Source organism: Hypanus sabinus, chromosome 8 (genome assembly GCF_030144855.1).
Source record: "Hypanus sabinus isolate sHypSab1 chromosome 8, sHypSab1.hap1, whole genome shotgun sequence".
In the NCBI taxonomy this organism is placed as follows: Eukaryota; Metazoa; Chordata; class Chondrichthyes; order Myliobatiformes; family Dasyatidae; genus Hypanus; species Hypanus sabinus.
Genome location: NC_082713.1, coordinates 1,568,510 through 1,640,598, shown reverse-complemented (window position 1 = coordinate 1,640,598; position 72,089 = coordinate 1,568,510). Strand labels below are relative to the sequence as shown.

Here is a 72,089-nt window from a genome sequence, read left to right as displayed (position 1 = left end):
GTAAGTCCTGATGGCAGCAGTGAGAAAAGAGCATGGCCTTGGTGGTGAGGATCTTTGACGGGTTCTGCTTTTCTACAGCAATGTTTCAGGTAGATGTGTTGGGCCAAATAACTAACTTTTGCTGGATTTTCTGTTCAAAGGTATTAGTGTTTCCACACCAGGCAGCAATGCAGCCAGTCAATACACTTTCCACTACAAATCTATAGAAGTCTGCCAACGTTTTTGGTGTCATGCCGAATCTCTGCAAACTCCTGAAGTAGAGGCGCTGTCCTGCTTTCTTTGCAATTACGTTTATATGATGGGTCCAGGGCAGGTCCTCTGAGATAGTGACACCCAGGAATTTAAAGTTACTGACCCTTTCCATCTCTGATCCTTCGATAAAGACTGGCTCATGGACGTCTGGCTTGCCTCTCCTGAAGTGGGAGAAGAGGATTGTGGTAGTGATAGGGGATTCCATAGTTAGTGGAGTGGTCACAAGAATCTGTGGATGCGATAGAGACATCTAGATGGTATGTTGCCTTCCAGGTGCCAGGGTCAGGGGCATCTTGGAGCGGGTTCACAGCACTCTAAGCTGGGGGGAAGGGGAGAGGGAGAGCCGTTAGAAGTCTTGGTGTATATTGGCACCAATAACATAGGTCAGAAAAATGAGGAGATCCTGAAGAGCAAGTTTCGGGAGCTTGGTTGGAAGCTGAAAAGCAGGCCCTGCAGGCTAGTAATCTCTGGATTGCTGCTTGTGGCATGTGCCAGTGAGTGTAAGAATAGGGTTACTTGACAGATGAATGCCTTGCTGAAAAACTGGTGCAAGGAGCAGGGGTTCAGATTTCTGGATCATTGGGATCTCTTCTGGGGAGGTATGAACTATAGAAAAGTATGGATTATACCTGAACCCAAGTGGTCCGGTATCCTTGCAGGCAGGTTTACTGGAGCTGTTGGGGAGGGTTTAAACTAATTTGGCAGAGGAATTAGAAATGGACTGATAGGGCTGTTGGTTTACAAGCATAGGTAGTGTGTAGCGGGACTGTCAGGAAGGACAGGCAGATGACAGGTCAAAAGAGCAATCAGTGGGGCGAGTTCCAGTGTAAGAGAGGGGACAAAATTGAAAGGGTGACGGAGACTGACGGTGTTATATTTGAATGCACACAGTACACAGAATAAGATAGACAATCCTATAGCACAGTTAGAGATTAGCAGGCATGATGTTGTAAGCATCACTGAGTCATGGCTGAAAGGCGAATAAAGTCGGGAGTTTAACAAATAAGGATTCACACTGTATCAAAAGGATAGACAAGTAGGCACAGGGCGTGAGGTGGCTCTGTTGGTAAAAAGTAAAATCAAATCCTTAAAGAGGTGACATAGAATTGGAAGATGTAGAATCTTTGCTGGTAGAGTTTAAAAACTGCAAGGGTAAAAAGAGCCAGTTGCAAGTTATATACACGCCAGGACATAGAAACATAGAAAATAGGTGCAGGAGTAGGCCATTTGGCCCTTTGAGCCTGCATGCCATTCAGTATGATCATGGCTGATCATCCAACTCAGAACCCTGTACCTGCTTTCTCTCCATACCCCCTGATCCCTTTAGCCACAAAGGCCATATCTAACTTCCTCTTAAATATAGCCAATGAACCGGCCTCAACTATTTCCTGTGGCAGAGAATTCCACAGATTCACCACTCTCTGTGTGAAGAAGATTTTCCTCATCTCGGTCCTAAAAGGCTTCCCCTTTATCCTTAAACTGTGACCCCTCGTTCTGGACTTCCCCAACATCGGAAACAATCTTCCTGCATCTAGCCTGTCCAATCCCTTTAGAATTTTATACATTTCAATAAGATCCCCCCTCAATCTTCTAAATTCCAATGAGTATAAGCCTAGTCAATCCAGTCTTTCTTCATATGAAAGTCCTGCCATCCCAGGAATCAATCTGGTGAACCTTCTCGGTACTCTCTCTATGGCAAGAATGTCTTTCCTCAGATTAGGGGACCAAAACAGCACATGATACTCTAGGTGCAGTCTCACCAAGGCCTTGTACAATTGCAGTAGAACCTCCCTGCTCCTGTACTCAAATCCTTTTGCTATGAATGCCAACATACCGTTTGCCTTTTTCACCGCCTGCTGTACCTGCATGCCCACCTTCAATGACTAGTGGACAATGACACCCAGGTCTCGTTGCACCTCCCCTTTTCCTAATTGGCCACCGTTCAGATAATAATGTTTTCCTGTTCTTGCAACCAAAGTGGATAACCTCACATTTATCCACATTAAATTGCATCTGCCATGAATTTGCCCACTCACCTAACCTATTCAAGTCACCCTGCATCCTCTTAGCATCCTCCTCACAGCTAACACTGTCGCCCAGCTTCGTGTCATCTGCAAACTTGGAGATGCTGCATTCAATTCCGTCATCTAAATCATTAATATATATTGTAAACAACTAGTGTCCCAGCACTGAGCCTTGCGGTATCCCACTAGTCACTGCCTGCCATTCTGAAAAGGTCCCATTTACTCCCACTCTTTGCTTCCTGTCTGCCAACCAATTCTCTATCCACATCAATACCTTACCCCCAATACTGTGTGCTTTAAGTTTGCACTCTAATCTCCTGTGTGGGATCTTGTCAAAAGCCTTTTGAAAATCTAAATATACCACATCCACTGGCTCTCCCCTATCCACTCTACTAGTTACATCTTCAAAAAATTCTATAAGATTCGTCAGACATGATTTTCCTTTCACAAATCCATGCTGACTTTGTCTGATGATTTCACCTCTTTCCAAATGTGCTGTTATCGCATCTTTGATAATCGACTCTAGCATTTTCTGCACCACCGATGTCAGACTAACCAGTCTTTAATTCCCCGGTTTCCCTCTCCCTCCTTTTTTAAAAAGTGGGGTTACATTAGCCACCCTCCAATCCTCAGGAACTAATCCAGAATCTAAGGAGTTTTGAAAAATTATCACTAATGCATCCACTATTTCTTGGGCTACTTCCTTAAGCACTCTGGGATGCAGACCATCTGGCCCTAGGGATTTATCTGCCTTTAATCCCTTCAATTTACCTAACACCACTTCCCTACTAACATGTATTTCTCTCAGTTCCTCCATCTCACTAGACCCTCGGTCCCTTACTATTTCCGGAAGATTATTTATGTCCTCCTTAGTGAAGACAGAACCAAAGTAGTTATTCAATTGGTCTGCCATGTCTTTGTTCCCTATGATCAATTGACCTGTTTCTGACTGTAAAGGACCTACATTTGTCTTGACCAATCTTTTTCTTTTCACGTATCTATAAAAGCTTTTACAGTCAGTTTTTATGTTCCCTGCCAGCTTTCTCTCATAATCTTTTTTCCCTTTCCTAATTACAATGGGCTACAAATTACAATGGGTGATAGAAAATTCATGTCAAAAGGGCAATGTTACGATAGTCATGGAGGATTTCAATATGTAGGTAGATTGGAAAGATCAGGTTGATGCTGGATCCCGAGAGAGAGGATTTGTAGAATAATTACGAGATGGCTTTTTAGAGCAGCTCATGGTTGAGCCCACTGGGGATCAGCTGTTCTGGATTGAATGCTGTGTAATGAACCAAATTTGATGAGGGAGCTTAAGATAAAGAAAGAAAGAGGAGAAAGTGGATATTGGACTGCTAGAAAATAATGCCAGAGAGAGTAATGTGAGTCAACAAAAAGGCAAACTGAATAAGTGCTTTGCATCAGTCTTCATGGTGAAAAACACTAGCAGTATGATGGAAGTTCCAGGTGTCAGGGGTCATGAAGTGTGTGAAGTTACCATTACTTGGGAGAAGGTTCTTGAAAAACTGAAAGGTCTGAAGGTAGATAAATGACCTGAAGCAGATGATGTACACCACAGAGTTCTAAAAGAGATTGTGGAGGCATTGGTAATGACTTTTCAAGAATCACTAGATTCCAGAATGGTTCTAGGAGACTGGAAAATTGCAAATGTCACTCCAGTATTCAAGGCAAATGTCACTCCACTATTCAAGGCAAATGTCACTCTACTATTCAAGTAGGGAGAGAGGCAGAAGAAAGGAAATTACAGTTAGTCTGACCTCAGTGGTTGGGAAGATGTTGGAGACAATTATAAGACCATTAGGTCATAAGATATTGGAGTAGAATTGGGCCATTTGGGATTACTAAGGATGAGGTCTCAGGGTACTTGGAGGCACATGATAAAATAGGCCATAGGTAGCATGGTTTCCTCTAGGGAAATTCTGTTGGAGTTCTTTGAAGAAATTACAAGCAGGATAGACAGTGGAGAATTGGTTGATGTTGTATACTTGGATTTTCAGAGGCCTTTGACAAGGTGCCACACATGAGGCTACTTAACAAGCTAGGGGTCCATGGTAAAACAAGAGAGATTCTAGCATAGATAAAGCAGTGGCTGTTTGGCAGGAGGCAAAGAATGTGAGTAAAGGGAGCCTTGCTGATAGGTTGCTGGAGACCAGTTGTTTTCCACAGGGGTCTGTGAAGGACTATTTATTTTTACTTTATAGGCTATTGGTTCGGATGATCGAATTGATAGCGTTGTGGCAAAGTATGCAGATGATAAGAAGGTTGGTGGAGGAGCAGGCAGTTTTGGCTACAGAAGGACAGACAGATTAGGAGAATGAGCAAGGAAGTGGTAGATGGAATACAGTGTCGGGAAGTGTATGGTCATGCACTTTGGTAGAAGAAATGAAAAGGTTGACTGTTCTCTAAATGGAGAGAAAATACTAAAAACTGAGGTGCAAAAGGACTTTGGAGTCCTTTTGTGGGATTCCATAAAGGTTACTTTGAAGGTTGAATCTGTTGCGAGGAAGGCAAATGCAATGTTAGCATTCATTTCAAGAGAATTAGAATATAAAAGCAAGCATGTAATGTTGAGACTTTATAAAGCACTAGTGGGGCCTAATGGTGTATTGTGAGCAGCTTTGGGCACCTTGTCTTAGGAAGGATGTGCTGAAATGGTAGGGGTTTTAAAGGAACTCACGAAAATTATTCCAGCGTTGAATGGCTTGTCATATGAAGAGCGTCTGATAGCTCTGGGCCTGTATTCACTAGAATTCAGAAAATAAGGGGTGACATCACAAACCTATTGAATGGTGAAAGGCATGGATAGAGTGGATGTGGAGAGGATGTTTCCTATGGTGGGAGAGTCTAAGACCAGAGGACAGAGCTTCAGAACAGAGGGGCATCCTTTTAGAATGGAGATGAAGAGGAATTTCTTTAGCTGGAGGGCGGTGAATCAATGGAATTGTTTGCCATAGTCAGCTGTGCAGGTAAAGTCATTGGGTAAATTTAAGGCAGAGGTTGAAGATTCTTGATTGGTCAGGGCATGAATGGATATAGGGAGAAGGCAGGAGATTGGAGCTGAGAGGACAATTGGATCAGCCATGATGAAATGGTAGAGCAGTCGATAGGCTAAATAAAAACATAGAAACATAGAAAACCTACAGCACAAAACAGGCCCTTTGGCCCACAATGCTGTGCCAAAGATGTACTTACTTTTGAAATTACCTAAGGTTACCCATAGCCCTCTACTTGCCTAAACTCCATATACCTGTCCAGGAGTCTCTTAGAAGACTCTATTGTATTCGCCTCCACTACTGTTACTGGCAGCCCATACCATGCACTCACCACTCACTGCGTAAAAAACTTACCCCTGACATCTCCTCTGTACCTACTTCAAAGCACCTTAAAAATGTGCCCTCTCGTGTTAGCCATTTCAGCCCGGGGGAAAGCCTCTGACTATCCACACAATCAATGCCTCTCATCATCTTATACACCTCTATCAGGTCACTTCTCATCCTCCGTCGCTCCAAGGAGAAAAGGCCGAGTTCACTCAACCTATTCTCATAAGGCATGCTCCCCAATCCAGGCAACATTCTAGTAAATCTCCTCTGCACCCTTTCTATGGTTTCCACATCCTTCCTGTAGTGAGGCGACCAGAACTGAGCACAGTACTCCAAGTGGTCTAATTCTGCTTCTATATCTTATGGATTAGGAGGTAAGGAGGATTTTTTTTTAGCCAGAGAGTAGAGAATCTGTGGAACCCTTAAGAGGCAGTGATCATAATGTGATAGAATTCACTCTGCAATTTGAGAGGGAGAAGCTAAAGTGAAATAAGTCAGTATTACAGTGGAGTAAAGGCAATTATAGAGGAATGAGGAATGAGCTGGCCAAAGTTGATTGGAAGGGAACACTAGCAGGGATGGCGGCAACTCAGAAGATGTAGGATAGATATATCCCAACGAATAAGTAGTATTCTAAAAGCAGGGTGATGCATCTGCAGTAGGTCTGACAAGAAGTCAAAGCCAACATAAAAAACCATAGGGAGAGCATATAATAGTATAAATATTAATTGAAAGTTAGTAGATTGGGGAACTTTTAAACACCAACAGAAGACAACTAAACAAGACTTAAGGAGGGAAAGATGAAATATAAAGGTAAGCTAGCCTATAATATTAAGAAAGATACCAAACATTTTTTAGACCAATGAAGAGTAAAGGAGAGGCAGGAGTAGATATTGAACCATTAGAAAATGACACTGCAGAGGTAGTAATGGGAGACAAAAAAATGGCAGGTGAACTGAATAAGTTTGGTGATTCAGTCTTCACTATGGAAGACACTATCAGTATGCTAGAAGTTCAAGAGTGTCAGGGGGCAGTTGCTATTTCTAGGAAATGGCGCTTGTGTTGCCACTGGGGACAGTCTGGAGGAGGTTCACAAGGATGATTTTAGGAATAAAAGGGTTAACAAATGAGGAGCATTTGGTAGCTTTGGGCCTGTACTCACTAGAATTTAGAAGAATGTGTGAGGATTTCATTGAAACCTACTGAATGGTGAAAGGACTAGATAGGGTGGATGTGGAGAGAATGTTTCTATGGCAGCAATATCCAAAACTAGAGGGTACAGCCTCAAAATTGACGTAAGGAGGTTTTTTTAAACCGGCGAGCAGTGAATCTCTGGAATGTTCTGCCACAGACTATGGAGGTGGAAAGGTATATTTAAGGCTGAAGTTGATAGTTTCCTGATTGGTCAGGGCATCAAAGGACATAGCAAGAAGGCAGGTATATGGGGTCGAGTGGGATCTGGGATCAGCCATGGCAAAGCTGACTCGATGGGCTGAATGGCCTAATTCTACCCCTATGTTTCATTGTCTTATGGGAAACTGAAAGGTCTGAAGGTAGATAAGTCACCTGGACCAAATGGACTCCAAGGTTCTGAAAGAGGCGGCTGAAGAGATTGTGGAGGCATCAGTAATGATCTTTCACTAATCACTGGATTCTAGGAAAGATCGCAATTGTCACTTCATTTCTCAAGTTTGGAGAGAGACAGAAGGAAGGAAATTATAGGCCAGCTAGCCTGATGTCAGCAGCTTGGAAGATGTTGGAGTTGATTGTTAAGGATGTGGTTTTGGGTACTTGGAAGCACATGATAAAATAGCCCATAGTCAGCATGGTTTTCTGGGGAAAATCTTGCCTGACAAATCTGCTGGAATTCTTTGAGGAAAATAACAGGCAGGATGGACAAAGCAGAATCAATGAATGCTGTGTACTTGGATTTTCAAGAAGGTCTTTTGCAAGGTGCTGCACATGAGGCTGCTTAACAAGATAAAAGCCTGTCATTTTACAGGAAAGATATTAGCATGGATAGGGATTGGCTGATTGGCAGGAGGTAAAGAGTGGAAATAAAGGGAGCCTTTCTGGTTGGTCGCCGGTGACTAGTGATGCTCCACAGGGGCCTGTGTTGGGACTGATTCTTTTTATGTTGTATGGTAACAATTGTTTGACAGAATTGATGGCTTTGTAGCTAAGTTTATGGACAATACAAAGGTAGGTGGAGGGACAGGTAGTTTTGAGGAAGTGGAGAAGCTGCAGGAGGACTTAGACAGATTAGGAGAATGGGCAAAGAAGTGGTAGATGGAATACAGTGTCAGGAAGTGTATGGTCACACACTTTGGCAGAAGAAATGAAAAGGTTGACTATTTTCTAAATGGAGTGGAAAACTGAGGTGCAAAGAGACTTGGGAGTCTTTGTGCAGGATTCCCAAAAGGTTAAATTGCAGGTTGTGTTGGTGGTGAGAAAGCAAATACAATGTTAGTATTCATTTCAAGACGACTAAAATATAAAAGCAAGGATGTAATGCTGAGAATTTATAAAGCACTGACGAAGCCTCACTTGGAGTATTGTGAGCAGTTTTGGGCTCCTTATTTAAGAGAGGAGGTGCTAACATTGGAGAGGGTTCAGACATAGATGACGCTGAGCCTGTACTTGCTGGAATTCAGAAGAATGCTCAATACAAGAGGACATGACTTTAAAGTAAGGGGAGGGAAGTTCAAGGGGGATATTAGAGGAAGGTTTTTCACTCAGAGAGTGGTTGGTGCGTGGAATGCACTGCCTGAGTCAGTGGTGGAGGCAGATACACTAGTGAAATTTAAGAGACTACTAGACAGGTAAATGGAGGAATTTAAGGTGGGGGGATATATGGGAGGCAGTGTTTAAGGGTCAGCACAACATTGTGGGCCGAAGGGCCTGTACTGTGCTGTACTATTCTATGTCCTATTAACCTACCAACCTGTATGACATAATTTACAATGACCAATTAACCTACCAACCGGTACGACAAAATTTACAATGACCAATTAACCTACCAACCGGTATGTCTTTGGACTGCTGGAGGAAACTGGAGCTCCCAGAGGACCAGAGGAAACCCACAGGGAGGGAATTGCTACTACGTAACAGGACAGGTGACTATGGGAAATAGGATAGGCAGCCAGTACAGGATACCCCTGTTGGCATTCCCCTCAGTAACAGACATATCGTTTTGGATACTGTTGGAGGGGATGTCCTAGTAGAGGAAAGCCACAGTGGCCAGGTCTCTGGCACTGAGTGTGGCTTTGTGATGCAAAAAAAGGAAGAAGAGGCAAGCTGGAGGGATAGGGGTTAGGAGAACTGACAGGAGGTTCTGAGGACAAAAACAAGATTCCCGGATAGTATTTTGCTTCCTCGGGTGCCAGAGTCAGCAACATCTCAGATTCGGAGGTTCGACGTATTCGGTATCCTCTTCAATCAGGTCGCTTTCAGTGTGTGCTGCGTCTGCGAGGCTGAGTCGGGTGGCACCGTGGAAGTCCATAGCGGGGGTATTCCCTTCTGCCGCTGGCATGAGATGACAAGTCTATCGGGACCCTGAGGACTTGTGGAAACTGTGTGGTGATTTCTTTCGAACTTATTGTCTTTTAACATCTTTTTTACCATGCCCATGGTCAGTTTTTTAATCAAATTATGGTATTGTTTGCACTGTTGTAACTATGTGGTTTTGTGCAGGTCTTGTAGCTTTAGTTTTTGATCTTGTTTTGTCTGGTGGATTCGGAGCTCCTTTCCGGGGAACGCACTAAGATGGTAGCGCGATATTAATATGCAGCAGCCTCTCCGGACTCTGGATTGGGGATTACCAAATGTTATGTGGATTTTCTGGTGTAGTCTATTTTGTCATGTGCTTTGTTGATATCATTCTGGAGGAACGCTGTCTCATTTTTTAACTGCATTGCATTTGTGGTTTTTAAATGACAATAAACTGAATCTGAATTAAGTCTTAAGAGGGAGAGTGAGCAGCCAGAGGGCCACAGCAGTGTCAATGCGATAGGCAGGAAGGGTAATGAGTTCCTGCAAAATGAGCTCATGGAGTTTAGTACTATATTAAAGGATAGGACCTTCACAGCTGTAATCTTGGGATGAGGAGGTTCTTGGTATCCCTGTGCCAGTCACTTACAGCACTCCAGGAAAGCTCTCAACCACATCTCTTCCATTTCATGCATGTCTGTTCTTCCCAACCTCCCGCCACCGTACCAGGGATAGGGTTCCTCTTGTCCTCACCTACCACCCTACCAGCCTCCATGTCCAATACATAATTCTCCAAAACTTCTAAAACTTCTGCCACCTCCAATGGGATCCCACCAAGCATTTCTTTTCATCCCGACCCACCCCCCCCCCCACTTTCCGCAGGGATCGCTCCCTACACAACTCCCTTGTCCATTTGTCTTTCTCCACTGATCTCCCTCCTGGCACTTACCATTGCAAACAGAACAAATTTTCTACGTCTGTGCTACACCTCCTCCCTCACTACATTCAAGACCCCAAGCAGTCCTTCCAGATGAAGCAACACGTCACCTGACAGTCTGTTGGTGTCATATACTGTGTTTGGTGCTCCTGGTGAGGCCTCCTGTATATCAGTGAGACCCAACATGGATTGGGAGACTGCTTCAACAAGTATCTATGCTCCACCTGCCAGAACAAGCAGGACCTCCCAGTGGCCACCAACTTCCCATTTCCATTCTGAGATGTCCATCCATGGCCTCCTCTACTGTCGTAATGAAGCCACACTTAGGTTGGAGGAACAACACCTTATATTCCGTTTGGGTAGCCTCCAAACTGATGGCATGAACATCAATTTCTCAAACTTCCAGTAAAGCCTCCCCAACCCCAACCCCCCCCTTCATGATATCCCATCCCCTTTTTCCTCTCTCATGTTATCTCCTTGCCTGCCCATTGCCTCCCTCTGGTTCTCCTCCCCCCACCTTTTTCCTTTCTTCCATGGCTTTCTGACTCTTTCACTAATCAATTTCCTAGCTCTTTGCTTCATCCCTCCCCCTCAAAATTTCACCTATCACCTGGCATTTCTCTTTCCCCTCCCCCACCTTTCAAATCTACTCCTCAGCCTTTTTTCTTCAGTCCTACTGACCCAAATGTTGACTGTACTTTTTTCTATAGATGCTGCCTGGCCTGCTGAGTCCCTCCAGCATTTTGTGTGTGTTATTGAGTGCAGGAGTTGGGATGTTAAGTTGAAGTTGTATATGACATGGCCAAATTTGAAGTACTGTGTGCATTTTTGTTCACCTACAAGAAAAATATCAATAAACTTGAAAGGAGTGCAGAGAAAGTTTAGGTGGATGCTTCTGGGACCACAGTTATAAGAAAACATTGAATAGAAACAGTGATGAAACAGCACACCTGGAGGCCTTCCCTTACACTGCAGGGTATTACAACCAGGCCAGCTCGAAGAACTCTCTGAAAAACCACCACCAAAATATCACCTCTGGAATCCAAGGAGCAAAAACACTGTTATACCACCATCAAGAATGCTTACATCATCATCCCAAGCCCACACTTTGGACAGGCCAATCACCTGGCTGTACTTCTAATCCCAGTGTATAGGCGGGGGCTAAAGACTGCAGCAAAGAAGATATGAACCAGGAGAGGTGGAGGACTGCTTTGAGTCAGTGGACTGGACAATATTCAGGGATTCATTTCTGAATCTGAACAAATACGCCACACTTGTCACTTACTCCATCAAGACCTGTTTGGATGAACTTGTGCCTTGGAGAGCATTTTGAATATACCCAAACTGGGTGAACACAAGGTCTGAGGGTGAGAGTTGCAGTATTCAAGACTGTTGATCTAAAACTATACAAGAAGTCCAGATACAATTTGCAGAAGGCTACTTTAAGGGCAAAAAAAAAATTCCAATTGAGGCTAGTGACAAAATCAGATGTACATCAGCTCTGGCAGGGTTTGTAGGCCATTACTTCCAACTAAGGGAAGCTTAACATCATGAATGGCAGTGATGCTTCACTCTCAGATGAGCTCAAAATCTTTTATACACACTTTGAAAAGGAGAATAAAACTACACCTGTGAAAATCCCTGCAGCATTTGGTGACCCTATGATCTCTGTCTTAGAGTTTGCCCTCCAGTACATCTTCCAAGAGGTGAATCCTCACAAGGCGACAAGCCCTGATGACGTACTTGGCTGGGCTCTGAAAACCTGTGCCACCCAACCAGCAGGTGTGTTCAACGACAGCTTCAATCTCTCACTGCTGCAGTCAGTGGTTCTTACTTGCTTCAAGAGGGTGACAATCAAACCAGTGCTCGAGAAGAGAAGGGTAAACTGCCTCAATGATTATTACCCAGTTACGCTCACATCTCCTGAGATGAAGTGCTTTGAGAAGTTAGTCATAGAGAAGCACAGCACAGCACAACACATATACAGGATCTTTGGCCCTTCTAGTCCATGCTAAAAGCATTAAAAATGCCTACTCCCAACAACTTGTACAGGGACTATAGCCCTCCTTATCCCCACTATCCATGTACCTATCCAAACTTACCTTCAACATTGAAATCGAGGGGGGGGCGTCACGTGATGACGTAGGGTCGAGATGTTGGGATTCCAGCTCCCTTGCAAAAAGTAATGAAATAGGGTTTAAATGAAGAAGAGTTAACAAATATTTATTAGAAACTATTTATAAGCAACTCAGGATTATTTTTGGATATGGCTCCTAAACCGAAACAGAAGAAAGCTACTACTTTGAAGACTGCGCAAGTCGGCGGGGAAAAAGGCCTAGCCGTCTTGGCGAAGCCTCGGACTCAAGTTGGATCTTCTCCTGACAAAGTGCATGGCACTTTTGATGTTGCGGGAAAAGAAGTTGCAGCAATGTCGGTGGTCTCTAAGAGGAAACGGCAAGAACAACGCATGCGCAAAAGTATGCATGAACAGATGTTAACAAAATTACAAGCTTCAACTACGGTTGGAAGTGAAATTGAAAGTGAGTCGGAAGTTGAAACAGACTCTTTGGGAAATCCAGAAGAAAAAGAAGAAGAAAGGAAGGAAGAGATTAAAGGAGACATAAAAGATATCCTGATATTTATAATGAATTAATTAAAAGTTATAAGAACAGATATGGCAAATGAATTTAAAGCTATAAGAACAGATATAAGAAGCATACAGAATACACTTGATAACGTGGTGGAAGAACAAAAGAAGATGGATGATAAAGTTAAAGAGATGGAAGTAAAAATGGAAGAAAACACTGAAAGAATAGATAAGATAGAAGACAATAATCTTCCTGGACAACAGAAAGAAAACGGATGATGGAAAAAATGGATGCACTTGAGAACTCTAGTAGACAAAATAATATTAAAATTGTTTGTCTTATGGAAGGTACAGAGGGAGAAAATCCAATAAAATTCTTTCAAGAATGGATTCCGAAAATTTTGGAACTGAAAGAAGGAAGTCAAGTAATTGAAATTGAAAGAGCACACAGAGCTTTAAGACCACGACCTCAACAAGATCAAAATCCGAGATCAATTTTGATAAAATGTTTAAGGTACCAAGATAAAGAAATGATCTTGAAGGCAGCTACTCAAGGTGCTAAAAAGAGAAATGGGCCATTGATAGAAGGGAAAAGAGTTTTTTTTTATCTAGACATAAGCTATGATTTGTTGAAGAGGCGGAAGAAATTTAATCCAGTGAAAAAATCTTTATGGGAAAAGGGCTATAAATTTTTATTGAGCTACCCAGCAAAATTGATCATTTTCCTGGATAATGGAGAAAGAGGAATCTTCGTTGACTACCGGAAAGTGGAGGAATTTGTACAAGAATTATCTGATGTCCATGAAGAAGACTAAAGAATTATTGAAATGAAATGGACTAATGATGAAGACTGAAACAAGGTTGGACCTGATGGACATTTATAAGAAAAAAAAACGGTCGAGGAGTATTAATTAAGAGTAGAGACATTAATTTTTTTTTCTTTTCCTTATTAATATATTTTTCTTTTTTTTTGCGGGGGAGCTGGGGGAGCTCCTGATCGATAGCTGCAAGTTTCACGTGTACAATCATGGCGATTGCCATGACCTGTAAAATGGGGGGGGGTATTGTTGTGTTCTTTTTATTTGCAACATTAGTGGGGGGGTATTTTGTTTTTTTTCTTATATATTAGTTATCTTTTTTCTATTTTTCTTCTTCTTTGCCTGGATGATTGGGGAGAGACTCATAGCAACATGGAGAATTTAAAGAATTCCCAAGGTACTATGAATGATTAATTTACTTAATTTTTTAAGTTTTAATGTTAATGGAATTAATAGACCTGTGAAAAGAAAAAGAGTTTTAACATACATTAAGAAAATGAAAGGAGATATAGCTTTTTTTTTACAAGAAACACGTTTAACAGAAACAGAACATAAGAAATTAAAGAGAGATTGGGTTGGAAATGTCATTGCAGCTTCATTTAATTCAAAATTGAGAGGAGTTGCAATTCTGGTTAATAAATCTTTACCAATTAAAATACAAAATGTAATAATTGATTCTGGGGGGTGATATGTGATTATACATTGTCAATTTTTTTCAGTATTATGGACTTTTATGAACATTTATGCACCAAATGAAAATGATGCAAAATTTATACAAGAAGTTTTTTTGAACTTGGCTGATGCACATGTTAAAATATTAATAGGTGGAGATATTAATTTTTGTTTAGATCCAGTTCTGGATAGATCAACTAAAGGTGCTATAAAATCAGAAGTAACAAAACTAACTTTATCATTAATGAAAGATTTAATTCTGATTGATATATGGAGAAAAATTAATCCAAGAGAAAGAGATTACTCATTTTATTCAAACAAACATAAAACTTACTCAAGGTTTGATTTTTTTTATTATCAAAAATATTCAAGATAGAGTGAAAAGTGTGGAATATAAAGCAAGAATATTGTCAGATCATTCCCCCTTGATAATGACAATGATAATGATGGATAAGGAGGAATCGATTTATAGATGGAGATTTAATTCAACTCTATTAAAACGTCAAGATTTTTGTGATTTTATGAAAAAACAAATTCAATTTCTTTTGGATACAAATCTACATTCAGTTGAGGATAAAATTGTATTATGGGAAGCGATGAAAGCATATTTAACGGGTCAGATGATAAGTTATACATCTAAAATTAAAAAGGAATATGCAGCAGAAATAGATCAATTGGAAAAAGATATCATAAAGTTAGAAAAAGAATCTCAAAGATATATGACAGAAGAAAAACGAAGACAACTTGTTAATAAAAAGCTACAATATAATACACTCCAGACATATCGTACAGAAAAAGTAATTATGAGAACTAAACAGAAATATTATGAATTAGGTGAAAGATCGCATAAAATTCTTGCTTGGCAGTTGAAAACAGAACAGGTTTCTAAAACAATAAATGCAATTAGAACAAGTGTAAATAAGGTTACTTATAAGCCTTTAGATTTCAAAAATTCAAAAATTTTCAAAACTTTCAAAAATTTTTATACTGAACTATATCAATCAGAATCACAAAATAAGACTGCTGAGATAGATAAATTTTTATCACAAATAACCCTTCCAAAATTAAATTTGGAAGAACAGAAAGGATTAGATATGCCCTTTACATTAAAAGAGGTTGAAGAAGCTTTAGGATCACTTCAGAGTAATAAATCCCCAGGAGAAGATGGTTTTCCTCCTGAGTTTTATAAAAAAATTAAAGATTTATTAATTCCTCCTTTTATGGAATTAATATACCAAGTGGAAAGAATGCATAAACTTCCACAATCTTTTTTAACAGCAATCATAACTGTATTGCCAAAAAAAGATAGAGGCCCTTTAAAACCAACATCATACAGGCCTATTTCTTTGTTGAATACAGATTATAAAATACTAACAAAAATTTTATCTAATAGAATATCTAAATATATACCAAAATTAATACATATAGATCAAACAGGTTTTATTAAAAATAGACAATCAATGGATAATATAACCCAGTTACTTAGTATAATTCATTTGGCACAAAAAAGAGAGGAAGTGAGTGTGGCAGTTGCTTTAGATACAGAAAAAGCATTTGATAGATTGGAATGGGATTTTTTATTTAAGGTATTTGAAAAATATTAGTTAGGAAAATCTTTTATACAATGGATTAAAACTTTAAATACTAATCCTCAAGCTAAAGTAGTTACAAATGGTCAGATTTCAACACCATTTTGCTTTACGAGGTCAACTAGACAAGGCTGCCCATTATCACCTGCTTTATTTGTATTGGCAATAGAAACATTAGCTGAATTAATTAGAACAGATTCAGACATTGGGGGCTTTAGAGTTAATCAAGAAGAATATAAGATTAATTTATTTGCTGATGATGTTTTGATTTATTTAACAAACCCATTGCAAACTTTGCAAAGATTATCTTTTAGATTAGAAGAATATGGGAAAGTATCAGGGTATAAAGTAAATAGGGATAAAAGTGAAATTTTACCCCTTACCAAAGGAAATTACAATCAATGTCGATTAGCGACTCAATTTAGATGGTTAATAAATGGGATAAAATATTTAGGTATTAGAGTTGATAATGATGTAAAAAATTTATATGAACAAAATTATTTGCCATTATTAAAAAAAATAAGAGGATCTTGATAAATGGATGATGTTACCAATAACATTAATAGGTAGAGTTAACACTGTAAAAATGAATACATTTCCTAGATTGCAACATTTATTTCAAAATTTACCAATACAATTACCTCAGAAGTTTTTTCAAGATCTGAATAAATATGTAAGGAAATTTCTTTGGAAAGTTAAGATGTCAAGAATATCATTGGAAAAGAAAGAAAGAAAGCAAAAAAAAGAAAGAAAGAAAGAATGCCTGGATATCAGAAGATCCCCACATGCTCCATGGAGTTCGTAATAACTTTAGTATATAAGGGGAGGGGGGTAGGGTATATATGTATATTTTTTAAATTTTTTTTCTCATATATTTTCTTTTATTTCTGTAATTATTTGAAAACTCAAAAAAAGTTTAATAAAAAATATCATTGGAAAAATTGACATGTAAATTTGATCTAGGAGGGTTACAACTTCCAAATTTTAAGAATTATTATAAAGCAAATCAACTTAGATTTATTGCATCTTTTTTTGATGAAGAAAAACCGGCATGGATTAAAATAGAATTGGATAAGATAGGAGAAAACATACCAGAAGATTTTATATATAAATGGGAATCCAAATGGATACAGGAAAAAAAAAAGAATCTCCTATATTAAGACACTTGATTGATTTATGGAATAAGGTAAATATAGATGATGAGATAAAGAAATCTTTATTAGCAAAAAGAACTTTAATTCAAAATAGGCTTATTCCTTTTACAATGGACAATAAACTTTTACATAATTGGTTCCAAAAGGGGATTAAATATATAGGTGATTGTTTCAAAGGAGGTATATTGATGTCATTTGATCAATTAAAAAATAAATATAAAATATCAAATAACACTTTTTTCTGTTATTTTCAATTAAGAGCCTATTTATGTGAAAAGCTGGGACAAAGAATGTTGATGCCAAAACCTAGTGAAATAGAAATATTGATTCAGAAAGGAAGAATTAAAAAATTTACATCTTGTATGTATAATTTGATTCAAAAGCAAATAATTAAATTAGGAATTCATAAATCAAGACAAAAATGGGAATCTGATTTGAATGTTAAAATTGATGGGAAAAACTGGTCAAGATTATGTTTTGATAGTATGAGAAATACAATAAATGTTCGACTTAGATTAATACAATATAATTTTTTACATCAACTATATATAACACCACAGAAAATAAATAGATTAAATTCAAATATGTCTGACCAATGTTTTCGATGTAATCAAGAAATTGGTACCTTTTTACATTCTACTTGGTCTTGTTTTAAAATTCAACCATTTTGGATAAATTTAAGACTTTTATTGGAACAAATTACTGGAGTACAACTCCCACATAGTCCACTATTATTTTTATTAGAAGACATTGAAGGGACAATACCGAAATTTAAATTGAACAAATATCAGAAAAAATTTATAAAAATTGCATTGGCAGTAGCCAAAAAAGTTACTGCAGTTAGTTGGAAATCTGATTTATATTTAACTATGGATCGTTGGAATAATGAAATACATAGTTGTATTCCACTTGAAAATATTATGTATAATTTAAGAAATGAATATGATATATTTTTGAAAATTTGGCTCCCATACTTACAAAAGATAGGATTAAATACATGGGTCCTTTGAAGATAAAATTATAGTAATCGGGGAAAGTAAAAAATAAATATCAAAATTATTTTGAACTCCATGGAGCATGTGGGGATCCTCCAATATCCAGGCAATCTTTCTCTTCTTTCTTTTTTTTTCTTTAGATAAGGGTTAAGGGGGGGAGGGTTAAGGGGAGGGGAGAGGGTTAATATTATCTTTCTTACTATTTTACTATTACATTTATTCTTTGTACTTTCTAAAATTTAATAAATAAATTTAAAAAAACATTGAAATAGAGCTTGCATGTGCTGGCAGCTTGTTCCACACTTTCTTGACCCTCTGAGTGAAGAAGGTTCCCCTCACGTTTTCATCTTTCACCATTAAGCCATGACCTCTGGTTGTAGTCCCATAGGAAACCTAATTGGAAATTTCAAGCCTGCTTGCATTTACCTTGTCTGCAGAACCATAGAACATTACAGCACAGAAACAGGCCTTTTGGCCTTTCTTGGCAGTGCCGAACCATTTTTCTGCCTAGTCCTACTGACCTGCAGCTGGGCCATATCCCTCCAAACCCCTCTCATCCATATTCCTGTCCAAGTTTTTCTTAAATGTCAAAAGTGAGCCCGCATTCACCACTTCATCCAGCAGCTCATTCCACACTCCCACCACACTCTGCATGAAGAAGCCCTCCCTAATGCTCCCTTTAAACTTTTCCCCCTTCACCCTTAACCTTTGTCTTTTTTCTCCCCTAGCCTTAGTGCAAAAAGCCTGCTTACATTCACTCTATCTATACCCATCATAATTTTATGCACCTCTATCAAATCACCCCTCATTCTCCTATGCTCCAGGGAATAAAGTCCGAACCTGTTCAACCTTTCTCTGTAACTCAGTTTCTCAAGTCCCGGTAACATCCTTGTAAAGACGTACAAACAAGCTGGATGAACTCAGCAGGTCAGGCAGCATCCGTTGAAAGGAGCAGTCAACGTTTCGGGTCGAGACCCTTTGTCAGTTGACTGCTCCTTTCAATGGATGCTGCCCGACCTGCTGAGTTCATCCAGCTTGTTTATACGTCTTGATTTGACCACAGCATCCGCACTGTACTTTGTGTTAACGTCCTTGTAAACCTTCTCTGCACTTTTTCAACCTTATTAATATCCTTCCAGTAATTAGGTGACCAAAACTGCACACAATACTCCAGATTTGGTCTCACCAATGTCTTATACAACCTCAGCATTACATTTCAACTCTTATACTCAATACTTTGATTTATAAAGGCCAATGTACCAAAAGCTCTCTTTACGACCCTATCCACCTGTGATGCCACTTTTAGGGAATTGTATATCTGTACTCCCAGATCCTTCTGTTGCTGTTTGTGGATTTCAGTTCGGCGTTTAACACCATCGTCCCTCATACCCTCTGCTCCAAATTGTCTCACCTCACTGTGCCACTTGACCTCTGCGATTGGATTTACAGCTTCCTGACCAACAGAAGTCAGCAGGTAAGGATGGGACAGGTCACCTCGGATACTCGAATCACCAACATTGGCGCCCCCCAGGGGTGTGTCCTCTCTCCACTGCTGTTCTCCCTCTACACCAATGACTGCACCTCCTCCAACCCCTATGTGAAGCTTTTGAAGTTTGCAGACGACACCACCGTCATCGGACTCATCCAGAACAGTGATGAGTCTGCATATCCACAGCAGGTGGACCAACTGGCGCTCTGGTGCAGTCGGAACAATCTAGAGCTGAACATGCTCAAGACAAAGGAGATGATAGTGGATTTCAGGAGACACCCCCCCCGTTATGTCCCCCCTCACAGTCCTCAGCAGTCCTGTGTCCACTGTGGAGAACTTCAGGTTCCTGGGAACCACCATCTCTCAGGATCTGAAGTGGGAGCAGAACATCAGCTCCATCCTGAAGAAGGCCCAGCAGCGGATGTACTTCCTGCGGCTCTTGAGGAAATATGGTCTGCCTCAGGAATTGCTGCTGCAGTTCTACACTGCAGTCATTGAGTCTGTCCTGTGCACCTCCATCACTGTGTGGTTTGGAGCCGCCACCAAGCAGGATAGAACCAGACTACAGCGCACAGTGAGGACTGCCGAGCGCATCATTGGAGCCTCCCTGCCCTCTATTGTGGACCTGTACTCTTCCAGGTTGAAGAAGAGGGCGGGGAACATGATAAAGGACTCCTCCCATCCTGCGCATGGACTGTTTGAACTGCTTCCGTCTGGTAGGCGCTTCAGATCCCTCCAGACTAAGACTAATAGGCACTGGAGAAGTTTTTTCCCTACTGCGGTCACTTTGCTGAACAGTTAACTGCCGGTTAACTGTCGGCTAACTATTACTTGGATTGCACTACTTGTATGTATAATCTATATTTTCATTTATATTTATAGTTATTATTGTTATGAGCAGAGAGACAACATCTGCCGGAAGTAAATTCCTTGTATGTGCACAGGTACTTGGCGATTAAAGTCTGATTCTGATTCTGATTCTGATTCTGTTCTACTGCACTCCTCAGTGCCCTACCATTTACCTTATATGTCTACCTTGGTTTGACCTTCCAAAGTGCAATACCTCACACTTGTCTGTATTAAACTCCATCTGCCATTTTTCAGCCCAATTTTCCAGCTAGTCCAAATCCCTCTGCAAACTTTGAAAACCTTCCTCACTGTCCACTACACCTCCAATCTTTGTATCATCAGCAAATTTGCTGATCCAATTTACCACATTATCATCCAGATCATTGATATAGATGACAAATGACAATGGACCCAGCACTGATCCCTGTGGCACACCACTAGTCACAGGCCTCCACTCAGAGTAGCAATCCTCCACTACCACTCTCTGGCTTCTTCCACTGAGCCAATGTCTAATCCAATTTACTACCTCTCCATGTATACCTAGCAACTGAATCTTCCTAACTAACTTCCCATGCGGGACCTTGTCAAAGGCCTTACTAAAGTCCATGTATACAACATCCACTGCCCTCTTTTCATCCACTTTCCTGGTAACTTCCTCGAAAAACTCTAATAGATTGGTTAAACATGACCTATCATGCACAAAGCCATGCTGACTTTTTCTAATAAGTCTCTGTCTATCCAATTACTTGTAGATCCTATCTCTTAGTATTCCTTCCAATAATTTACCAACTACCAATGTCAACTTACCGGCCTATAATTTCCTGGCTTAATTTTTGAGCCTTTTTTAAACAACAGAACTACATGAGCTATCCTCCAATCCTCTGGCACCTGACCCATGGATATCAACATTTTAAATATTTCTGCCAGGTCCCCTGCAATTTCAACACTAGTCTCCCTCAAGGTCCAAGGGAATACCCTGTCAGGTCCTGGGGATTTATCTACTCTGATTTGCCTCAAGACAGCAAGCACCTCCTCCTCTTTAATCTGTATAAGTTCCATGACCTCCCTACTTGTTTGCCTTGTTTCCATAGACTCCATTCCAGTTTCCTTAGTAAATACAGATGCAAAAAACCCATTTAATATCTCTCCCATTTCTTTTGGTTCCATACGTAGCCAACCACTCTGATCTTCAAGAGGACAAATTTTATACCTTACTATCCTTTTGCTCTTAACATACCCGTAAAGCTCTTAGGATTATCCTTCACCCTGACTGCCAAAGCAACCTCATGTCTTCTTTTAGCTTTCCTGATTTCTTTCTTAAGTATTTTCTTACTCTTTTTATACACCTCAAGCATCTTATTTCCTCCCTGTTGCCTATACATGTTATACATCTCTCTCTTCTTTATCAGAGTTCCAATATCCCTCAAGAACCAAGGTTCCTTATTCTTATTTATTTTGCCTTTAACCCTGACAGGAACATACAAACTCTGTACTCTCACTTACCACTTACCAATCACATTCTTACCGGAGAACAACCTGTCCCAATCTACGCTGTTTAGATCCTTTCTCATTTCTTTAAATTTGGCCTTTTTCCGGTTTAGAACTTCAACTCGAGGACCAGATCTATCTTCATCCATGATCAAGTTGAAACTAATGACGTTTTGATCACTGGAAACAAAATGTTCCCCTACACACACTTCTGTCATCTGCCCTAACTCATTTCCTAATAGGAGATCTAATATTGCATCCTCCCTAGTTGGTACATCTATATACTGATTTAGAAAACTTTCCTGAACACATTTCACAAACTCTAACCCATCTAGAACTTTAACGGTATGGGAGTCCCAATCAATATGTGGAAAATTAAAATCCTCGACAATCACAACTTTATGTTTCCTACAGTTGTCTGTTATCTCTCTGCAGATTTGCTCCTCCAATTCTCGCTGACTATTGGGTGGTCTATAATACAACCCCATTAATGTGGTCATACTTCTCCTGTTTCTCAGCTCCACCCATATGGCCTCGGTAGACAAGCCCTCTAATCTGTCCTGCTGTAATATTTTCCCTGACTAGCAAAGCCACCCCCCCCCCCCCCACCCTTCATCCCTCTGCCTCTATCACGTCTGAAACATCGGAACCCTGGAACATTGAGCTGCCATTCCTGTCCCTCCTGTAGCCAAGTTTCAGTAATGGCTATGATGTCATAATTCCACGTGTCAATCCAGGCCCTCAGCTCCTCTGCCTTTCCCACAATACTCCTTGCATTGAAATATACACACCTCAGAAGATTATTACCACCACACACAACCTTACTATTTGTGACTTTGCATGAACTACTAACATCATTTATTTTTACCCCCGTTCCATTATCTACTCTGACACTCTGGTTCCCAACCCCCTGAAAATCTAGTTTAAACCCTCCCCAATAACACTAGCAAACCTCCCTGCAAGTATATTGGTCCCCTTGTAGTTCAGGTGTAACCCGTCTCTCTTGTACAGGTCCCACCTGCCCGAGAAGAGGTCCCAATGATCTAGAAATCTGAAACCCTGACCCCTACACCAGTTTCTCAGCCACGTGTTCATCTGCCAGAGCATCCTACTCTTACCCTCACTGGCACGTGGCACAGGCAGCAATCCAGAGATTACTACCCTTGAAGTCCTGTTTTTCAACTTCCTACCAAGCTCTCTGTACTCACTGTTCAGGACCTCCTGACTCTTTCTACATATGTTATTGGTACCGATGTGTACCACAACATCAGGCTGATCACCCTCCCACCTCAGAATGCTGTGCACGCAATCAGAGACATCCCTGACCCTGGCACCCGGGAGGCAACAAACCATCTGGGAGTCTCTGTCACGACCACAGAATCTCTTGTCTGTATCCCTGACTATGGACTCCCCTAACACTATCGCTCTCCTCTTCTTTCTCCCTCCCTTCTGCACTGCAGAACCAGACTCAGTGCCAAAGATTCGGCTGCCACAGCTTATCCCAGGTAAGCCATCCTCCCCCAACAGTATCCAAATCAGTATACCTGTTTTGGAGGGGAATGGCCACGGGGGAACCCTGCACTACCTGCCCTTTCCCCTTCCCTCGCCTGATAATTTTGTATACCCTATCAAATATTTTCTCAATCTTCTATTTCTAAAGAACACAGTCCCAACCTAGTCAATCTTTCCGTATAACTCAGGTCCTCCAGACCCAGCAACATCCTTGTAAATTTTCTCTGCACTCTCACCAATGTCTTGCACAACTTTAACATAGCATTCCATCTCCTGAACATTGATTTATGAAGGCCAATGTGCCAGAAGCTTTCTTTACAACCTTATCTATCTGTGATGCCACTTTCAATAAATTATGTATCTGTATTCCCAGATCCCTTTGTCCTAGCATACCCCTCAGTGCCCTGCTGTTCACTGTGTAAGACCTATCCTGGTTGGTCCTACTGAAGAGCAAAAACTCACACTTATCTGCATTAATTTCTATCTCCCATTTTTCCAGCTGATGCAGATCCCTCTGCAAGCCATGATAGCCATTCTCCCTGTACAATATGTTGAAACATAGAAAACCTACAGCACAATACAGGCCCTTCGGTTCACAAAGTTGTGCCAAATATGTCCTTACCTGAGAAATTACCTAGGGTTACCTATAGCCCTCTATTTTTCTGAGCTCCATATACCTGTCCAGGAGACTCTTAAAAGACCCTATCACATCCGCCTCCACCACCATCGCTGGAAACTCATTCCACTCACTCACCACTCTCTGCGTAAAAAACTTAACCCTGACATCTCTTCTGTACCTGCTTCCAAGCACCTTAAAACTGTGCCCTCTCGTGTTAGCCATTTCAGCCCTGGGAAAAAGCCTCCGACTATCCACACAATCAATGCCTCTCATCATCCTATACACCACTATCAAGTCACCTCTCATCCTCTGTCACTCCAAAGAAAAAAGACCGAGTTTACTCAACCTATTCTCATAAGGCATGCTCCCCAATCCAGGCAACATCCTTGTAAATTTCCTCTGCACCCTTTCTATTGTTTCCACATCCTTCCTATAGTGAGGCAACCAGAACTGAGCACAGTATTCCAAGTGGGGTCTGACCAAGGTCCTCCATAGCTGCAACATTACGTCTCATCTCCTAAACTCAATCCCACGATTGATGAAGACTAATGCACTGTATGTTTTCTTAACCACAAAGTCAACCTGCGCAGCAGCTTTGAGAATCCTATGGACTCAGAACCCAAGATCCCTCTGATCCTCCACACTGCCAAGAGTCTTACCATTAATACTATATTCTGCCATTATATTTGACCTACCAAAATGTACCACTTCAAGCTCATCTGGGGTGAACTCCACCTGCCACTTCTCAGCCTAGTTTTGCATCCTATCGATGTCCTGTTGTAACCTCTGACAGCCCTCCATACTACCTCCAACCTTTGTGTATTCAGCAAATTTACTAACCCATCCCTCCATTTCTTCATCCAGGTCATTTATAAAAATCATGATGAGTAGGGGTCCCAGAACAGATCCCAGAGGCACACCACTGGTCACCAACCTCCATGCAGAATATGTCCCATCTACAGCCACCCTTTGTTTTCTGTTGGCAAGCCAGTTCTGGATCCACAAAGCAATATCCCCTTGGATCCCATGCCTCCTTACTACCTCAATAAGCCTTGCATGGGGTACCTTGCCAAATGCCTTGCTCTATACACTACATCTACTGCTCTACCTTCATCAATCTGTTTAGTCACGTCTTCAAACAATTCAATCAGGCATGACTTGCCTTTCACAAAGCTACACTGACTATTTCGATTCATATTATGCCTCTCCAAATTTTCATAAATCCTGCCCTTCAGGATCTTCTCCATCAACTTACCCACCACTGAAGTAGGACTAACTGATCTATAATTTCCTGGGTTATCTCTACACCCTTTCTTGAATAATGGAACGACATCTGCAACCCTCCAATCCTCCTTCCTGCAAGCCTTATAATCTTCTAGATTTCTATCATTACCTAGTTTTTGAACCTTTCTTAAGCTCTTCTTTTCTTCCTGACTAGATTTATAACAGCCTTAACACACCACAGTTCTTGTTCCCTGCCATCCTTTGCCTGTCTCATTGGAACATACCCAATGCAGAACTCCATACAAATATCCATAGAACACTACAGCACAGTACAGGCCCTTCAGCCCTCCATGTTGTGCCAACCCATATAATCCTTTAAAAAAAGTACTAAACCCACACTACCCCATAACCCTCCATTTTTCTTTCATCCATGTGCCTGTCCAAGAGACTCTTAAATACCCCTAATGTTTTAGCCTCCACCACCATCCCTGGTGGGTCATTACAGGCACTTACAACTCTTTGTGTAAAAATCTTACCCCTGATGTCTCCCTTAAACTTCCCTCCCTTAATTTTGTACATATGCTCTCTGGTGTTTGCTATTGGTGCCTTGGGAAACAGGTACTGACTATCCACCCTAGCTATGTCTCTCATAATCTTGTAGATCTCTATCAAGTCCCCTCTCATTCTTCTACACTCCAAAGAGAAAAGTCCCAGCTCTGCTAACCTTGCTTCATATGACTTGTTCTCCAAACCAGGCAAAATCCTGGTAAATCTCCTCTGCACCCTCTCCACAGCTTCCACATCCTTCCTATAATGAGGTGACCAGAATTGAACACAATACTCTGTGCAGTCTCACCAGAGATTTGTAGAGTTGCAACATGGCCTCTCTACTCTTGAACTCAATCCCCCTGTTAATGAAGGAGTATAGTAAAACAGGGATCTGGGAATACTGGTCCATAATTCAATGGGAGTAGCATCACAGGTAAATAGGGCTATAAAGAAAGATTTTTGCACATTGGCCTTCATAAATCAAAGTACTGAGTACAGGAAATGGGATGTCCGATGATCCAAACTGCAGCAGGAGCAGGCCAAAGCAATGAAGCTTCTCACAGGTCTGCAATGCTTGTTTAAATGTTACTGAAGGGACAAGCAGGGCGGCCATTATTGGGAGCAGGTCAATGGTGAGAGTAGGAGTGTCAAAGGAGGCTTTGGCTCGAAAGAGGCATTGGCTCTGGGTAAGCTTCTGTAAAGGTTCCCTTGTTTTCTCTCTCTTTCTGTACCTAGTGTAGTAAATGGATGCTGTGTGTTCTTCATGCCGGATGTTGAAGTCCTGGGAGACCCAGAGTCTCCTGGGGAACTACATCTGCGTGAAGAGTTCCGATTGCAGCTCCTTGTTAGGGATCTGGAGCAGCAGCTGGATGACCTTCGACCTGTACAGGAGAGTGAGGAGATAAACGGTCAGTCTGCGAAGGCTGAGGAAAGTCTATCTCCCACCCCCCATTGTCACAAGGGGACAGGAGGCTGGACCCAAGTGCAAGACGTAGGCACTGAAGTACTAGGGGCAGGACAGGAATAACTAAAGGATAAAACCAGATGGGGAGACCAGGGTAGGCAAAAATGACGGGGCATGCTAGGTAATCCTGGGGTCCAGAGAGGGTCCATGGCTAGGCTGGGTTCCAGAATCCGTGGCTAGGCTGGAGAGCCCCCTGGGCAGGACCACCTCCCAGGCAGGAACACAGAGGCCCGGGCAAGACGTGGAATACCTGGGCAGGTGTAGGCACAACCCGTAGGGAGCAAGGGGTAGGAAGGGGCAGAGACCTCAGGGTGGGCCACATACTCCTGGGCAGGGCCGCCTCCCAGGCAGGAACACAGAGGCCCGGGCAAGACATGGGACGCCTGGGCAGGTAGCAGGCAAAACCCATCAGAGGTGAGGGGTAGGAAGGGGACAGGGGACAGGTGTTGCCCACCGGGCAACAGCAGTCCAGCCTGCTACCTGACAGCAGCAAGGGATCAGAAGGGAACTTGGTCTGTGGTGACTCCAAGGCTGACTCACAGAACTTGAGGATGAAGCTGTGGACCCTCCAAGCCAGGACAACTGGAACAAACAGAGTCGATCAGACAAAACCCCTCAGAACATGGCAAACCAGCTCATACAAGACCACCAACAAACAGGACAACCCCCAACTAGGCTTGGTCCCAGAGTCCCTATATCCACCCGCCAGCTGATAGGCAACAGGTGCACCTTCTTAAGCCAAGATGATCCTATTTGGCTTAAGGGTGACAGGAGGGACGACTGCAAGACCCGGAGTCTGGAGTCTGCAGACCAGATCAGGACCTGGAATGCGGGCTCCGGACCGGACCATAACACCCATCCTCATCATATTCTACAGGGGCTGTATTGAGAGCATCCTGAGCAGCTGCATCACTGCCTGGTTCGTAAATTGCACCATCTCGGATCGCAAGACCCTGCAGCGGATAGTGAGAACAGCTGGGAAGATCATCGGGTCTCTCTTCTCGCCATTACAGACATTTACACTACACGCTCCATCCACAAAGCAAACAGCATTATGAAGGCCCCCACGCACCCCTCATACAAACTCTTCTCCCTCCTGCCATCTGGGAAAAGGCACCAAAGCATTCGGGCTCTCACGACCAGACTATGTAACAGTTTCTTCCCCCAAGCTTTCAGACGCCTCAATACCCGAAGCCTGGACTGACACCTTGCCCTACTGTCCTGTTTATTATTTATTGTAATGCCTGCACTGTTTTGTGCAGTTTATGCAGTCCTGGGTAGGTCTGTAGTCTAGTATAGTTGGGGTTTTTTTTCTTTGAGTTGGGAACCGAACTGAAGAGATTAGGGAAGAGGAGGTTGGCTCACAAATAGAGAAAGCTTGTAGACAGTGTGTGAGGGAGGATAGGCAGGTGATAGAGAAGGGACACGCTCAGACCAAAGGCTTGAGATGTGTTTATTTTAATGCAAGTACTGTTATGAACAAAGCAGATGAGCTTAGAGTGTGGATCAGTACTTGGGGATATGATGTGGTGGCCATTACAGAGACTTGGATGGCTCAGGGACAGGATTGATTACTTCAAGTGCTAGGTTTTAGATGTTTCTGAAAGGACAGGGAGGGAGGCAAAAGGAGGTGGGGGCGTGGCACTGATGATCACTGATGATGCAGAAACGGTGGACACCATGGAGGGATTGTCTACAGATTCTCTGTGGGAGGAGGTTAGGAACAGGAAGGAGACAATAAATTTAGAGGGTGTTTTTTACAGGCCGGCTAATAGTAACAGGGATATCGAGGAGCAGATAGGGAAACAGATCCTGGAAAGGTGTAATAATAACAGAGTTGTTGTGACAGGAGGTTTTAATTTCCAAATATCGATTGGCATCTCCCTAGAGCAAGGTGTTTAGATGGGTGGAGTTTGTTAGGTGTGTTCAGGAAGGTTTCTTGACACAATATGTAGATAAGCCTACAAGAGGAGAAGCTGTACTTGATTTGGTATTGGGAAATGAACCTGGTTAGGTGTCAGATGTCTCGGTGGGAGAGCATTTTGGAGAACAGATTTTCTCAAGGAAAAGTACGGAAGAAACGTGGCAAATATTCAGGGAATATTTGTGTAGAGTTCTGTATAGGTACATTCCAATGAGACAGGGAAGTTATGGTAGGGTACAGGAACCGTGGTGTACAAAGGCCATCATAAATCTAGTCAAGAAGAAAAGAAAAGCTTACAAAAGGTTCAGCGAGCTAGGTAATGTTCGAGGTCTAGAAGATTATAAGGCTACAAGGAAGGAGCTTAAGAAGGAAATTAGGAGAGCTAGAAGGGGCCATGAGAAGGCCTTGGTGGGCAGGATTAAAGAAAACCCCAAGGCATTTTACAAGTATGTGAAGGGCAAGAGGATAAGACGTGAAAGAATAGGATCTATCAAGTGTGACAGTGGGAAGTGTGTATGGAATCGGAGGAAATAGCAGAGCTACTTAATGAATACTTTAGTTCAGTATTCACTATGGAAAAAGATCTTGGTGATTGTAGTGATGACTTGCAGCAGCTTGAGCATGTAGATATGAATAAAGAGGATGTGCTGGAGCTTTTGGAAAGCATCAAGTTGGTTAAGTCACCGGAACCGGACAAAATGTACCCCAGGCTACTGTGATAGGTGAGGGAGGAGATTGCTGAGCCTCTGGTGCTGATCTTTGCATCATCAATGGGGAGGGGAGAGGTCCCTGAGGATTGGAGGGTTGCAGATGTTGTTCCTTTATTCAAGAAAGGGAGTAGAGTTAGCCCAGGAAATTATAGACCAATGAGTCTTAACTCAGTGGTTGGTAAGTTGATGGAGAAGATCCTGAGAGGCAGAATTTATGAACATTTGGAGAGGTATAATATGATTAGGAATAGTCAGCATGGCTTTATCAAGGGCAGGTCATGCCTATGAGCCCGACTGAATTTTTTGAGGATGTGACTAAACACATTGATGAACGAAGAGTAGTAGATGTAATGTATATGGATTTCAGCAAGGCATTTGACAAGGTGCCCCATGCAAAGCTTATTAAGAAAGTAAGGAGGCATGGGATCCAAGGAGACATTGCTTTGTGGATCCAGAACTGGCTTGCCCACAGAAGGCAAAGAGTGGTTGTAGACAGGTTATATTCTGCATGGAGGTCGGTCACCAGTGGAGTAACTCATGGTTCTGTTCTGGGATCCCTACTCTTCATGATTTTTATAAATGACCTGGATGAGGAAGTGGAGGGATGGGTTAGTAGTTTGCTGATGACACAAAGGTTGGAGGTGTTGTGGATAGTGTGGAGAGCTGTCAGAGGTTACAGCGGGATGTTGATAGGGTGCAAAACTGGGCTGAGAAGTGACAGATGGAGTTCAACCCAGATGTGTGAAGTGGTTCAGTTTGGTAGATCAAATATGATGGCAGAATGTAGTATTAATGGTAAGACTCTTGGCAGTGTGGAGAATCAGAGAGATCTTGGTGTCTGAGTCCATAGGATGCTCAAGGCAGCTTCGCAGTTGACTCTGTGGTTAAGTAGGTATACAGTGTATTGGCCTTCATCAATCGTGGAATACAATTTTTGAGCCGAGAGGTTATGTTGCAGCTATATAGGACCCTGGTCAGTCCCCACTTGGAGTACTGTGCTCAGTTCTGGTTGCCTCACTACTGGAAGGATGTGGAAGCCATAGAAAGGGCACAGAGGAGATGTTGCCTGGATAGGGGAGCATGCCTTATGAGAATAGGTTGAGTGAACTTGGCCTTTTCTCCTTGGGGTGACGGAGGATGAGTGATTACCTGATAGAGGATGATGAGAGTCATTGATTGTGTGGATAGCCATTTTCCCAGGGCTGAAATGGTTGCCACAAGAGGAGACAGGTTTAAGCTGCTGGGGACAGGTACAGAGAAGATGTCAGGGGTGAGTTTTTTACTCACAGAGTGGTGAGTGCGTGGAATGCGATGCCAGCAATGGTGGTGGAGTTGGATACGATAGGGTCTTTTAAGAGACTTTTAGATAGGCACATGGAGCTTACTAAAATAGAGGGCTACAGGTAAGCTTAGTAATTTCTAAGGTAGGGACTTGTTCGGCACAACTTTGTGGGCCAAAGGGCCTGTATTGTGCTGTAGGTTTTCTGTGTTTCTATGGCAGATAAATGCGTGGCTGAGAAGCTGATGCAGGGGGCAGGGCTTCAGGTTCTTGTATCATTGGGATCTCTTTCGGGAGAGGTATGATCAGTTCAAAAGTGACAGGTTGTAGCTGAGGCCGAGGGGAATTGATATTCTCACGAATAGGTTTGTGAGAGCTGTTGGGGAGGGTTTAAACAAATTTGGCGGGGGTGGTGGGAACCAGAGTGAAGGGACTCAGGATAGGACGGATGGTAAAAAGTAAAGATAGCATGCAGTCAGACTGTCAGGGAAAGCAAGCAGGTGATGGAACATAGTCGCAACCAACAGGGTGATTATCAGTACATTAGGGATGTAAAATCATAAAGGGAAGCAAACACGGTATGCAAGGTGTTGTATCTCAATGCATGGAGTCTAAGAAAGTAGGCAGAGGAGGTGGTGTGGCTCTGCTAGAAAAGTACGGCATCAAATCAGTAGAAAGATGTGAAATAATTCAGACAATGTTGAATCCTTGTGTGTTGTGTTAAGAAACTGCAAGGGTAAAAGGACTCTGATGGCAGTTGTATCCAGGCCTCCCACAGCAGCTGGGGTGTGAACCACAGATTGCAAAAGGAAATAGAAAAAGCATGTCAAAAGGGCAATGCTGTGATAGTCAAGAGATTTCAACGTGCAGGTCAATTGGGAAAATTCAGTAGGAAATGGATCCCAAGACAGTGAGTTTGTTGAATGCCCATGAGATAGCTTTTCATGAGATAGTTTGTCATTTAGCCTACTAGAGGATCAGCTATACTGGGTTGGGTGTTACATAATGAACTGGAAGTGATTAGGGAGTTTAAAGTAAAAGAACCCTTCAGAGCTGTGGTCACAATATGATTGTATTCAACTTGAAAGTTGATGGGGAGAAAGTAAAGTCTGCCAAAGCAGTATTTCAGCGGAGTAAGGGAGATTACAATGTTATGACAGAGGAGTTGGCCAATGTAAATTGGAAGGAGATGCAAGCAGGGATGTCAGCAGAGCAGCAAAGGTGTATGTTTCTGGGAAAAATGAGGAAGGTGCAGAACATGTGTATTCCAAAAGTAAAGAAATACTCAAATGGTAAAATAGTACAAACGTGGCTGACATGGGAAGTCAAAGTAATGTAAAAGCAAAAGAAAGGGCATAAAACAAAGCAAAAATTAGAGGGAAGATAGAGGATTGAGAAGCTTTTAAAACCCTACAGAGAGAAACTAAAAGAATCATTAGAAGGGAAAAGATGAAATGTGAAAGCAAGCTAGTGAACAATATCAAAGTGGATAGTAAAAGCTTTTTCAAGTATGTAAAAAATAAAAGAGAGAAGAGAGTGGATAAAGGACCGCTAGAAAATGAGGCTGGAGAATTAATAACAGGGACAAAGAGATGGCAGTTGAACTAAGTGAGAATTTTGCAGCAGTCTTCACTGTGAAAGATACTAGCCAGGTGTTGAAGGGTGTGAAGGAAGAGAAGTGAGAGCAGTTACTATTACAAGGGAGAAGGTGCTCAAAAAGCTGAAAGACCTAAAGATACATAAGTTATCCGGGTCAGATGAACTGTACCCTAGGGTTCTGAAAGAGATGGTGGTAGAGATTGTGATGGCATTAGAAATGATCATTCAAAAATCATTGGACTCTGGCAAGGTGCCAGAGGACTGGAAAATTGCAAATGTCACTCCACTCTTTAAGAAAGGAGGAAGTCAATAGGAAGGAAATTATAGAACTGTTAGCCTGACGGTAGTGGTTGGAAAGATGTTAGTTTCAATTGTTAAGGATAAGGTTATGGCATACTTGGTGGCATAGGACAAGATCAGACAAAGTCAGCATAATTTCCTTAAGGAGAAATCTTGCCTGACAAACCTGTTAGAATTCTTTGAGGAGATTACAAGTAGGATAGATAAAGGGGATGTAGTGGATGTTGTATATTTGGATTTTCAGAGGGCCTTTGACAAGGTGCCACACATGAGGCTGCTTACCAAGTTAAGAGTCCATGAGATTACAGGAAAGTTACTGGCATGGTTAGAGTATTGGCTGATTGGTCGGAGACAGTGAGTGGGAATAAAAGGAGCCTTTTCTGGTTGGCTGCAGAAACTAGCTGTGTTCCACAGGGGTCGGTGTTAGGACTGCTTCTTTTTATGCTGTATATCAATGAGTTAGATGGAATAGATGGCTTTGTTGACAAGTCTGCAGATGATACAAAGATTGGTGGAGGGGACAGATGGTGTTGAGGAAACAGGTAGGCTGCAGAAGGACTTAGACAGATTAAGAGAATGAGCAAGAGAGTGGTAAATTAAATACAATGTTGGAAAATGCATGATCATGCACTTTGGTAGTAGAAGTAAATGTGCAGACTATTTTCTAAATGGGTAGAAAATCCAAAAATCTGAGATGCAAAGGGACTTGTGAGTCCTTGTGCAGACCCTCTAAAGGTTAACTTGCAGGTCAAGTCACTGGTGAGGAAGGCAAATGCAATGTTAGCATTCATTTTAAGTGGTCTAGAAAACAAGAGCAGGGATGTGATGCTGAGGCTTTATAAGGCACTGGTGAGGCCTCACCTTGAGTATTGTGAACAGTTCTGGGCCCCTCATCTAAGAAAAGATCTGCAGGCATTGGAGAGAGTCCAGAGGAGGTTCACAAGGATGATTCCAGGAATGAAAGGGTTATCATACAAGGAACATTGGATGGCTCTGGGTCTGTACTCACTGGAATTTAGAATGATTGGTGGGGGGGGGGGGGGGAATGTGATCTCATTGAAGCCTTTCATATATTGAAAGGCCTAGTTAGAGAAGGATTTTTCCCATGGGGGGAGTCTAGGACAAGTGGTCACAGCGTCAGGATTATGGGGTGCCCATTTAAAACAGAGATGCGGAGAAATTTCTTTGGCCAGAAGGGGTTCAATATGTGGAATTTGTTAACACAACTGTGGAGGCCAGGTTGTTGGGTGTATTTAAGACAGAGCTTGATCAGTTCTTGACTGGACATGGCATCAAAGGTTATGGGGAGAAGGCTGGGGAGTGGGGCTAAGTAGGGGAAATATGGATCAATCATCGATGGGCCAAATGGCCTATTTCTGCTCCTATGTCTTATGGACTTATGGTTATGTTGAAATTTTATAAGAGGTTGGCAATGCTTAATTTGGAGTATTGTGTGAGGTTTTAGTCACCTACCAAAGAAGCAAATAAGGTTGAAAGAGTGCAGAGAAAATTTACAAGGATGTTGCTGGGTAACAAGGAAAGATAGAATAGGTTAGGACGGTATTCTTTAGAAATAGAAGACTGAGAGGAGATTTGATAGAGGTTTACAAAACTATGAGGGGTATAGGTAGGGTAAATGCAGGCAGGCTTTTTCCACTGAGGTTGGGTGGGACTCCAACCAGAGGTCATGGGTTAAGGGTGAAAAGTGAAAAGTTTAAGGGGAACATGAATGGAAACCTCTTCACTTAGAGGATCGTGAGAGTGTGGAACAAGCTGCCAGCACAAGTGATGCATGTGAGCTTGATTTCAATGTTTGAGAGAAGTTTGGATAGGTACATGGACGGTAGAGCTATAGAGCATTTTGGTCCTGATGCAGGTGGATGGGAGTTGTAATTTAAATGGTTCTGGCATAGAGTAGATGGGCTGAAGGGCTCTCCTGGCAGTCACAGTGATTTCCTCTTCCAGGCAAGTCATGGTGATCTCTTCTCCCAGCCAAGACGTTGTGATTTCTTCTGCATTGCGCTGTAGGTTTGCGATGTTTCTCTATGCCATTGTATATTGTCCTGTGATTTGGCTAGGGTTAAATCGGGGGTTGCTGGGCTCAGCAGCTTGAAGGCTTGGAAGGGCCTACACCATGCTGTATCTGAATAAATCTCCTCTCCCAGCCATGCCATGGTGATGGCCTCTCCTGGCCATGTTCACATGATTTTTTTCTCAACATCACCTTCCCACTGATTGAGCTTCCTGTCCCTTTTTCCCTTTAATATTCAAAAATCCCTTCTCCCCGAGTCCTGAATACCATCACTGACTGACTCTCAACTGCCTTCTGGTGTGGAGACTTACTATAAATGTTTTCACCTGAGGCTGCAACATTTGAGCCCAGCCAATGGAATAACTCCCAACACCACCCCTGTCACACCTGGACAGATCCATGGATGGCAATGCCTCAAGAAGGTGACATCTATCACCAAGGATGCCCATCAATCAGGACATGCCCTCTTCTCATTGTTTCCGTTGGGAAGGAGGTACAAAAGCCTGAAGACATACGCAGAATGATTTGCGAACAACTCTTCCCCTCCACCCTCAGATTTCTGGATGAACAATGAACCTTCGAACACTACTTCATGTTTTTATTCTCTTTTTGTACTACTTGTTTCATTTATATATATTAATATATTTTTCTTATTGTAATTTATAGATGTTTTATTATTAAGTATTGCAATGTACTGCCGCCACAAAACAACACATTTCACATGTATGTCAGTGAACTTAAACCTTATTTTGATTACTTTTTGTTGAAGCTTTGTGGAAAGAAATTCTGAGCCGACATTTTCCAATTACCCAACGTCTTAGCTCAGACTTGACTCTAATGCCAGTAGGGCCTGACACCCAGGCCATGAACAGAAAGGAGGGAAATCCCACACCAGAGTAACATAGACACTCAGAATCTATCCAGGGAAGGAAAATATCTCCAGGTTTGCTTTGGAAATGGAACAGTGGCCATAAGGAACTGTAATTACTGAATATAAATTGAAAACCAAACAGCAGGAGGAATCTAGTGAGCTAGGAGCAGCTGGGAGGGAAATAAACAGTCGAGCTTCAGGCTGAGGCCTTCATCTTGTCTGACAGAGGAGAGATATACATTACCAGCGGCGTAGAGGCCTCTGCATTCCTCCCAGTGTCTGTGCTCACTTTTGGCTTCTACACACCTCGTGTCTCTGTAAACCCCTCCAGACATTACACCGACCCCCACCAGCTCCTAGGACCTTCTCTGACTCTAACCACTTCTGGTCCTACAACACTCCACATCTCTGTAATTCACTCCCTCCCCAAGATCTCTTCCCTCCGGCCCCTATACCCTCCCTCTCTTCATAATCCACTCCAACCCCGACACCCCTCCATGTCTCTGTAACCCCCTCCGGCCCCTACACCCCTCCCTGCCTCTGTTACTCCCTCTAACCCCTACACCCCCTCCTCATCTCTGTAACCCACTCCATCCCCTACACCATTTCCTGTCTCTGTAACCCCCTCTGGCCCTACACCCCTCTCCATCTCTGTAACCCTTTCCAGTCCCTGCACCCCTCTTTATCTCTGTAACTCTCTCTGGCCTATACACCACTCCTCATTTCTGTAACCCACTCTATCTCCTACACCATTTCCAGTCTCTGTAACCCTATCCAGTCCCTCCACCCCTCCCAGTCTCTGTAACCCCCTCTGACCCATGCACCACTCTCTGTCTCTGTAACCCCTCCCTCCCTGCACACCTTGCTGTCTCTGTACCTAATTCAGCTGCTACACCCTTCCCTGTCCCTGTAACCCTCCATCCCCAAAACCCCTCCCTGTCTCTGTAACCCCTCAGCCCTCTGCACCCCTCCCTTTCATCAGCTCCTTAGGAACTATGCGATCCTCTTATTCCAGTCACCGTATTGTGCCCGACTCCCCCTCTTCAACAGTGACATTGACTTCAGCTTCCTGCAAAGTGAGCTCCACTCCCCACCCCTTGGTTTTGTGCACTGTCTGTCCCCTGGGTCTGGAGCTCAGGGTTGGTGTGGTGTGTAGCAGCGGTCGATATCAAGTCCCATATTGTATATCTGACACTAGCTGAAGACACAAGATTTTCCATCCATAATGTCCATCCCGCCAGCATCAGATCAAGTCCGGCCCAGGGGAATGTATGGGAGACCCAGGACTGGCATAGCAGCAGACATCTGGGCAGGAGCCAGTACTAGTACCAGTAAATGTCCTTGTGCGTCTCCGGCACGAAGCCTGTCAAAGGAAGTGGAGTCAAAAACCATCTCTGTAAAAACCCCCACAACCTCTAGAACCTTCACTATAAGAGGCCCCCTCACTCCACATCTGACTCCGGAACCCCCCCCTCACCCCACACCTGACTTTGTAACCCTCCCCTCACCCCACACCTGACCTTGCAACCCTCTCACCCCACACCTGACCCTGCAACCCTCTCACCCCACACCTGACCCTGCAACCCTCTCACCCCACACCTGACCCTGCAACCCTCTCACCCCACACCTGCCCCTGTAACCCCACTCACCCCACACCTGACCCTGTAACTCTCTCACCCCACACCTGACCCTGCAACCCTCTCACCCCACACCTGACCCTGCAACCCTCTCACCCCACACCTGACCTTGCAACCCTCTCACCCCACACCTGCCCCTGTAACCCCCCCTCAACCCACATCTGACCCTGTAACCCTCTCACCCCACACCTGACCCTGTAACCCTCTCACCCCACACCTGACCCTGCAACCCTCTCACCCCACATCTTACCCTGTAACCCTCTCACCCCACACCTGACCCTGCAACCCTCTCACCCCACACCTGACCCTGTAACCCCACTCACCCCACACCTGACCCTGTAACCCTCTCATCTCACACCTGACTCTGCAAACCCCCTCACCCCACACATGCCCCTGTAACCTCCCTCACCCCACACCTGACTCTGTAACCCCACTCACCCCACATCTGACTCTGTAATCCCCCTCACCCCACACCTGACCCTGTAACCCTCTCACCCACCTGACCCTGTAACCCTCTCACCCCACACCTGCCCCTGTAACCCCCCCTCATCCCACACCTGAACCTGCAACCCTCTCACCCCACACCTGACCCTGTAACCCTCTCGTCTCACACCTGACCCTGTAACCCCCCTCAACCCACACCTGACCCTGTAACCCTCTCACCCCACACCTCTGTAACCCCCCCTCACCCCACACTTGACTCTGTAAACCCCCTCATCTCACACCTGACTCTGCAAACCCCCTCACCCCACACCTGACCCTGTAACTCTCTCACCCCACACCTGACCCTGTAACCCCCTTCACCCCACACCTGACGCTGAAACACCCCCCTCACCCCACACCTGACTCTGTAACCCCACTCACCCCACATCTGACTCTGTAACCCCCCTCACCCCACACCTGCCTCTGTAACCCCCTTCACCCCACACCTGACCCTGTAACCCCCCTCACCCCACACCTGACTCTGAAACTCCCCTCATCCCACACCTGCCCCGTAACCCCCTCACCCCACACCTGACCCTGTAACCCTCTCGTCTCACACCTGACTCTGCAAACCCCCTCACCCCACATCTGACCCTGTAACCCTCTCATCTCACACCTGACCCAGTAACCCCACTCACCCCACACCTGACCCTGTAACCCCCTCACCCCACACCTGCCCCTGTAACCCCCCTCACCCCACACCTGACCCTGTAACCCCCCTCAACCCACACCTGACTCTGTAACTCCCCTCATCCCACACCTGCCCCGTAACCCCCTCACCCCACACCTGACTCTGTAACCCCCCTAACCCCACACCTGACCCTGTAACCCTCTCACCCCACACCTGACCCTGTAACCCTCTTGTCTCACACCTGACCCTGTAACCCCCCTCAACCCACACCTGACCCTGTAACCCTCTCACCCCACACCTCTGTAACCCCCCCTCACCCCACACTTGACTCTGTAACCCCCCTCATCTCACACCTGACTCTGCAAACCCCCTCACCCCACACCAGACCCTGTAACTCTCTCACCCCACAACTGACCCTGTAACCCCCCTCACCCCACACCTGACTCTGAAACACCCCCCTCACCCCACACCTGACTCTGTAACCCCCCTCACCCCACACCTGACTCTGTAACCCCCTCACCCCACACCTGACTCTGTAACCCCCCCTCACCCCACACCTGACCCTCTCACCCAACACCTGCCCCTGTAACCCCCCTCATCCCACACCTGACCCTGCAACTCTCTCACCCCACACCTGTCCCTGTAACCCTCTCGTCTCACACCTGACCCTGTAACCCCCCTCAACCCACACCTGACCCTGTAACCCTCTCACCCCACTCCTCTGTAACCCCCCCGCACCCCACACTTGACTCTGTAACCCCCCTCACCCCACACCTGACTCTGTAACCCCCTCACCCCACACCTGACTCTGAAACACCCCCCTCACCCCACACCTGACTCTGTAACCCCCCTCACCCCACACCTGACTCTGTAACCCCCCTCACCCCACACCTGACTCTGTAACACCCCCTCACCCCACACCTGACCCTGTAACCCCCCTCACCCCACACCTGACTCTGAAACCCCCTCACCCCACACCTGACCCTGTAACCCTCTCACTGCACACCTGCCCCTGTAACCCCCCCTCATCCCACACCTGACCCTGCAACCCTCTCACCCCACACCTGACCCTTTAACCCTCTCGTCTCACACCTGTCCCTGTAACCCCCCTCAACCCACACCTGACCCTGTAACCCTCTCACCCCACACCTCTCTGTAACCCCCCTCACCCCACACTTGAATCTGTAACCCCCCTCACCCCACACCTGACTCTGTAACCCCCCCTCACCCCACACCTGACCCTGTAACACCCCCCTCACCCCACACCTGACTCTGAAATCCCCTCACCCCACACCTGACCCTGTAACCCTCTCACTGCACACCTGCCCCTGTAACCCCCCCTCATCCCACACCTGACCCTGCAACCCTCTCACCCCACACCTGACCCTTTAACCCTCTCGAATCACACCTGTCCCTGTAACCCCCCTCAACCCACACCTGACCCTGTAACCCTCTCACCCCACACCTCTCTGTAACCCCCCTCACCCCACACTTGAATCTGTAACCACCCTCATCTCACACCTGACTCTGCAAACCCCCTCACCCCACACCTGACCCTGAAACCCCCTCACCCCACACCTGACCCTGTAACCCTCTCACCCCACACCTGACCCTGTAACCCTCTCACCCCACATCTGACTCTGTAACCCCCCTCACCCCACACCTGACTCTGTAACCCCCCTCACCCCACACCTGACCCTGTAACCCTCTCACCCCACACCTGCCCCTGTAACCCCCCCCTCATCCCACACCTGACCCTGCAACCCTCTCACCCCACACCTGACCCTGTAACCCTCTCGTCTCACACCTGACCCTGTAACCCCCCTCAACCCACACCTGACCCTGTAACCCCCCTCAACCCACACCTGACCCTGTAACCCCCCTCTCACCCCACACTTGACTCTGTATCCCCCCTCATCTCACACCTGACTCTGTAACCCTCTCACCCCACACCTGACTCTGTAACCCCCCTCTCACCCCACACTTGACTCTGTATCCCCCCTCATCTCACACCTGACTCTGCAAACCCCCTCACCCCACACCTGACCCTGTAACCCTCTCACCCCACACCTGACCCTGTAACCCCTCTCACCCCACACCTGACCCTGTAACCCTCTCACCCCACACATGACTCTGTAACCCCCCTCACCCCACACCTGACCCTGTAACCCCCCTCACCCCACACCTGACCCTGTAACACCCCCCTCACCCCACACCTGACTGAAACCCCCTCACCCCACACCTGCTCCTGTAAACCTCTCACCCCACACCTGACTCTGTAACCCCCCTCACCCCACACCTGACTCTGTAACCCCCCCTCACCCCACACCTGACCCTGTAAACCTCTCACCCCACACCTGACTCTGTAACCCCCCTCACCCCACACCTGACCCTGAAACCCCCTCACCCCACACCTGACCCTGAAACCCCCTCACCCTACACCTGACCCTGAAACCCTCTCACCCCACACCTGACCCTGTAAACCTCTCACCCCACACCTGACTCTGTAACCCCCCTCACCCCACACCTGACTCTGTAACCCCCCCTCACCCCACACCTGACCCTGAAACCCCCTCACCCCACACCTGACCCTGAAACCCCCTCACCCTACACCTGACCCTGAAACCCTCTCACCCCACACCTGACCCTGTAACCCTCTCACCCCACACCTGACCCTGTAACCCCCCTCACCCCACACCTGACCCTGTAACACCCCCCTCACCCCACACCTGACTGAAACCCCCTCACCCCACACCTGCTCCTGTAAACCTCTCACCCCACACCTGACTCTGTAACCCCCCTCACCCCACACCTGACTCTGTAACCCCCCCTCACCCCACACCTGACCCTGTAAACCTCTCACCCCACACCTGACTCTGTAACCCCCCTCACCCCACACCTGACTCTGTAACCCCCCCTCACCCCACACCTGACCCTGAAACCCCCTCACCCCACACCTGACCCTGAAACCCCCTCACCCTACACCTGACCCTGAAACCCTCTCACCCCACACCTGACCCTGTAAACCTCTCACCCCACACCTGACTCTGTAACCCCCCTCACCCCACACCTGACTCTGTAACCCCCCCTCACCCCACACCTGACCCTGAAACCCCCTCACCCCACACCTGACCCTGAAACCCCCTCACCCTACACCTGACCCTGAAACCCTCTCACCCCACACCTGACCCTGTAACCCTCTCACCCCACACCTGACTCTGTAACCCCCTCACCCCACACCTGACCCTGTAACACCCCCCTCACCCCACACCTGACTCTGAAACCCCCTCACCCCACACCTGACTCTGTAAACCTCTTTATGTTCCTGTTAGGTTGAAAGGAAAGGTTAAATGTTTGGGAGAGCCATGGTTTTCAAGGGATATTGGAAACTTGGTTCGGAAAAAGAGAGATATCTACAATAAATGTAGGCAGCATGGAGTAACTGAGGTGCTCGAGGAATATAAAGAATGTAAGAAGAATCTTAAGATAGAAATTAGAAAAGCTAAAAGAAGATACGAGGTTGCTTTGGTAAGTAAGGTGAAAATAAATCCAAAGGGTTTCTACATTTATATTAATAGCAAAAGGATAGTGAGGGATAAAATTGGTCCCTTAGAAAATCAGAGTGGACAGCTATGTGTGGAGCCGAAAGAGATGGGGGAGAATTTGAACAATTTCTTTTCTTTGGTATTCGCTAAGGAGAAGGATATTGAATTGTGTAAGGTAAGGGAAACAAGTAGAGAAGTTATGGAAACTATGACAATTAAAGAGGAGGAAGTACTGGCACTTTTAAGGAATATAAAAGTGGATAAATCTTTGGATCCTGACAGGATATTCCCTAGGACCTTGAGGGAAGTTAGTGTAGAAATAGCAGGGGCTCTTACAGAAATATTTCAGATGTCATTAGAAATGGGGATGGTGCCAGAGGATTGGCGTATTGCTTATGTGATTCCATTGTTTAAAAAGGGTTCTAAGAGTAAACCTAGCAATTATACGCCTGTTAGTTTGACATCAGTGGTGGGTAAATTAATGGAAAGTATTCTTAGAGATGGTATATATAATTATTTGGATAGAAAGGGTCTGATTAGGAACAGTCTGCGTGGATTTGTGTGTGGAAGGTCAGGTTTGACAAATTTTATTGATTTTTTTGAAGAGATTACGAGGAAAGTTGACAAGGGTAAAGCAGTGGATGTTATCTACATGGACTTCAGTAAGGCCTTTGACAAGGTTCTGCATGGAAGGTTAGTTAGGAAGGTTCAATCATTAGGTATTAATATTGAAGTAGTAAAATGGATTCAACAGTGGCTGGATGGGAGATGCCAGAGAGTAGTGGTGGATAACTGTTTGTCAGGTTGGAGGCCGGTGACTAGTGGTGTGCCTCAGGGATCTGTACTGGGTCCAATGTTGTTTGTTATATCACAATAGTGATATAAGTGATCACAATTACATTAGCTTCAATATAATTATGGAGAAGGACAGGACAGGACCTAGAGTTGAGATTTTTGATTGGAGAAAGGCTAACTTTGAGGAGATGCGAAGGGATTTAGAGAGAGTGGATTGGGTCAAGTTGTTTTATGGGAAGGATGTAATAGAGAAATGGAGGTCATTTAAGGGTGAAATTATGAGGGTACAGAATCTTTATGTTCCTGTTAGGTTGAAAGCAAAGGTTAAAGGTTTGAAAGCACCATGGTTTTCAAGGGATATTAGAAATTTGGTTCGGAAAAAGAGGGATGTCTACAATAGATATAGGCAGCATGGAGTAAAGGAATTGCTTGAGGAATATAAAGAATGTAAAAGGAATCTTAAGAAAGAGATTAGAAAAGCTAAAAGAAGATACGAGGTTGGTTTGGCAAATAAGGTGAAAGTAAATCCGAAAGGTTTCTACAGTTATATTAAAAGCAAGAGGATAGTGAGGGATAAAATTGGCCCCTTAGCGAATCAGAGTGGTCAGCTATGTGTGGAGCCGAGGGAGATGGGAGAGATTTTGAAAGATTTCTTCTCTTCGGTATTCACTAAGGAGAAGGATATTGAATTGTGTAAGGTGTGGGAAACAAGTAAGGAAGTTATGGAACCTATGACAATTAGAGGTGGAAGTACTGGCGCTTTTAAGAAATTTAAAAGTGGATAAATCTCTGGGTCCTGACAGGATATTCCCCAGGACCTTGAGGGAAGTTTGTGTAGAAATAGCAGGAGCTCTGATGGAGATCTTTAAGATGTCATTAGAAACGGGGATTGTGCCGGAGGATTGGCGTATTGCTCATGTGGTTCCATTGTTTAAAAAGGGTTCTAGAAGGAAGCCTAACAATTATAGACCTGTCAGTTTGACATCAGTGGTGGGTAAATTAATGGAAAGTATTCTTAGAGATAGTATTAATAATTATCTGGATAGACAGGATCTGATTAGGAGTAGCCAGCATGGATTTGTGCGTGGAAGGTCATGTTTGACAAACCTCATTGAATTTTTTGAAGAAGTTACGAGGAATGTTGACGAAGGTAAGGCAGTGGATGTAGTCTATATGGACTTCAGCAAAGCCTTTGACAAAGTTCCACATGGAAGGTTAGTTAAGAAGGTTCAGTTGTTAGGTATTAATGCTGGAGTAATAAAATGGATTCAACAGTGGCTAGATGGGAGATGCCAGAGAGTAGTGGTGGATAATTGTTTATCGGGATGGAGGCCGGTGACTAGCGGGGTGCCTCAGGGATCTGTTTTGGGCCCAATGTTGTTTGTAATATACATAAATGATCTGGATGATGGGGTGGTAAATTGGATTAGTAAGTATGCCGATGATACTAAGGTAGGAGGTGTTGTGGATAATGAGGTGGGTTTTCATAGCTTGCAGGGAGATTTATGCCGGTTAGAAGAATGGGCTGAACGTTGGCAGATGGAGTTTAATGCTGAGAAGTGTGAGGTTCTACATTTTGGCAGGAATAATCCAAATAGAACATACAGGGTAAATGGTAGGGCATTGAGGAATGCAGAGGAACAGAGAGATCTAGGAATAACAGTGCATAGTTCCCTGAAGGTGGAGTCTCATGTAGATAGGGTGGTGAAGAAGGCTTTTGGAACGCTGGCCTTTATAAATCAAAGCATTGAGTACAGAAGTTGGAATGTAATGTTAAAATTGTACAAGGCATTGGTAAGGCCAAATTTAGAATATTGTGTGCAGTTCTGGTCACCGAATTATAGGAAAGATATCAATAAATTAGAGAGAGTGCAGAGACGATTTACGAGGATGTTACCTGGGTTTCAGCACTTAAGTTACAGAGAAAGGTTGAACAAGTTAGGTCTCTATTCATTGGAGCGTAGAAGGTTGAGGGGGGATTTGATCGAGGTATTTAAAATTTTGAGAGGGAAAGATAGAGTTGACGTGAATAGGCTGTTTCCATTGAGAGTAGGGGAGATTCAAACGAGAGGACATGATTTGAGAGTTAGGGAGCAGAAGTTTAAGAGAAACACGAGGGGGTATTTCTTTACTCAGAGAGTGATAGCTGTGTGGAATGAGCTTCCTGTAGAAGTAGTAGAGGCCAGTTCAGTTGTGTCATTTAAGGTAAAATTGGATAGGTATATGGACAGGAAAGAAGTGGAGGGTTATGGGCTGAGTGCGGGTAGGTGGGACTAGGTGAGATTAAGAGTTCAGCATGGACTAGGAGGGCCGAGATGGCCTGTTTCCGTGCTGTGATTGTTATATGGTTATATACATTAATGATCTGGATGATGGGATAGTAAATTGGACTAGTAAGTACGTAGATGATACTAAGGGAGGTGGCATTGTGGATAATGAAGTAGGTTTTCAAAGCTTGCAGAGAGATTTAGGCCAGTTGGAAGAGTGGGCTGAACGATGGAAGATGGAGTTTAATGCTGATAAGTGTGAGGTGCTACATTTTGGTAGGAATAGTCCAAACAGGACATACATGGTGAATGGTAGGACATTGAAGAATGCAATAGAACAGAGTGATCCAGGAATAATGGTGCATAGTTCCCTGAAACTGGAATCTCATGTGGATAGGGTGATGAAGAAAGCTTTTGGTATGCTGGCCTTTATAAATCAGAGCGTTGAGTATAGGAGTTGGGATGTAATGTTAAAATTGTACAAGGCATTGGTAAGACTGAATTTGGAGTATTGTGTACACTTCTGGTCACCGAATTATAGGAAAGATATCAACAAAATACAGAGAGTACAGAGAAGATTAACTAGAATGTTACCTGTATTTCAGTACCTAAGTTACAGGGAAAGGTTGAACAAGTTAGGTCTTTATTCTTTGAAGCGTAGAATGTTGAGGGGGGACTTGACAGAGGTATTTAAAATTATGAGGGGGATAGATAGAGTTGACATGGATAGACTTTTTCCATTGAGAGTAGGGGAGATTCAAACAAGAGGACATGAGTTGAGAGTTAGGGGGCAAAAGTTTAAGGGTAACACGAGGGGGAATTTCTTTACTTAGAGAGAGGTAGCTGTGTGGAACAAGCTTCCAGTAGAAGTGGTAGAGGCAGGTTCGGTATTGTCATTTAAAGTAAAATTGGATAGGTATATGGACAGGAAAGGAATGAAGGGTTATGGGCTGAGTGCGGGCCAGTGGGACTAGGTGAGAGTAAGCGTTCGGCACGGACTAGGAGGGCCGAGATGGCCTGTTTCTGTGCTGTAATTGTTATATGGTTATATGGTTATATCTGCCTTAGGGACCCGGTTAGGGAACTAGAGATGCAGCTCGATGACCTTCACCTGCTCAGGAAGAATGAGGTGGTGATAGAGATGAGCTATATGCAAGTAGTCACATCGGGGCCTTGGGAGACAGATAAGTGGGTAACAGTCAGCAGAAGGAAGGGAAAGAGTCAGATACCAGAGAGTATCCCTGTGGCTGCCCACCTTAACAATAAGTACTCCTGTTTGAGAACTGTTGGGAGGGACAGCCTACCTGGGGGAAGCAGCAGTGGCCGTGCCTCTGGCACAGAGTCTGGCCCTGTGACTCAGAGGGTAGGGAAAGGAAGAGGAAGGCAGCAGTGATAGGGGACTCTACAGTTAGAGGGTCAGACAGGTGATTGACGAAGGAAAGAAACATGGATAGTAGTTTGCCTCCCAGGTGCCAGGATCCAGATATTTCTGATCCCATCCATGATATCCGTGTGGAAGGTGGGAAGGTGAACAGCCAGAGGTCGTGGTACATATTTGTACCAACGATATTGGCAGGAAAAGGGAGGAAGTCCTGAAAACAGACTACAAGGAATTAGGAAGGAAGCTGAGAAGTGGGACCGGAAAGGTAGTAATCTCTGGATTACTGCCTGTGCCACACGACAGTGAGCATGGGAATAGAATGAGGCGGAGGATAAATGCGTGGCTGAGGGATTGGAGCAGGGATTCAGATTTCTGGATCATTGGGACCTCTTTTGGGGCAGGTGTGACCTGTACAAAAAGGACAAGTTGCACGTGAAATTGAGGGGGACCAATATCCTGGCTGGGAGGTTTGCTAAGGCTATCGGGGAGAGTTTAAATTAGAATTGTGGGGAAACTGAAGAGATGGAGGAAGGGGCGGTTGGCTCACAAATTGAGAAAGCTTGTAGACAGTGTGAGAGGGAGGATAGGCAGGTGATAGAGAAGGGAAGCACTCAGACTGATGGTTTGAGATGAGTCTATTTTAATGCAAGGAGCATCATGAATAAAGCGGATGAGCTCAGAGTGTGGATCAGTATTTGGAGCTATGATATTGTGGCCATTACAAAGACTTGGATGGCTCAGGGGCAGGAATGGCTACTTCGAGTATCAGGCTTAACATGTTTCAGAAAGGACAGGGAGAGAGGCAAAAGAGGTGGGTGCGTAGCACTGCTGATCAGAGATAGTGTCATGGCTGTAGGAAAAGAGGAACTCATGGAGAGATTGTCTACTGAGTCTCTGTGGGTGGAAGTTAGAAACAGGAAGGGCTGATTTACTCTACTGGGTGTTTTTTATATGCCACACAATAGTAATAGGGACATCGAGGAGCAGATAGGGAGACAGATTCTGGAACGGTGCAATAATAACAGGGTTGTCATGATGGGAGCTTTTAATTTCCCCATTATTGATTGACTGCTCCCTAGAGGAAGGGTTAGGTGTGTTCAGGAAGGTGTCCTCACACAATATGTGATAAGTCTACAAGAGGAGAGGCTGTACTTGATCTGGTATTGGGAAATGAACCTGGTCAGATGTCAGGTCTCTCAGTGGGAGAGCATTTTGGAGATAGTGATCACAATTCTATCTCCTTTACCATAACATTAGAGAGGGATAGGAACAGACAAGTTAGGAAAGCATTTAATTTGAGCAAGAGGAAATATGAAGCTATCATGCAGGATCTTGGAAGTATAAATTGGGAACAGATGTTCTCAGGGAAATGCACGGCAGAAATGTGGCAAATGTTCAGGGGTTAATTGCATGGCGTTCTGCATAGGTACGTTCCAATTAGACAGGAAAGGGATGGTAGGGTACTGGAAACATGGTGTACAAAGGCTGTTGAAAATCTAGTCAAGAAGAAAAGAAAAGCTTACGAAAGGTTCAAAAAACTCAGTAATGATTGAGATCTAGAAAATTATAATGCTAGCAGGAAGGAGCTTAAGAATGAAATTAGGAGAGCCAGACGGGGCTATGAGAAGGCCTTGGCGAGAGGATTAAGGTAAACCCCAAGGCATTCTACAAGTATGTGAAGACAAGAAGATACAACAAGAGAAAATAGGACCAATCAAATGTGACAATGGAATAGTGTGTATGGAACCAGAGGTAGCGAGGTACTTAAAGAATATTTTGCTTCAGTATTCACAATGGAAAAGGACCTTGGCAATTGTAGGGATGACTTACAGTGGACTGAAAAGCTTGAGCACATAGACATTAGGGAAGAGGATGGAGCTTTTGGAAAGCATCAAGTTGGGTAAGTACCAGGACCAGACAAGCTATACCCTTAGCTACTGTGGGAGGTGAGGGAGGAGATTGCTGAGCCTTTGGCAATGATCTTTGCATCATCAATGGGGACGGGAGAGGTTCCAGAGGATTGGAGGGTTGCAGATGTTATTCCCTTATTCAAGAAAGGGAGTAGAGATCGCCCAGGAAATTATAGACCAGTGAGTCTTGCTTCAGTGGTTGGTAAGTTGATGGAGAAGATCCTGAGAGACATTTGGAGGGGCATAATATGATTAAAAATAGTCAGCATGGTTTTGTCAAAGGCAGGTCGTACCTGACGAGCCTGATTGAATTTTTTGAGGATGTGACTAAACACATTGATGAAAGAAGAGCAGTAGATGTAGTATATGGATTTCAGGAAGGTATTTGATAAGGTATCCCATGCAAGGCTTATTGAGTAAGTAAGGAGGCATGGGATCCAAGAGGACATTGCTTTGCGGAATTGGCTTACTTACAGAAAGCAAAGGGTGGTTGGATGGGTCATATTCTGCATGGAGGTCGGTCACCAGTGGTGTGCCTCACGGATCTGTTCTGGGACCCCTTCTCTTTGTGAGTTTTATAAATGGCCTGGATGAGGAAGTGGAGGGATGGGTTAGTAAATTTGCTGATGACACAAAGGTTGGAGGTGTTGTGGATAGTGTGCAGAGCTATCAGAGGTTTCAGCGGGACATCAATAGGATGCAAACCTGGGCTGAGAAGGGGCGAATGGAGTTCAACCCAAATAAGTGTGAGGTGATTCATTTTGGTATGTTAAATATGATGGCAGAATATAGTGTTAATAGTAAGACTCTTGGCAGTGAGGAGGATCAGAGGGACCTTGTGGTCTGAGTCCTTCGGACACTCAAAGCTGTTGTACAAGCTGACTGTGTGGTTAAGAAGGCATACAATTGGCCTTCATCAACAGTGGGATTAGGTTCAAGAGCCGAGAGGTGATGTTATATAGGACCCTGGTCAGAACACACTTGGATTACTGTGCTCAGTTCTGCTCACCTCACAACTGAAAGGATGCGGAAACTATAAAAAGATTGCAGAGGAGATTTACAAGGATGTTGGCTGGTTTGGGGAGCATGCCTTATGAGAATAGGTTGAGTGAACTTGCCTTTTCTCCTCGGAGTGACAGAGGATGAAAGGTGACCTGATAGAGGTGTATAAGATGACGAGAGACTTTGATCATGTGGATAGTTAGAGGTTTTTTCCCAGGGCTGAAATGGCTAACATGAGAGGGTTCAGTTTTAAGGTGCTTGGAAGTAGGTACAGATGTCAGGGGTAAGTTTTTCTATGCAGAGAGTGGTAAGTGCATGGAATGGACTGCCAGTGATGGTGGTGAAGGCAGAAACAATAGGGTCTTTTAAGAGACTCAGGATAGGTACTTGGAGCTTAGAGGGCTATGGTTAACCCTAGTTAATTTCTAAAGTAAGTACATGTTCGGCACAGCATTGTGGGCCGAACAGCCTGTATTGAGCTGTAGGTTTTCTATGTTTCTATCTCTCCTTGTCTCTGTAACTGCCTCCTATCTCTACCTCTCCTCATCTACATAAAACTCTCAAGACTCTACATTCCTCCCTGTCTCTAACTCCCTCCTTCCCCTACACTGATCCTTGTCCCTGTAAGCCACCCCTCCAGCTCCTACACCCCTCCCTGTCTCTACAACTATCCCTCCAATTCTTACACCTCTTCTGGTCTCTGTAACTCCCTCCCTCCCCTACACCAATCCCTATCTGTAACCTCCTCCAACTCCTACACCTTTCCCAGTCTCTGTAACTCCCTCCCTCCACCATACCGCTCCCTGTCTTTGTAACCCCCCTTCAACTCCTACACCCCTCCCAGTCTCTGTTACCCCCATTGGCTCCCACATCCCTGTGACTCCAATGATGCAGCCATTGTACAGCCCTGGGACCCCGTTCCACTCCTCCAACATCAATGATTGTTACCTTTCTCATTCCCCCACTGCTCAGGCCTCATTCCTCTCTCGGGGTTGATACCCTTGGGGTGATGGTGGGAGATTCCTGTCCAGGGGTGTGGAACAGCAGTCTTCTGTTGAGGAGGGAGTGTGCTGGGGACTGTACTCAGGCCATAGTGTCCCTCGGAGTCCACAGCGGGCAGTATGTTCCGGGGCTGCAGGAGGTGTGGCTGGAAGAGGACACCCATGTGCTGGGCTCCAGCTGGCAGAAGCCAAGGATCAGCAGCCCCAACTCCTGGCACTGGGCGCTGGTCTGGCAGTGACCCAGCAGTAGTCACTGGGCTCTCCCTTGTGTTTTGTCCCGTGACAGGGAACATCCTTCCCAGGGACGGCGGTGGCCACCTTGTAGCCTGTGGCCATGTCACTGACTGCAGCTCCTCACCTGGAAGAGATAAAAGGGTCAGTGAGCAACCCAAGCATGGGCAGAGATCCCTTGCAGTTCCAGGACATCAAGAGCAGATTCCTCACTCACTGTACTGACCCACACAGATTATCGGCATGGTCCTGCCATCGTTGATTCTGTGTGGACCATGCTGTGTCCTGACATGTGGATGTTTGATCCCATGAACAGTTCCTTCCATAGTGAAGATTTTTCACTAGACTGTTGTTTCCACACGTGCGTCGCTGTGACCCTCTCAAACAGTCAATAGTGTGACACATAAGACCATAAGGCATAGAAGTAGAATTAGGCTCTTCAGCCCATTAAGTCTGTTCTGCCATTCCATTAAGGCAGATCTCAGATCCCACTCAATCACAGACATTTGTCTTCTCACCATATCCTTTCATGCCCTGACTGATCAGGAAATGATCAACTTCCACCCATGGACTTGGCCACAGCAATCTGTGGCAGAGTATTCCACAGATTCACCACTCTCTACGTCTTCCATCTGCCCTCTCTTCTAAAGGGTCGTCCCTCAATTTTGAGGCTGTGCTCTTTAGTTCTGGATACCCCCACCATAGAAAGCATCCTTTCCACATCCACCTTATCTAGCCCTTTCAACATTCAGTAGGTTTCAAAGAGTTTCACCCAGATTCTTCTAAATTTCAGTGAGTACAGGCTCTTCATTCCAGAGGCCCAATCAGTGACAGGAGCAGAGCACTGTAAAGTAAATGAAAGTACAGAATGGACAAGCAGGGTGGCCATTATTGGTAGGCCAGTGGTGACAGTAGGAGCCTTGGGCTTTGGCTCAAGAGACTTCAACGAGAAGTGGCTGAGGCCAAAGAAACAGGTTAGAAGATTTGGTCTTGGTTGATCATTGTACAGTGGGGGCAGGATGGCAGATATGGCAGTGCAATGCTCCTCCTGTCAGATGTGGGAATTCATGGAACCCGATGATCTCCCTGATGACTACACCTGCAGGAAGTGCAGCCACTCCAGTTCATAAAAGACCATATTAAGGAGGTGGAGCTGGAGGTGGATGAACTACAGATCATCTGGGACACAGAGCATTTGATAGATATGACTTGTGAGCACTGTAATTTCCTTTGTACCTGTGGCCATTCCCCTCAACAACAGGTATATCCCTTTAGATACTACTGAGGGGGATGACCTATCTGGGCAAGGCAGCAGCAGCCAGACCAATAGCACTGTGGTCAGCTCTGAGCCTCAGAAGAGCAGGGTGAAGTCAGGTGGAGCAATAGTCATAGGGGTCTCGATAGTTAGGGGGACAGACAGGAGATTCTGCGGCAGCAAAAGGGAAACCAGGGTAGTGTGTTGTGTCCTGGGTGCTAGGGTCCAGGATATCTCTGAACAGTTGCAGAATATTCTTGAAGAAGAGCCAGAGGTCATGGTACATGTTGGCACCGATGACATAGGCAGGAGAAGGGTAGAGGTCCTGTGCAGTAAATATAGGGAGTTAGGAAGGAGGCTGAAGAGTAGGACCTCCAAGGTGGTAATCTCCAGATTACTCCCAGTGCCATGAGCTAGTGAAGGTCAGAACAGGGAGATAGCACAAACAAAAGAGTGGCTGAGGAGATAGTGCAACGGGCAGGGTTTCAAGTTCTTGGATCATTGGAACCTTTTCTGGGGAAGGAGTGACCTGTACAAGTGGGATGGGTTGCACCTGAACTAGAGGGAAACCAGTATCCTTGGAGGGAGATTTGCTAATACTATTAGAGAGGTTTTAAACCAGATTTGTATGGGATTGGGAACCAAAGTGATGAGGCAGAGGAGGGGGTGTTTGGCACCCAAGTAGAGGCAGCTTGTAGGGGGTTTCTGAGGAAGGACAGGCAGATGTTAGAGCAAAGATGCACTCAGCCTGGTGGTTTGAGATGTGTCTATTTTAATACAAGGAGTATCATAAACAAGGCAGATGAACTTGGAGCGTGGAACTGATGTTGAGGCCATTACAGAGAATTGGATGTCTCAGGGACAGGAACAGCTGCTGAGTGTGCCAGGCTTTAGATGTTTCACAAAGGACAGGGAGGGAGATGAAAGAGGTGGGGGAGTGGCATTGCTAATCAGGGATAGTATCATGACTGCAGAAAAGGAGGAAGTCATGGAGCGATTGTCTGCTGAGTCAGTGTGGGTTAAAGTCAGAAACAGGAAGGGGGCAACAGAGAGGGATGAGAGCAGATGTTCTCAGGGAAATGCACTGCAGAAATGTGGCAAATGTTCAGGGAACATTTGCATGGTGTTCTGCACAGTTATGTTCCATTGAGGCAGCAAAAGGAGGGTAGGGTAAAAGAACCATGATGTACAATGGATGTAGAAAATCTAGTTAAGAAGAAAAGAAAAGCTTACAAGAGGCTAAGTCCCTGAGTATATTCAAAGCGGAAGTTGATAGATTCCTGATTGGTTGGGGCATCAAGGATTGTAGTGAGAGAGCAGGTGTGAGGAGTTGAATGGGATCCAGGACAGTCATGATGAAATGGTGGAGTGGACTTGATGGGCTGAATGGCCTAATTCTGCTCCAATGCCTTATAGTCTCTTTTGCTTTTACATTAGCTTTGGCTTCCCTTGTCAGCCACGGTTGTACTAGTTTGTCATTTGAGTATTTCTTTGTTTTTGGAATACATCTATCCCACACCTTCCTCATTTTTTCCAGAAACTCATGCCATTGCTGCTCTGCTGTCATCCCTGCCAGCATCTCCTTCCAATTTACTTTGGCCAACTCCTCTCTCATACCATTGTAATTTCCTTTACACTGAAAAACTGCTATGTTAGACTTTACTTTCTCCTATCAAATTTCAAGTTGCACTCAATCATATTGTGATCACTGCCTCCTAAGGGTTTTTTTACCTTAAGCTCCCTAATCACCTCCGGTTTATTACCTAACACCCAATCCTGTATAGCTGATCCCTTAGTAGGCTCAATGACAAACTCTCTGAACAGCCATCTCATAGGCATTCAACAAAATCACTCTCTTGGAATCCATTACCATCCTGATTTTCCCAATCATCCTGCATGTTGCAGTCTTCCATGACTATCAAAACATTGTCCTTTTGATACGCACTTTCTATTTCCTGTTGTAATCTATAGTTTACATCTCAGTTACTGTTTGGAGGCCTGTATATAACTGCCATCAAAGTCCTTTTACACTTGCAGTTTCTTAACTCAACCCACAAGGATTCAACATCTTTCGACCCTATATCACACCTTTGTACTGATTTAATGCCATTCTTTCCCAGCAGAGCCACACCAGCCCCTCTACCTATCTTCCTATCCCTCTGATAAAATTGTAACCTTGGACATTCAGCTCCCAACTACAATCATCCTTCAGCCACGACTCTGACGCAATTAGGGACACGAATCACCCAGACTATTTTGCTCTGAAGGTCTCTCTTCATGTAGTGTGGCTCTGTCACAGCAGTGGGGGCTGGTTGCCAATCCTATTGCATCATGTTGTACAACCCAATGTGTGACCCTGCTGGCCCACTGACCTGTCGTGGTCAATGTGAGGATCCCATCCATGTGTCCAAGATATGATCAGGCAATTGGAGGTATGGTCACAAATTGGTTCACAGCTCATTGTGGTCAGGGGTCAATGTGAGAATACTAACTGTAAGCAATGAGGACTATAACTCCTTAAATTTTAATACCATTACAGATCAGTACGGAACTTATGGAGAGTATTAAACTGGAGCAGGGCACATTACTAGAGCATTTGGCAAGAACTAGGGGAAGTTAATCAGCAACAGCTGTTTTTGGGCAAGTTCATGTCTGGCACATGGAGGGTGCTTGAAGACCAACTGCATGGAATATAGGATAGATATCTTTCAATCAGAAGGAAGAACAAAACTGGCAGCTTAAGAGAACCTTGGATGTCGAGAGAGGTGATGAAAAAGAAGGAAAAAAGAAGGAAAAAGGAGGTAAAACCTAGGAAGCTGGAATCAAGTAGAATCCTTGAGGATAATAAAGAAGCCAGAAAAGAACTCAAGACTGGAATTAGGAAAGCCAAGAAAGACCTTGAAAATTACTTTGCAAGTAGGATTAAGGAGAATCCCAAGGCATTCTATGCAAACATCCAGAGCAAGAGGATAACTAGGGAGAGGGTGGGACCACTCAAGGGTAAAGAAGGGAACATGTGCCTGGGTTTGGTGGATTTGGATGAGGTCCTATATGAGTAATTTGCGTCAGTATTTACCAAGGAGAAGGACATGGCAGATAGGGAGATCAATGTGGAGCACAGACATCTCTAGGTAAAGGAGGAGGTGTACTGGGTCTCCTAAAGAGCATAATGGTGGATGTTCCCAGGGCCTGATGGGATCTAACCCAGAATATTGAGAGAGGCAAGTGAAGAAATTGCTGAGACCATGATCAATATCTTTGTGTCTTCTCTGGTCATAGGCGAGGTCCCGGAGGACTGGCGAGTAGCTAATGTGTTGCTCTATTATTCAAGAAGGGAACCAGGGATAATCCTGGAAACTTTAGACTGGTGAGTCTCATGTCTGTGGTAGGGAAGTTATCGGAGAGAATTCTTCAGGATAGTGTTTATGAGTATTTGGAAAAGCATGGCCTAATTAGAAAGAGCCAGCATGTTTGTGTACGGCAAGTCATGTCTTAATAATTTGATTGAGTTTTGTGAGGAAGTGGCAAGGGTGATTGTGACAAGGGCTGTGCATTTAGTAATGGCACTTGACAAAATCCCTCATGGGCGGCTCACCCAGAAGATTAAGATGCATGGGATCCATGGATTCAGAACTGGCTTGACCATAGAAGACAGAGGGTGGTGGTTGACAGGGATCCATTCTGGGACCTCTGTGGTTTGTGATATACACTCTGGTTATGTTATTAGCTACCAACTGTACCTAATAAAGTGGCCACTGAGTGTAAGTTCATGGTCTCCTCCTGCTGTGGCCCACCCACTTCAAGGTTCAATGTGTTGTGCATTCAGAGATGCCCTTCTGCACTCCACTGTTGTAACATGTGGTTATTTGAGTTACTGTAGCCTTCCTCTCAGCTTTAATCAATGTGGCCATTCTCCTCTGACCTCTCTCATTAAGAAGGTGTTTTTGTCCACAGACTGCTGCTCTCTGGATGTTTTTCTTTCATTTTTCATACCATTCTCTCTGAACCCTAGAGACTGTGTGTGAAAATCCCAGGAGATCCGTAGTTTTTGAGATATTCAAACCACCCCGTCTGGCACAACAAACACTCTTTGGTCTATGTCACTTAGAACACATTTCTTACCCATTCTGATGTTTGGTCTGAACGACAACTGAACCACTTGCTTGCTTTTATGCATTGAGTTGCCACATGACTGGCTGATTAGATATTTGCATTATCGGGTCGACCAGTACCGAATAAAGTGACATCTGAGTGAATATATATAATCTGAGTGAGTACATAGATCCAGCAAGATCCCATACATCTTAATATGGAATATTTATATTTGGTTTAATTTGGGTTTTTTTTTTGAAAATGATCAAAAGAGAAAGACTCTTTCATGTCAAAATGGAAACAGATCTCTATCCCATCTAGGAGAATGGAAACTCTGTTCTCTGAAGTGAAGACCTTAAAGCCACTTTCATTCTCCCATCAGGAAGTCCTTAAAGCTCTCTGCTTCTTTCTAGACACCAGATCTATCCAGCTCTCCTCCATCACAACTCTCTTATGTCTGGCAGAACTAGTCCTCACACTCAAATTCTCTTTCATCTCCTCCCACATGGGCACCCGCTGGGCTCCTATGACTGCCTTTTCTGTGGCTACATGGAACAGTCCGTGAATTGACGTGAATAGGCTGTTTCCATTGAGAGTAGGGGAGATTCAAACGAGAGGACATGATTTGAGAGTAAAGGGGCAGAAGTTTAAGGGAAACACGAGGGGGTATTTCTTTACTCAGAGAGTGATAGCTGTGTGGAATGAGCTTCCTGTAGAAGTAGTAGAGGCCAGTTCAGTTGTGTCATTTAAGGTAAAATTGGATAGGTATATGGACAGGAGAGAAGTGGAGGGTTATGGGCTGAGTGCGGGTAGGTGGGACTAGGTGAGATTAAGAGTTCGGCATGGACTAGGAGGGCCGAGACGGCCTGTTTCCATGCTGTGATTGTTATATGGTTATATGTTCCAAGCCTTCACCAGGAATGCTCCACAACTTTTCCTGTGCTAAATTGTCATCCGCATTGGTGCTGCTTCATGCACCCATCCTGAACTCATCAATTTCATCAGCTTTTCCTCTAATTTCCACCCCACCCCTAACTCCACTTGGTCCATTTCTGCCTCCTCTCTCCCTTTTCTCAATCTGTCTGTATCTCCAGATTCAGACTATCTTCTAACATTTTTATCAATGCCCTGACTCTCACAGATACCTTGATTATACTACTCTGCCCACCCTTTTTTTTCCATTCCCCACTCTGGCTCACCTCTTATCTCTTCTCCTCACCTGCCCATCTCCTTCCTTTGTTCCCTCCTCCTTTCCTTTCTCCCATGGTCCACTCGCCTCTCCTATTAGATTCCTTCTTTATCAGCTCTTTACCTCTTCCACCTAACTTCATTTCATCCCCCATCTACCCACCTTCCCCCTCATCTTTTCTCACCTATCACGTGCCAGCTTGTAATTTCCCTCTCTCTACACCTCCTTATTCTGGCTTCTGCCTCTTTCCTATCCAGAATGAAGTAAAGTCTCGGCCCAAAACATCAAATGTTTATTCATTTCTATAGCTGCTGTCTGAGCTGCTGAGTTCCTCCAGCATTTTGTGAGTGTTGCTCTGCATTTCCAGTATTTGCAGAATTTCTTGTGTTTGTGATGTGCTGCACTTCAGGAGATCAAAAGAGACAGTATACTGTTCATGGCAAGACTCTTAACAGTGTTGGTGAGCACAGCTCTGTTCACCCCATTACAAGGAAGATGTGCAAGCTTTGGAGAAAGTGCAGAAGAGGTTCACCACAGAGTTATAGAGTCATAGAAAAGCACAGCACAAAAATTAGCCCTTTGGCCCATTTAGTCCATGCTGAACCATTTAAACTGCTTACTCCTATCGACCCGCACCGGGACCATAGCCCTCCCTGCCTCTAGCATCCAAACTTCTCTTAAACATTGAAATCGAGTCTGCATGGACCACATCTGTGGCAGTTAGTTCCACCCTCTCATGATCCTCTAAGTTTCCCCTCATGCTCCCCTTAAACTTTTCACCTTTCACCCTTAACCCATGACCTCTGGTTGTAATCAGTGGAAAAAGCCTGATCTATATGGAGCAAGAAGTCTGCGAGTGAACTGCTGATTTTTCGGAGCGAAAGGAGTTTTTTTACTACTCGGGTTAAAGAGAAGTGAGACTGCGCAGGCACGTGACATCAGCCAGTAGAGCACGAAAGGTTTAAAAAGGCAAGGAATTTTTGATGGTTTTTAATTCGGAGCAAGAAGGCTGCGAGTGAACTGCTGATTTTTCAGAGTGAAATGTGATTTTTTTACTACTCGGGTTAAAGAGAAGTGAGACTGCGCAGGCACGTGACATTAGCCAGTAGAGCACGAAAGATTTAAAAAGAAGGCAGCCATATCCAGTGGGCAGCATCGGAGCGGGCAGTGGAGTGAGAAGCAGCAGAGTGGTAGGGCTCTGGCTCAACGGGCTTAGGAGGTAACAGGATGAGGCGAGGTAGGAAGTATGTGTGTGAGGCCAGTTTTCTGTGCTCAGTGTCAGATGTGGGAGGTCCTGGAGTCTCTCAGCCTCCCGGGTGGCCATATTTGCACCTGGTGTGTCGAGCTGCAGCTCCTGAGGGTCCGAATTACGGAACTGGAGATGCAGCTCGATGACCTTCGTCTGGTCAGGGAGAGCGAGGATATGATAGAGAGGAGTTATTGGCAGGTGGTCACACCGGGGCCACGGGAGACAGACGAGTGAGTCACAGTCAGAAGGGGGAAGGGGAAGAGTCAAGTACTAGAGAGTACCCCTGTGGCTGTACCCCTTGACAATAAGTACTCCTGTTTGAGTACTGTTGGGGGGGGTGGGGGAACAGCCTACCTGGGGGAAGCGACAGTGGCCGTGCCTCTGGCACAGAGTCTGGCCCTGTGGCTCAGAAGGGTAGGGAAGGAAAGAGGAAGGCAGTAGTGATAGGGGACTCTATAGTTAGGGGGTCAGACAGGCGATTCTGTGGACGCAGGAAAGAAACTCGGATGGTAGTTTGCCTCCCAGGTGTTAGGGACCGGGATGTTTCGGATCGCGTCCAAGATATCCTAGCGGTGGGAGGGAGAACAGCCAGAGGTCGTGGTACATATTGGTATCAATGACATAGGTAGGAAAAGGGAAGAGGTTCTGACTACAGGGAGTCAGGAAGAAAATTGAGAAACAGGACCGCAAAGATAGCAATCTCGGGATTACTGCCTGTGCCACGCGACAGTGAGAATACGAATAGGATGAGGTGGAGGATAAATGCATGGCTGAGGGATTGGATCAGGGAGCAGGGATTTAGACTTCTGGATCATTGGGACCTCTTTTGGGGCAGGTGTGACCTGTACGGGTTGCACTTGAATCCCAGAGGGACCAATATCCTGGCGAGGAGGTTTGCTACGGCTATTGGAGAAACTTCAAACTAGAATTGTTTGAGTGGTGGGAACTGAACTGAAGAGACTGGGTAAGAGGAGGTTGGCTCACAAACAGAAAAGCTTGTAGACAGTGCGAGAGGGAGGATAGGCAGGTGATAGAGAAGGGACGCGCTCAGACTGAATGCTTGAGATTTTAATGCAAGGAATGTTGTGAACAAAGCAGATGAGCTTAGAGCGTGGATCAGTACTTGGAGAAATGATGTGGTGGCCATTACAGAGACTTGAATGGCTCAGGGACAGGAATGGTTACTTTAAGTGCTGAGTTTTAGATGTTTCAGAAATGACAGGGAGGGAGGCAGAAGAGGTGGGGGCGTGGCACTTGATCAGAGATAGTGTCACAGCTGCAGAAAAGGTGGACGTCATAGAGGGATTGTCTACGGAATCTCTGTGGGTGGAGGTTAAGAACAGGAAGGGGTCAGTCAATAACTTTACTGGGTGTTTTTTATAGGCCGCCTAATAGTAACAGGGATATCAAGGAGCAGATAGGGAAACAGATCCTGGAAAGGTGTAATAATAACAGAGTTGTTGTGACAGGAGGTTTTAATTTCCCAGATATCGACTGGCATCTCCCTAGAGCGAGGGGTTTAGATGGAGTGAAGTTTGTTAGGTGTGTTCAGGAAGGTTCCTTGCCATGGTATGTAGATAAGCCTACAAGAGGAGAGGCTGTACTTGATTTGGTATTGGAAATGAACCTGGTCAGGTGTCAGGTCTCTCAGTGTGACAGCATTATGGAGATAGTGATCATAATTCTATCTCCTTTACAATAGCATTGGAGAGAGATAGAAACAGACAAGTGGGAAAAGCGTTTAATTGGAGTAAGGAGAATTATGAGGCTATCAGGCAGGAAATTGGAGGCTTAAATTGGAAACAGATGTTCTCAGGGAAAAGTACGGAAGAAATGTCGCAAATATTCAGGGAATACTTGTGTAGACTTCTATACAGGTACTTTCCAATGAAACAGGAAAATTATGGTAGGGTACAGGAACCATTGTGTACAAAGGCTGTAATAAATCTAGTCAAGAAGAAAAGAAAAGCTTACAAAAGGTTCAGAGAGCTAGGTAATGTTAGAGATCTAGAAGATTGTAAGGCTATTAGGAAGGAGCTTAAGAAGGAAATTAGGAGAGCCAGAAGGGGCCATAAGAAGGCCTTGGTGGGCAGGATTAAGGAAAACTCTAAGGCATTCTACAAGTATGTGAAGAGCAAGAGGATAAAACGAGAAAGAATAGGATCTATCAAATGCAACAGTGGGAAAGTGTGTATGGAACCGGAGGAAATAGCAGAGGTACTTAATGAATACCTTACTTCAGTATTCACTATGGAAAAGGATCTTGGTGATTGTCGTGATGACTTGCAGCAGACTGAAAAGCTTGAGTATGTAGATATTGAGAAAGAGGATGTGCTGGAGCTTTTGGAAAGCATCAAGTTCAACTAGTCGCCGGGACTGGATGAAATGTACCCCAGGCTACTGTGGGAGGCGAGGGAGGAGATTGCTGAGCCTCTGGCGATGATCTTTGCATCATCAATGGGGATGGGAGAGGTTCTGGAGGATTGTAGGGTTGCGGATGTTGTTCCTTTATTCAAGAAAGGCAGTAGAGATAGGCCAGGAAATTATAGACCAGTGAGTCTTAGTTCAGTGGTTGGTAAGTTGATGGAGAAGATCCTGAGAGGCAGGATTTATGAACATTTGGAGAGGCATAATATGATTAGGAATAGTCAGCATGGCTTTGTAAAGGCCAGGTTGTATGAGCTTAATTGAATTTTTTGAGGATGTGACTAAACACATTGATGAAGGAAGAGCAGTAGATGTAATGTATATGGATTTCAGCAAGGCTTTTGATAAGGTACCCCATGCAAGGCTTATTGAGAAAATAAGGAGGCAGGGGATCCAAGGGGACATTGTTTTGTGGACCTAGAACTGGCTTGCCCACAGAAGGCAAAGAGTGGTTGGAGACAGGTCATATTCTGCATGGAGGCTGGTGACCAGTGGAGTGCCTCACGGTTCTGTTCTGGGACCCTTACTCTTTGTGATTTTTATAAATGACCTAGATGAGGAAGTGGAGGGATGGGTTAGTAGTTTGCTGATGACACAAAGGTTGGAGGTGTTGTGGATAGTGTGTAGGGCTGTCAGAGGTTACAGCGGGATATTGATAAGATGCAAAACTAGGCTGAGAATAGCAGATGGAGTTCAACCCAGATAAGTGTGAGGTGGTTCATTTTGGTAGGTCAAATATGATGGCAGAATATAGTATTAATAGTAAGACTCTTGGCAGTGTGGAGGATCAGAGGGATCTTGGGATCTGAGTCCATAGGATGCTCAAAGCTGCTGTGCAAGTTGACTCTGTGGTTAAGAAGGCATATAGTGTATTGGCCTTCATCCATCGTGGAATTGAATTTAGGAGCTGAGAGGTAATGTTGCAGCTGTATAGGACCCTGGTCAGACCCCACTTGGAGTACTGTGCTCAGTTCTGGTCACCTCACTACAGGAAGGATGTGGAAACCATAGAAAGGGTGCAGAGGAGAGTTACAAGGATGTTGCCTGGATTGGAGAGCATGCCTTATGAGAATAGGTTGAGTGAACTCGGCCTTTTCTCCTTGGAGTGAAGGAGGATGAGAGGTGACAAAATAGAGGTGTACAAGATGATGAGAGGCATTGATCATGTGGTTAGTCAGAGGCTTTTTCCCAGGGCTGAAATGGTTGCCACAAGAGGAGACAGGTTTAAGGTGCTGGGGAGTAGGTACAGAGGAGTTGTCAGGGATAAGTTTTTTACTCAGAGAGTGGTGAGTGTGTGGAATGGGCTGCCAGCAACGGTGGTTGAGGTGGATACGATGGGGTCTTTTAAGAAGGTGTTAGATAGGTACATGGAGCTTAGTAAGATAGAGGGCTATAGGTAAGCCTAGTAATTTCTAGGGTAGGGACGTGTTCGGCACAACTTTGTGTGCCAAAGGGCCTGTATTGTGCTGCAGGTTTTCTATGTTTCTACACCCCTCATAATTTTGTGCAGCAGGATGCTGCCAGGATGAGAGGGGATGTGTTATTAAGGAGACGATGGAAAAACTTGGATTGTTTTCTCTGGAGCAATGGAGAATGAGGGGTGATAGAGGGTCACAACTTCTCTTGCCAGGGTTGAAATGTCAATTACCAAAGGGCATACACTTAAGGTGAGGAGGGAAAGTTTAAAGGAGATATGAGAGGTGAATTTGTTACACACAGAGTGGTGGATGCCTGAAATGTGGTGCCAGGGCTGGTGGTGGAGGCAGACACATTAGGAACATTTAAGAGTCACCTAGATAGACACTTAGATGAAACAAAAAAATGGGGGGGCTAAGTGGGAGGAAAGGATTAGATTGATATATTTGTTGAGTGCCATCGAGTTGTCTTCGACTCATAGATACTGTAGCTGCCCATATGGAAGAGATTGCCAGGCCTTTCTTCCACACAGATGCTGCTGCTGCCCAGGCTGGGACTCAGCTGGATTCGAACTTGGGACGATCCACCTCAAAGTCCGATGCTGATGTTATTACACCACTGGCCAGCCCAGATTGATCTTAGAGTAGCTTAAAGGATCGGCACAACATTGTAAACTGAAAGGCCTGTACTATTCTGTACTGTTCTATGTTCTAACATAAACATAGATTGAACTTAGCCTGCAGTTCATGACAATATTTTATTAATTACTGTTTACATCTATATTTACAAAATGCAATTTCATTGAAGAAAACCAATACTTATCTGGCATAAATATAAGAAGTAGGTGTTGCAGGCTTTTTAACCCCTCCAATTTCAATAAGATCATGGCTGACCTTTCATCTTGGTGACAGTTTCTTTCATTAATCTATTTGCCTTGGATGTTGATCATTATCAAGAGTATTAAGCTACCAGAGGTCTCTTGGGCAGAGAATTCCAAAGATTCATCACCCACCAAGTTAAGAAATTTCTTCTCATCTCGGATGTGAATTGCCTACCCTTTATTTTGCACAGAGACCCCTGGTTCTAGACTCCCCAGAAGAGTCACCTGTACAATTACAAAACCTCATAATAGTTTTGTGTTTTTCAATGATTCTTCTTAACCAAAGGGAGTACAGGCCTAGTCTGCCAAATTTCTTCTAATACAACAAATTCTTTATCCTAGGAAACAATCTTGTGAGACTTCTCCATTGTCTCTGTCAGGCATATGTCCTTCCTTTGACAGGAAATCTGACATATACACAGTATTCTAGATGTGATCTCATCAAGATCCAATAAGATTGAGCATGACATCTCAACTTTTATGCTCAAAACTTCTTGCAATGAAGATGTAAAAACTATTTACCCTCTAATTATTTTCTGTATCTGCATGTTAACATTTAGTAATTGAAGTACTGTACATAACCACCAAAATTTTAAAAAATACGGTTTTTCTAACGAAAGGCATCATGATTTTCTATTTTGTCATGTATCCAATCTTTCTAATGTAACATTCACTGATCCATCATTGTTTTTTTCCTAACACTTCTTTAACATAATGTGTTAAAGAACTATTTAAACAAATATTTTTAAATTAAAAAATAAAACTAGTTTCAATATAATGATGGAGAAGGATAGGACTGGACCCAGGATTGAGATTTTTGATTGGAGAAAGGCTAACTTTGAGGAGATGCGAAAGGATTTAGAAGGAGTGGATTGGGACAATTTGTTTTATGGGAAAGATGTAATAGAGAAATGGTGGTCATTTAAAGGCGAAATTTCGAGGGTACAGAATATTTATGTTCCTGTTAGTTTGAAAGGAAAGGTTAAAAGTTTGAGAGAGCCATGGTTTTCAAGGGATACTGGAAACTTGGTTAGGAAAAAGAGAGATAGCTACAATAAATATAGGCGACGTGGAGTAACTGAGGTGCTCGAGGAATATAAAGAATGTAAGAAGAATCTTAAGAAGGAAATTAGAAAAGCTAAGATGTGAGGTTGCTTTGGCAAGTAAGGTGAAAATAAATCTGTAGGGTTTCTACAATTATATTAATAGCAAAAGGATAGTGAGGGATAAAATTGGTCCCTTAGAGAATCAGAGTGGACAGCTATGTGTGGAGCCGAAAGAGATGGGGGAGATTTTGAACAATTTTTTTCCTTCGGTATTCACTAAGGAGAAGGATATTGGATTGTGTAAGGTTATGGAAACAAGTAGGGAAGTTATGGAAACTATGATGATTAAAGAGGAAGAAGTACTGGTGCTTTTAAGGAACATAAAAGTGGATAAATCTCCGGATCCTGACAGGATAATCCCTAGGACCTTGAGGGAGATTAATGTAGAAATAGCTGGGGCTCTGACAGAAATATTTCAAATTCATTAGAAATGGGAATGGTGCTGGAGGATTGGTGTATTGCTCATGTGGTTCCATTGTTTAAAAAGGGTTCTAAGAATAAACCTAGCAATTATATACCTGTCAGTTTGACGTCAGTGGTGGGTAAATGAATGGAAAGTATTCTTACAGATGGTATATATAATATTCTGGATAGACAGGGTCTGATTAGGAACTAGGAACTAGGATTAGGAACCATGCTTGACTAATCTTCTGGCGTTTTTTGAGGATGTAACTATGAAAATGGACAAGGGAGAGCCAGTGGATGTAGTGTACCTGGACTTCCAGAAAACTTTTGATAAAGTCCCACATAGGAGATTAGTGGGCAAAATTAGGGCACATGGTATTGGGGCAGAGTACTGACATGGATTGAAAATTGGCTGGCTGACAAGAAACAAAGAGTAGTGATTAACGGGTCCCTTTCGGAATGGCAGGCTGCAACCAGTGGGGTACCTCAAGGTTCGGTGCTGGGACCACAGCTGTTTACAATATACATTAATGATTTAGATGAAGGGATTAAAAGTAACATTAGCAAATTTGCTGATGACACAAAACTGGGTGGCAAGTGTAAAATGTCAGGAGGATGTTATGAGAATGCAGGGTGACTTGGACAGGTTGGGTGAGTGGGCAAATCTATGGCAGATGCAGTTTATTGTGGATAAATGTGAGGTTATCCACTTTGGTGGCAAGAACAGGAAGGCAGATTACTATCTAAATGGAGTCAAGTTAGGAAAAGGGGAAGTACAACAAGATCTAGGTGTTCTTGTACATCAGTCAATGAAAGCAAGCATGCAGGTACAGCAGGCAGTGAAGAAAGCTAATGGCATGCTGGCTTTTATAACAAGAGGAATTGAGTATAGGAGTAAAGAGGTCCTTCTGCAGCTGTACAGGGCCCTGGTGAGACACCACCTGGAGTATTGTGTGCAGTTTTGGTCTCCAAATTTGAGGAAGGACATTCTTGCTATTGAGGGAGCGCAGCATAGGTTCACAAGGTTAATCCCGGAATGGCGGGACTGTCGTATGTTGAAAGATTGGAGCGACTGGGCTTGTATACACTGGAATTCATAAGGATGAGAGGGGATCTGATTGAAACATATAAGATTATTAAGAGATTGGACACACTGGAGGCAGGAAGCATGTTCCCGCTGATGGGTGAGTCCAAAACTAAAGGCCACAGTTTAAGAATAAGGGGCAGGCCTTTTAGAACAGAGATGCGGAAAAACTTTTTCACCCAGAGAGTGGTGGATATGTGGAATGCTCTGCCCCAGAAGGCAATGGAGGCCAAGTCTCTGGATGCATTCAAGAGAGAGTTAGATAGAGCTCTTATAGATAGTGGGGTCAAGGGATATGTGGAGAAGGCAGGAACGGGGTACTGATTGTGTATGATCAGCCATGATCACAGTGAATGGCAGTGCTGGCTAGAAGGGCTGAATGGCCTACTCCTGCACCTACTGTCTATTGTCTATTGTCTTACTTTCTGAATGAGCTTTGCATGGAGAACTTTATCAAATGCCTTACTGAAATTCATATACACTATATCCACTGCTCTACCTTCATCAATGTGTTTTGTTACATCCATTTGTTATCCTGTGTATTAGCTAGCTTACTTTCATATTCCACCTTTGCCTTCTTTATGACTTTTTAAATTGCCTGCTGTTGTGTTTTAAAGTTTCCCAATCCTCAAACTTCACACTAATTTTTGATCTATTGTGTGCCCTCTCTTTGGTTTTTATGTTGGCTTTGACTTCTCTTGTTAGCCAAGGTTGTGTCATCTTTCTTTTAGAATACTTCTTCCTATTTGCGATGTGTATATCTTGTGCCTTCCGAACTGCTTCCAGAAATTCCTGCCATTGCTCCTCTGCCATCATGCCTGCCAGTGTTCTTTTCCAATCAACTCTGGCCAACTCCTCTCTCATGCCTCTGTAATTCCCTTTACTCCACTTTCATACTGGCATATCTGACTTTAGCTTCTCCTTCTCAAATTTCAGGGTGAATTCGATCATATGCTGATCATTTTCCCCAAAAGGTTCTTTCACTTTAAGCTCTCTAATCAATTCCAATTCATTGCACAACACCCAATCCAGAATAGTTGATCCCTTATTGGGCTCATCCATAAGCTGCTCTAAAAAGCCATCTTGTAGGCATTCTAGAAACTCCTCCTCCTGGAATCTAGCACCAACCTAATTTTCCCAATGTACCTGCATATTTAAGTTCCCCATGACTATTGTAATATTACCCTTTTGGTATGCATTTTCTATCTCATGTTGTATCTTGTAGACAACATCCTTATTACTGTTTGGGGGTCTATTTTCAACTCCCATCAGGGTCTTTATACCCCTGCAGTTCCTTAACTCTGTCCACAATGATTCAACACCTTCAGACCCTATGTCACCTCTTTCTAATGATTTGATTTCATTCTTTACTAACAGAGCAAAACTGCCTCCTCTGTTTTCCTGTCTGTCTTTTCAATACAATACGTATCCTTGGACATTAAGCTCCCAGATATAATCTTTCAGCTATGATTCACTGATGCCTTAAACATCATACCTGCCAATCTGCAACTGTGCTGCAAGTTCATCGACCTTATTCTGTATACTGTGCACATTCAGATACACACCTTCAGTCCTGTGTTCACCCTTTTCGATTTTGTCCACCTTTTACATTGCAACTCATCCTGTTGACTGCAATTTTGCCCCATCAACAGCTCCTCCTACACATTGCCTTTGTTTGTAAACCAGCTACCTCATCTTCAGCACTATTATCTGACTTTCCTACAATACTTCTTGCAGTGAAATATTCACAGCTCAGGACACTTGTCGCACCATGCTCAACTTTCTGATTCCTAACTTTGTCTAAGGTCTTACCAACGTCTGTCTCCACAATCTCTCCATTAGCTGTTACGGCACTCTGGTTCCCATCCCACTGCAACTCTTGTTTAAACCCCATCGTGCCGCTTTAACAGTCCATCCCACTAGGATATTAACCCCCCTCCAGTTCAGGTGCAAACTGTCCCTTTGGTACAAGTCCCACATTCCCTGGAAAGAGAGTAAATGATCCAAAACTCTTATGCTCTTCCTCCTACATCAAATCCTTAGCCATGTTTTAAACTGTATAATCTTCCTAGTTCTGGACTCACCAGCACATGGTGTAGGTAGTAATCCTGAGACCACAACCCTGGAGGTCCTGTCCTTTAACCTAGCACCTAACTCCCTGAACTCGCTATGCAGAATTTTATCACTCATCCTATCCACGTCATTGGTACCTGCATGGAACACAACTTCTGGCTGTTCACACTCCCACATAAGAATGCTGAGGACTCAATCCCAGACCATGGCACCCAAGAGGCAACATACCATCCTGCAATCTCGTTCCTGCCCACAGAACCTTCTGTACATTCCGCTAACAAATCCCCAATCAACGCAATGTGCCTCTTCTCCCCCCTTCCCTTCTGAGTCACAGAGGCAGACAGTGCCAGAGACCCGACCACTGTGACTTTCCTGTTAGGTTATTCCCCCCCCCCCCCCGACAGTATCCAAAGTGATATTTCTGAGGTGGATGGCCACAGGTACTCTGTACTGACTCCTTAAACCCTTTCCCCTTTCTGACTGTCACACAGTTTTCTGTGTCCTGGACCATGGGTGTAACCACTTCTCTGTATGTCCTATCTATCACCCTCTCAGCTTCCTGAATGATCCAGAGTTCATTCAGTTCCAGCTCCAACTCCTTAATGCAGATTGTTAGAAGCTGCAGCTGTGGTTGCCAGGGACACAGAGCTCTCTCTCTCTGCCTTCCCACATTGCACAAGAGGAGCATTCCACTATCCTATCTGTCATCTCTACCGTCCTAACTGAGCAGATAGAAAGAAAGGATGAAAAAAAAACTTAACCTGGAGCTTTGCTTTCTCTGTCTGAAGCCTCTTTTCTCCAAAGCCCCGAAGATTAGCCTTAAGATTACCACTCTGACTCTGCCCACTCAGATGATGGCCACTGTGCTTGCCCTTGCCTTTCTTTAATTTGCTCTTGCTAATCAATCGCAAACACTGACTGGTTGCAGGACAAAGCTCTTTTTCATTGCACATTGTTCCCTGAAAGTGCTGACACAGGTACACAGGGTGGTGAAGAAGTTTGATGCTCTTGGCTTCATTACCTGGGGCAATGAGTACAGGAGTTGGCAGATCGTGTTACAATGACAAGAGTTTAGTGACACCTCACCAAGTGTTGTGTGCAGTTCTGGTCGCCCAGCAGGGGGAAGGATGTCATTAAACTGGGACAGGTTCAGAAATAATTCATGGGGATTTTACATCAACTGGAAAGCTTGATGTTTTCTTTTATTTTTTAAATATTATTTACAGATACAGTATGGAACAGGCCCTTTTGGCCCCTCGTGCAATGCCACCCAGCACCCCACCGACTTAACCTTAATCACAGGGCAATTTACAGTAAACCAATTAACCTACTAACTGGCACATGTTTGGACCGTGGGAGGAAACTGGATCACCTGGAAGAAATGGACAGGGTCACGAGAAGGACGTACAAATTTCTTACAGAGGACACAGGCAACGAACTGTGAACTCGGACACCCGAATTATAATAGCATTATGCATCCCACAGAGAGATTGGATAGGCTGATTGGACCTTATAAATGTTTATAAATCCATGAGAAGTGTATATCTTTCCGCCTAGGGCTGGAAAGTTTTTTGCTAGGAGCACAGCACCATGTTCAGGAACAGTTATTACCCCTCAGCCATCAGGCTCCTGAATCAGAGGGGTTAACTTCACTCAACTTCATTTTCCCCATCACTGAAATGTTCCCACAACCCATGGAATCACTTTCAAGGACTCTTCATCTCATGTTCTCAATATTTATTGCTAATTTATTTCTTATTGTTTCTTTCTTTTTGTATTTACACAGTTTATTTGCACACTGGTTGTACACCCTGTTGTACAGTCTTTCACTGAATCTATTACGGCTATTGGATTTCTTGAGTATGCCTGCAAGAAAATGAATCTCAGGGTTGTATATGGTGACCTATATGTGCTTTGATAATAAATTAACTTTGAACTTTTAAAGGTTTTCACCTAGAAGGTGGTGGGTGTGTGGAATGAACTGCCAGAGGAGGTGGTAGAGGTGGGTTCAGTAACAATAATACAAGACCCCTGGGCAGGTACATGGGCAGGAAAGGTTCCAAGAGGTATGGGTCAAACATAGGGAAGTGTGATTAGATGAGGTACAGCACAAACCTGTTAGGCCAAAGGGCCTGCATCTGTGCTGTGAGATTTGATGCCTCTTAGTGTGAGGGGGTTTTGATGGGGAGAGTTACAGCTGAGCCATTCTGGCCTGAAACCCTCCTGATTTCTCCTCACCCCACCCCCCTCTCATCCCTCCCAGCTTCTGACCCTCTCCCTCTCCATCCCTCTCAGCCCCTCCTCTCCCCCTTTCCGCAGCATCTTACCAGCCCGGCTAGGGGTTTCAGACCTTCCCCTTTGCCCCAACGCACGGGAGAAGTGTTCGTCCACCACACTGTTGATGTCGCCTTTGAAGTATGTAAAGACAGTGCAGTGGGAGGTGCCCTCTGACCCTGGTCGCTGTGTTACTGTAACGGTGGGTTTCATGACTTCTGACTCTGGCCGCTGGACTACCTTCGTTAGGTTCAATACCTCAGACCCTGGTCGCTGGGTGACCCGGATGGTTGGGTGCACAACCTCTGATCCTGGTCGCTGGGTTACCTCAGAGGGGTTCACGACCTCTGACCTTGGCTGCTCCATCGATCCTACACCACAAATTCAACATCCAGAACATGTTACCAAGGTGGCCATTCACTCTCCTACAGACATTCAGCCCATACAGATCTGCCAGTCCAGCCATACCTCTTCGCTTTGTGACCTTGCTGAGATTTCCTCTTGAATCCCCAATGGCAATGCTTCTGAAACCAAACATACCGGGGGTCCTTCTCCCTCCCTTCCATCCCTCCTCCCCCTCCCACCCCTCCGGCCCCTCTCTCCACCCCTCTGACACTGCCCTTCCAGCCATCGAAAACCCTGTCAGCCTTCACTGGGCACCCTTTGCCTGCCCCTAACCTTCCTGCAGTGAGATCATCTCCAGTCTCCCGCACATTGGGCTCCTGGTTCCCTGGAAGTTCCCCTCTGCATCCTGTCTGGTGTCCAGTATCCTGTCCCATGTCCAACGTCCTGTGTCCTGTCCAGTGTCCAGTGGCCTGTATCTTAAGTCCTGGCTAGTGTTCAGTGTCCAGTATCTTCTGTCCTGTCTGGTGTCCAGTGGTGTCCAGTGTCCCATGTCCTGTGTCCTGTCCCATGTCTGGTGTCTGATGAGAAGGATGTGGTTGGACTGCTACTGCCCCAGTTACCTACCTGTGCCTACCCCCAGTGAGGGGCTGCCCTGTTGAGAGGCAACTCTGCGGCTGCTCATACCTCAGTTGCAGGTGTCGGTGCTCAGTCTTGCTCTTCTCCCGTCCATGACAGCTCTCCCGCTGATCGAGGCTGTGTGCAGGAGGAGGAGAGCTGCAGGCCGATTGGAGAGTCCGACCACTAGTCCCTCCTTCCACAAGCCAGTAGCCCCGGGCTGTGGCAGAGAGTCGGAATGTTCTCCAACCTGTTTCCCAGCTCCCGGAATGAGGAAATAGCCAGCTCCCACTGCAAGATGATGACCGACTCCATCTGGCTGTTAGGGTCTGTCTGTCAGGGCAAGGCTGAACATCTGATACACCCAGACACAGACACGTACAGATGAAGAAACTCGCACATACATAGACTCACACGGACACAGACACACACACACAGATAGAGACAAACAGGCATACAGATACAGACATACACACCTACACACAGACAGACATATACACCCACACATACACACACGTACATACACAGACACAGATGGATAGCACACACAGACACACAGAGACATTCACTAATATATACACACACAGACACACGTACAGATGCACATAGACACACACAGATGGACACACACACACACACACATACAGACTCATACATGTACACCATACACACAAACACACAAAGACACACACATACACACAGACACTGGCAACACACAAATGGACACACACTGACACACACACACAGAGGGAGCGAGAGAGCGAGAAGAGACAGAGAGAGGGACAGAGAGAGAAACGAGCAGTCAAATGACAGACCCGTGTAGACCAAACACCATCAACCACTGCTGACTGTTCCATAGACTGGGATATGGAAGGAAACCAAAGGCAGGTAAAGGGTTAATGATGGTGGCCAACACTCTGGAGACTGAGGTATAGGAGTAGGGCACCAGAAATGAGCTCCCCCTATCACTTTTACCCTTGGAGCACGTAATGGAGGTCACAGGGAACACAGGATCTTCTCCTGAGGTCTGCAACACTTATTCCCAGAATAGCTGTTCTCTGATGGGAGGTCAATGATGTGAAGCCTTGCTTCACCCTGAGACTTCCCAGGGTCTCCAAAGAGGAGCACCGACAAGGCAGTGGTGCAGAACAGAAAGCAAACCTTCTCTGTCCTGACAGCACTGGGATAGTGCAGATTCCAGATGGACTTAGATCTGACCCTGGTAATTGGGTTATATTCGGAACAGGAAAGGCTTTACTCCTCCCTGTGACACTGGGATTGGGTCCAGCATCTGACCTCACTGATGAAACAATCCAAATGATGCCCTGCCAAAAGTTAGGATTGCATTTTAATTTCCTTATTATAGGAAGGATGTGGAAGCTTTAGAAAGAGGAAGTTAACCAGGATGTTGCCTGGATCAGAGTGCAAATCTTATGAGGAGAGGTTTTGTGAGCTAGGGCTTTTCTCTTTAGAGTGAAGGAGAATGAGATATGACTTGATGGTGTACAAGATAAGAGGCAGAGGTA

General features: G+C 44.5%; 1 protein-coding gene across 2 annotated transcripts; it reads right to left on the bottom strand.

Moving 5' to 3' along the window:
* Positions 1-36,244: 36,244 nt before the first annotated feature.
* Positions 36,245-70,725, bottom strand: LOC132397692 (transcription cofactor vestigial-like protein 1). 2 transcript variants are annotated; one of them, XM_059976463.1, is made up of 4 exons: positions 70,633-70,725; positions 69,657-69,974; positions 49,870-50,280; positions 36,245-36,633 (listed from the first exon to the last, which is right to left on the bottom strand). In XM_059976463.1, the coding sequence occupies exons 2-4, from the start codon at positions 69,967-69,969 to the stop codon at positions 36,593-36,595; spliced, it is 765 nt and encodes a 254-aa protein (XP_059832446.1). In that variant the 5' UTR covers positions 69,970-69,974; positions 70,633-70,725; the 3' UTR covers positions 36,245-36,592. The 2 variants fall into 2 exon arrangements, with proteins under 2 accessions (XP_059832446.1, XP_059832445.1); XM_059976462.1 differs by having other exon boundaries at positions 70,573-70,701.
* Positions 70,726-72,089: the final 1,364 nt, after the last annotated feature.

Coding starts and splice junctions, on each gene's coding strand:
- LOC132397692 (XM_059976462.1), bottom strand. CDS start 70,630: ATGAGCAGCCGCAGAGTTGCCTCTCAACAGGGCAGCCCCTCACTGGGG. Junction 69,975..70,572: donor CTCACTGGGGGTAGGCACAG/GTAGGTAACTGG, acceptor TTTGTGGTGTAG/GATCGATGGAGCAGCCAAGG. Junction 36,634..49,869: donor GCAGTGGGGGAATGAGAAAG/GTAACAATCATT, acceptor TTCCTTTGACAG/GCTTCGTGCCGGAGACGCAC.